General features: G+C 34.2%; 10 protein-coding genes across 11 annotated transcripts in view; 7 read left to right on the plus strand and 3 right to left on the minus strand.

The window, feature by feature from the left end:
* Positions 1–1,429: 1,429 nt before the first annotated feature.
* LOC145560251 (protein CASPARIAN STRIP INTEGRITY FACTOR 1-like) lies at positions 1,430–3,140 on the plus strand. Its single transcript, XM_081621506.1, has 3 exons — positions 1,430–1,624; positions 1,891–1,949; positions 2,696–3,140. Exons 1-3 carry the CDS (start codon positions 1,546–1,548, stop codon positions 2,837–2,839), a joined length of 282 nt encoding a protein of 93 aa, XP_081477632.1. The 5' UTR covers positions 1,430–1,545; the 3' UTR covers positions 2,840–3,140.
* A 3,304-nt stretch (positions 3,141–6,444) lies between these two features.
* On the plus strand, positions 6,445–8,856 carry LOC145560252 (uncharacterized). The gene is made up of 4 exons (XM_081621507.1): positions 6,445–6,478; positions 6,561–6,860; positions 6,954–7,070; positions 7,891–8,856. The coding sequence occupies exons 2-4, from the start codon at positions 6,642–6,644 to the stop codon at positions 8,386–8,388; spliced, it is 834 nt and encodes a 277-aa protein (XP_081477633.1). The 5' UTR covers positions 6,445–6,478; positions 6,561–6,641; the 3' UTR covers positions 8,389–8,856.
* Positions 8,857–15,944: 7,088 nt separating this feature from the next.
* LOC145558861 (uncharacterized) lies at positions 15,945–20,728 on the plus strand. Its single transcript, XM_081620211.1, has 5 exons — positions 15,945–16,092; positions 17,349–17,790; positions 18,893–18,924; positions 19,030–20,024; positions 20,426–20,728. Exons 2-4 carry the CDS (start codon positions 17,466–17,468, stop codon positions 19,993–19,995), a joined length of 1,323 nt encoding a protein of 440 aa, XP_081476337.1. The 5' UTR covers positions 15,945–16,092; positions 17,349–17,465; the 3' UTR covers positions 19,996–20,024; positions 20,426–20,728.
* A 2,245-nt stretch (positions 20,729–22,973) lies between these two features.
* LOC145560253 (uncharacterized) lies at positions 22,974–24,964 on the plus strand. Its single transcript, XM_081621509.1, has 2 exons — positions 22,974–23,900; positions 24,562–24,964. Exons 1-2 carry the CDS (start codon positions 23,061–23,063, stop codon positions 24,796–24,798), a joined length of 1,077 nt encoding a protein of 358 aa, XP_081477635.1. The 5' UTR covers positions 22,974–23,060; the 3' UTR covers positions 24,799–24,964.
* A 2,010-nt stretch (positions 24,965–26,974) lies between these two features.
* On the plus strand, positions 26,975–32,534 carry LOC145558863 (bifunctional phosphatase IMPL2, chloroplastic-like). The gene is made up of 9 exons (XM_081620213.1): positions 26,975–27,617; positions 30,668–30,746; positions 30,903–30,997; positions 31,084–31,133; positions 31,388–31,512; positions 31,642–31,708; positions 31,784–31,873; positions 31,977–32,088; positions 32,182–32,534. The coding sequence occupies exons 1-9, from the start codon at positions 27,203–27,205 to the stop codon at positions 32,250–32,252; spliced, it is 1,104 nt and encodes a 367-aa protein (XP_081476339.1). The 5' UTR covers positions 26,975–27,202; the 3' UTR covers positions 32,253–32,534.
* An 85-nt stretch (positions 32,535–32,619) lies between these two features.
* LOC145558862 (26S proteasome regulatory subunit 10B homolog A-like) lies at positions 32,620–39,421 on the minus strand. The gene is made up of 10 exons (XM_081620212.1): positions 39,219–39,421; positions 37,387–37,506; positions 36,743–36,879; positions 35,648–35,809; positions 35,445–35,531; positions 35,161–35,247; positions 34,929–35,066; positions 34,627–34,818; positions 34,437–34,535; positions 32,620–32,828 (listed from the first exon to the last, which is right to left on the minus strand). The coding sequence occupies exons 1-10, from the start codon at positions 39,313–39,315 to the stop codon at positions 32,754–32,756; spliced, it is 1,194 nt and encodes a 397-aa protein (XP_081476338.1). The 5' UTR covers positions 39,316–39,421; the 3' UTR covers positions 32,620–32,753.
* Positions 39,422–41,537: 2,116 nt separating this feature from the next.
* LOC145558006 (26S proteasome regulatory subunit 10B homolog A-like) lies at positions 41,538–44,635 on the minus strand. Its single transcript, XM_081619163.1, has 9 exons — positions 44,530–44,635; positions 44,222–44,341; positions 43,640–43,773; positions 43,023–43,184; positions 42,804–42,890; positions 42,604–42,690; positions 42,367–42,507; positions 41,882–41,980; positions 41,538–41,612 (listed from the first exon to the last, which is right to left on the minus strand). The coding sequence occupies exons 1-9, from the start codon at positions 44,633–44,635 to the stop codon at positions 41,538–41,540; spliced, it is 1,011 nt and encodes a 336-aa protein (XP_081475289.1).
* Positions 44,636–46,109: 1,474 nt separating this feature from the next.
* On the plus strand, positions 46,110–48,901 carry LOC145560254 (putative receptor-like protein kinase At4g39110). The gene is made up of 2 exons (XM_081621510.1): positions 46,110–47,735; positions 47,969–48,901. The coding sequence occupies exons 1-2, from the start codon at positions 46,110–46,112 to the stop codon at positions 48,899–48,901; spliced, it is 2,559 nt and encodes an 852-aa protein (XP_081477636.1).
* Positions 48,902–52,506: 3,605 nt separating this feature from the next.
* On the minus strand, positions 52,507–59,322 carry LOC145558866 (SUMO-activating enzyme subunit 2-like). Its single transcript, XM_081620217.1, has 11 exons — positions 58,972–59,322; positions 58,734–58,823; positions 57,475–57,558; positions 57,181–57,399; positions 56,248–56,349; positions 55,697–56,149; positions 55,374–55,603; positions 54,815–54,908; positions 54,540–54,722; positions 54,360–54,457; positions 52,507–53,159 (listed from the first exon to the last, which is right to left on the minus strand). Exons 1-11 carry the CDS (start codon positions 59,002–59,004, stop codon positions 52,808–52,810), a joined length of 1,938 nt encoding a protein of 645 aa, XP_081476343.1. The 5' UTR covers positions 59,005–59,322; the 3' UTR covers positions 52,507–52,807.
* A 2,714-nt stretch (positions 59,323–62,036) lies between these two features.
* LOC145558864 (protein CHROMATIN REMODELING 35-like) overlaps positions 62,037–69,121 on the plus strand; it is an 8,192-nt gene continuing 1,107 nt past the window's right edge. The window contains exons 1-6 of one of the 2 annotated variants that reach the window (XM_081620214.1): positions 62,037–62,271; positions 62,473–62,514; positions 63,341–63,786; positions 64,804–64,995; positions 66,234–66,392; positions 67,767–69,121. The exon at positions 67,767–69,121 is cut by the window's right edge and continues 429 nt beyond it. In XM_081620214.1, the coding sequence (XP_081476340.1) occupies positions 62,484–62,514; positions 63,341–63,786; positions 64,804–64,995; positions 66,234–66,392; positions 67,767–69,121 (2,183 nt within the window). In that variant the 5' untranslated portion in view covers positions 62,037–62,271; positions 62,473–62,483. The remainder of the gene's footprint in view (positions 62,272–62,472; positions 62,515–63,340; positions 63,787–64,803; positions 64,996–66,233; positions 66,393–67,766) is intronic. The other variant, XM_081620215.1, reaches the window with a different exon arrangement.

The raw sequence follows: 69,121 nt of genomic DNA on the forward strand, positions 1-69,121 counted from the left end.
ATGTATTCAATAAAAAAAATAAATTAAAAAATTAAGAGAGCTTTCTTCCTCACATTCCCACCAAAAATAACTAAAATTTAAAAAGATAAACAACTTAATTCAAACTTCTACTAATTGGTGTTGAATTTAGTATATAAGTATTGTAAGTGTCTATATCATGTAGGTTAGTTAAAGACTACACAAGTCATCGAAAATGGGAAAGCATTCTAACATGAGTCAGCTCAAAGTCAAACCTCCAACTAGGATCTCCATTGCCAGTGGACCAGGTACGTAGCCAAATAGGTAAAGTTGCAACTATGATTGGTTACAATTACAAAGTCACACTATATTAGTAACACACATTATTTAAGGAAAACTAACACAGCTAGCAAGCAATGTTACATTATCCTACATAGTCCAATAATTATTGCACTCATCACATAATAATATCTTTGAATTGGAAGCTTTTTATGGTGCAATTAATGTTTTTTTTTATTATTATTTTTTTTAATTTTTTTTTAGAGAGAAAACAAAGATAAATTTGAGACCAAGGAAATACATAATACTCTATGTAGTACACGCAAATTGTATACTCATATGTCTTATGCATGTAGGATATTTACAATAAGAATTATTAATGAAATATCCTTTGTCAAAAAAAAAAAAAAAATCGATATCTTTATTTGTGTAAACATATTTGAAGTATTGAACTTCAAGGGGTTTATGCATCTTTCTTTCATAGAAAAAATTAAACGATAAGGTTTTAACTAGTTATAATTTTGCCTTAAATTATGTAGAAGTATAAGTCACCCTATGTAATGAAAAAATTATCCCACATTCCCACAATATTTCTACATGCATGCAATGCATTTAATTTATACTCTTACTACTTGATGAAATTTGAGGATCACTTTAAGTGTCTTGAATGACTTTAATATTTATTAATTATTAAGCACTACCTCACTCGTCTCATTTTACTTGTCTTATGTATCCAATGTTTATGAATATTATTTTTAATCAAATAATATAATTTTTTCCAAAGTTGGTCACACAATATACATGCACATTTCCCTATTCATGATAAGAACTTGGAAGATGATAATCTTAGAATAATATTATATAAAAAGTCAAAATGCAAAAGTAATGACCAGTAAATCATTTGAAGGAATTATATTAGGTACATTAAAAGTGGTACACAAATATTCTTCTCCTTGGCATAACAATATTGACAATCTAAAAAACCCTATTTAATCCACTAACTACTTAGACTTCTTGCCCCAACAAAAGGAAAGTGGTCTGCTATTCCCTTTAGGCTTTATTATTTTCAAAAATTTTAAACTAAAAGGCTAACATACAAATTATATTAAAATAAATTCATTTGCTTAATTATTAATATAATTAATCATTCTGTTATCTTACTTTATCTAGCTTGAAATACCACTTCAAAGTAAAGTTTATGTCTTTTGCATCATACTAACAAGAAGCCACCATTTCTTGTACTTCCCTTGAATAAAAGAAAGACCAAATATTAGAGAATTATAGAGAGAGAGAAAGAGTTGCTTGAACATGGGTTTCTTGCCACTAAGAAAACTCAGCTTTCTTTTCCTCATTATTTCTGCTCTACTTATATCAACTTCATATGCAGGTAATTAATGTTGTACCATGGCATGATTTCTTCGGGTTTGGGCTGAGTTTTTCAGCCCGGAGCTGCAACCAGCCTAGCTGAAATGAGCAAGTTTTCTCTTTTTTTTTTTTGGTTTTTTATTTTTTTTTATTTTTTTGGTACACGGCCGTGCACCTTGGCACGGCCGGCCATGATGATAATTAGTTATACATTTATATTGAAAACAAGCTAAGTGAACCTTTCATGATTAATAGCTTAATATAAGTTCGTTGGTTTTTAATTTGTAGGTCGTCAATCCAAGTTCTTGACTGAAAGCTCAGCTGAGGAATTTGTTGGAGCCTATGAGGTAAACTATTCATTAGACATTAGACTATTATTAAAAATGAAACCTCTTTATTAATCTACATTAACGTTGTGTCATGTCTAAAATGAAAAAATATAAGAATTTATGACAAATTATATACTTGAAGAGAAGTGATCTTAGGTTGCATGCAAATAAGCTAAGTTGAGTGATTCACTCTCATATACGAAGTATAAAATTTAGTGAGTCGAGGCAAATTTAAGTTTTAGAGAAACAATATTATTGTTTTTGTTACAATATCCTAATACTATTCCTAATTAAAGACCACAATTCTTTTGAATGATCTTGAGTCAAATTAGTAAGAAATAATAAGCTCACTTCTCTCTTTTATTTTGATTATATTCATATTTATCACTCGCTATTTAAACTTTTACGGCTCCATCATCATACAGTCCATACGATAATGTACTCCGTAGACTTTCTTTGGTATTCTTAGCTAAATCTATGCATGTTATAAATCATCTCGAGAAAAGTTTCAAAGTTTAACTTGCAAAATTATTATGAGATGACCTAAAAATAGAAATATGACATACTAGAATACAATTAAATTAATTTAAATCTGTCTTTAGTTGATGATAGAGTATAAAACATATTCCTGGGCCTCAACCATCCGCTTAAACTTTTGGTTGAGTTGGTCCACTAACAGTTGAAGGCTAAAATTAATTAACTTTATAGTTCGTAATCCATTCATAATTATTGATGCTTAATTAATTATTTGCTTGAATATGCAGGAAATGCCATTGAAGGGAGATGATAATGAAGAGATCACCGTTATCCATGAGAGGATGTTAAGGCATATGAACACACATGATTATGGAAGATACGATCCATCACCATCTTTTCGAAGGCCTCGTCACAAACTCATTCCTAATTAATTAATTAATTAAAACATGTTTTAATTAATTAATTAAGTAGGCCATCTTAGATATTCAGCATGCATGCTAATTATCTAAGTGGCTTAGAAGGATGTTTAATTTTGCTTTAATTAAATAAAACTATAAGCTAAGTTAGCCAGCTAGCTAAGGGACACTATATATGTTCTCTACCTACAAATCTACAAATATATGTTTGTGTATATACTATATAAGTTTTTTTTTATTTCCCTATAGTATTATATCATATACTCCTATATGTTTTTGTGACATATATATAGTGAATTTTTCATGTTAAGCTATAGTTTTTTTTCCTTAAAACATCTTACATTTGTTGCTCATCACAGCGTTGTTAGAGTGCAGTCCAAACTGAAAACCGGATCATTTTATAGTAATTTAGTGTGTTTCAAATTTTATGATGCAAACCGGCTTGAGGTTTAGAAAAGTTATATCAAACAAAATTGAAGCACAAAAAAAAAAAAAAAAAAAAAAAAAAAACATTTTAATGTGGTTTATGGCTTAAATTGCCAACCATATTAATTACACCATTAACCATTTATGTATTATTATTTTGAAATTAAAACGTGTAAAAAATAAATTAATGGTTCTCACATTATAAATTTATGATTGTCAGTTTGTCACCAAAGAAAAAGAAATGCAAAGATTGATAACCAATAATTCACATGAATCCATATGACATGCAAATTAAATTGCATACTAATATTCCTCTACTAGCTAGGTATTATATAATACTGTAGTAGTTTAATTTCCCTATTAAAATTCTATCCATTAACTTCATTGATCCCTAAATGTTGATTAGAAGCATGGACACTCACTATAATTACGCTTTACGCTCAAGAAAAAATGGCACTTTTTGAATCTTATTAGTGTACAATAAATATAATTACATTCTATGAATATAATGTTACAATTAACAAATGAATAGATATCCTTCATTTCTCCTATTTATTCTCACCTTCTCATATATTAAAAACAACCTAAATTAATCTCTTATATTGAGAACAACCTAAATTAATCTCTTATATATACAATTTTTTTTTATTATTTTAAAAAAAAAATCATACCATTTAATTTCTTGTGCATCCCTTGAACAAAAAGGATAAAACTTATAAAAAAAGAGACTTCAACATGGTTTTCTTGCCAACCAGAAAACTCAGCCTTCTTTTCCTCATCATTTCTGCATTACTTATATCAACTACATATGCAGGTAAAGTACCATTCTGATGTAATTCATTCGTGTTTGGACAATTGGACCGACTTTTTTCATCACGAAAATGTGACCATCTAAGCCAAAATGGGCATGAATATTTTGGCCATGGCTGTACCATACAGGCCTGGCCATGATGAATTAGTTCTAAAATAATCTCATTTTGAGTAAACCTTGTAAGTTCTTGATGACTAACAACTTATAGTTGCCTTTTAATTTATATGTACGTAGGTCGTTATTCCAAGTCCTTGACTAAAAGCTATGTTGAAGATTTTGCTGGAGGGCTTGGAGCCTTTGAGGTATCTATACTAGCCAATTCAACATGAAACAATTGACACATACAATCGTAACATCAAATCTAAAATATCAAAACAAATTAAATATCGACTTCTATATCCAAATTAAATAAATAATATGCATGTCATGCATATAATTAATTAGAGATGTAAAGAGTATAAAAAATGTTAAAAACAAATTTAGGATCGTCTTTTATTATCTGATCTTTAAACAGTTATATAAAGATAAGTCATAGATATTTTTTTTTCCTAAGTCGTATATTATCCATCGTACGTTATTAATGTTTGGTTGGACGTGTAGGAAATACCATTGGCGGAAGACGAAAATGTAGAAGTAACCATAGTTCAAGAAAGGATGCTAAGTACCCATGACTATGGATCATTCGAGACATCAAGTCCACCTATTACAAAGCCTGGTCACAAACTCATTCCTGGAGCATCTAATGGACTCTAATCCATAAGTATGTAGGCCATGCAGCATACTAATAACCTTAGTGGCTTATAAGCAGGATGTTTTGCTTCCATAAAATAAACATTAATAAGTTAGCCAGCTAGTTAGGGCACAATTTCTCTACCTACAAATTTAATACATGTAAGTTACGTACTATATATGATTTTTTATTTTTTTTTCCCAATATATATTTTTAAAATACACTCGTACTTCTGTGTGTTGTGACACTACAAGAAATAGGTCATTTTGCGACGGAAACCTTGCAACGGACTACAATTCCGTCGCAAAAAGGGTTAATTTGCGAGGGAATAAATTCCGTCGCAACTTTGCGACGGAAACAAACTTTTGCGACGGAATTTCCGTCGCAAAGTTTGCGACGGAATTTATTCCCTCGCAAAAGTTTGTTTGCGACGGAAATAATCGTCGCAAAACAATATTAAAAAAAAAATAAAAAAAAAAACATTTTGCGACGGATTCTGCGACGGAAATTCCGTCGCAAAAAGTTTTTAAATTTTTTTAAAAAAAACTGAAGTTTCGCTGAAGGAGAGAGAAAAAGAAAACGAAGAACAGAAAGAGGAAAGCGTAGAGAGAGATAGAGGAAAGCGTAGAGAGAGAAAGAAAATCCGGCCACTTCACCGCCGCTGTCGCCACCGGAACGACCGGAATCCGGCCACTCACACCTACTAACGCCCACCCCTTCCGTTCACTCCCACTCACGCGCACTCACGCCCACCCACGCCACCCCCTCCGTTCAAGCCCACTCACGCCCCTCCGTTCGCCGGCGGTGTGCAGCCACCACACCACCCTCCTTCCGGCAGCCGGATTTCCGCCACAACACCCTCAAATCCCGGTGAGTATTCCACTATCCCCCTTTGTTTTTGTTTTCAATTTAATTTTAATGTAAACCCTAACTTTTTCTAATTATGTTTTTTAATTTAATTTGTAACTAAATTTTATTATTTAATTACTTGTGTTTAGTGTAGTGTAGTTTAATTTATATTGCAATGTTAGAATTAGTTTAATTTTTAAGATATATTGCAATGTTAGAATTAGTTTAATGTATGTTAGTTTAGTTTAAAATACATGTTAGATTAGTTTATAATGTATGTTATTTTAGTTTAAAATATATGTTAGTTAGTTTATAATGTATGTTAGTTTAGTTTAAAATATATGTTAGATTAGTTTAAAATATATGTTAGATTAGTTTAAAATATATGTTAATTTAAAAATACATGTTAGTGTATGTATGTTTATTTGAATGTGGGTAATTGTGTGTTAATTATATGTGTTTCATCACTAGGCATACATTCACTAGTGAGATAAGATGTCCAAGGATGGGTTAGGTTGGAGTGATAAGGACCCCTGGATATATGTCATCTAAAACCTCATGTAGGTTTGATTTTATGAAGAAAAGAACTTAGCTTGATACTTTGCTACTATTGTTTGTGACTGATATGATTATATGCGTGAGTTGTGTAGAAGTTGTGACAATGAAACGAACAGAGCGTAGCTGGATGTATGAGAGGTTGTGTGGGCGGAATTCTATTGATCCTAGATTCGTGAAAGGGGTTAAGGAATTCATTCAGTATTGCAAAGATCATCCTGAGAGTAGTGACCCCGAGGAGATTGAAGGTCCCACCAAGGAACATTGGTTCACCTTGTTCAAGGTATAAGTTTAACTTATAAATAATAGGTGTCATAAATTTAACCAAATGAATATGTAACTAATAGAGTTTTTTGTATATTCAGCAACATTACAGTTGGGCACCTGCTTTGGAGGGGCAAGTGCGTAGGGCGTTTGATACTTATGCTGCAACTCGGTTGCGACAAATGTTCTACAACGTCACTAAAAGGATGGGAGGGAGAAAGCCAGACTGGATCTCAAAAGACATCCACAAGATGATGATGGATATTCCCCAAGTGGATGACGTTTACAAGAAGAGGTCAGCACAGAACAGATTGAACCGACGATCTGGCTCTATGGATAATGAAATAGAACCGACCCATTTTCAAGGTTCCATCTCTGCGGTACAACATGCAAAAAAGCTGGTAAGTTGTTGTATAAAAAATTGAATGTACGTATTTATATGTGCTTAATTACATTTGTATCTAATAATACTGTTCACTTGTTCACATTGCAAGGCGGCAAAGAATCAAGGGAAGCTTCCATCAGCACCTGATCTCTTCTTGCATACACACTTCAAGGAGGTGCCCGGGAAAGGGAAGGTTCCTGCGAACAAAAGAGCGAAGGAAATTGCGGTAATAACTAGTTTTCGCCCATTTTCAAGCCACTTGTTTCCTATATTGCCACTTATGAACTATTTCAAGCCTCGAACTCAAGTAACTATGTTAGGTAGGTGTATTATGGTCAAAAATAAGCTCATTTGATAACAAATGTGAGAAATAGGCAAGTTAGAACCAAAAACGCCCCATTTTCGCCCATTTTTTCTAGTTTTAGGACCTAGTGAACCTATATTGCCACTTATAAACAATTTCAAGCCTCAAACTCAAGTAACTATGTTAGTTAGGTGTATTAAGGTCACAAAAATAGGTTCATTAGATAACAAATGTGAGAAATAGGCAAGTTAGAACCAAAAACGCCCCATTTTCACCCAATTTTCCTAGTTTTAGGACCTAGTGAACCTATATTGCCACTTATGAACTATTTCAAGCCTCGAACTCAAGTAACTATGTTATTTAGGTGTATTATGGTCAAAAATAAGCTCATTTGATAACAAATGTGAGAAATAGGCAAGTTAGAACCAAAAACGCCCCATTTTCACCCAATTTTCCTAGTTTTAGGACCTAGTGAACCTATATTGCCACTTATGAACTATTTCAAGCCTCGAACTCAAGTAACTATGTTATTTAGGTGTATTATGGTCAAAAATAAGCTCATTTGATAACAAATGTGAGAAATAGGCAAGTTAGAACCAAAAACGCCCCATTTTCACCCAATTTTCCTAGTTTTAGGACCTAGTGAACCTATATTGCCACTTATGAACTATATCAAGCCTCAAACTATTGGTTCTCATTCTTTATTTTTATTTCTGCATTGTATATCCTTTGTTTGTTACAGGAGGCGTACCAACACAGACAGGAGGAATCAAGAACCCAGGGTTCCCAACTGTCTGAAAATGAAATTTTCTTTGAGGCGGCTGGTGGTCGTAATAAGAAGGGTCGTGTTAGAGGTCTTGGTGTTGGTGCTGACTTGTACTACGGCACATCTAGGGGACGAGGATCGGGTTCTTCCAGCCAATACGTACCGTCGGTCATAACTCAAATGCAGGAAAACTTCCACAAGGAGTTGAATGAGAGGGTGGAAGCAATTGAGAGCCAGATCGATAGCCGTGTGGCGGAACAGCTCGATGCTCGAGTGGAGGCTCGAGTGGCAGAACGGATGGCTGAAATCGAGAGGAAGAACAAGGAGTTCTTAGAGGAGTTAGCCAGTAGATTTACAGGATTGACCACTCCTTTCACTTGTTCTACGATTCAGCCTCAGATTCGAGACCCCAGGAACGACCCGGGTGGTGGTGGTGGTGGTGGTGCAGGCCAAGGACAGCCAGCTTGTGTTTAGTTAGGTGTCATTTTTCGATTTTTGTATATGGATGACATTGTAGTTTAAAAAATTATATCATGTACCGTACTTGGTAGTTACGGCTACGTGTTGTATATATTTGAATTATGTTAGGGCGTGGACTTTTTGACTGAAATTATTTTAAATGCACGTATTTTATTAAACAAGATTGCATGAATACAGGTTCCAGGAAAACAAAACAAAATACAAAAAAATTAAACAGGATTGCAGGAATACAGGTTCCAGGAAAAAAAAACAAAATACAAAAAAAAAAAAAAATTAAAATTACAATAACTTTGCGACGGAATTTCCGTCGCAAAATTTGTGACGGAATTACATTCCGTCGCAAAATTTGTGACGGACTATTCCGTCGCAAAAGAATCCATTTTGCGACGGAAATACATTCCGTCGCAAAATTTGTGACGGAATATTCCGTCGCAAAATGACTCCTCTTGCTACGGAATTTTCGTCGCAAATGTTGTTTTCAGCTACAACTACCTTTCCGTCGCAAAATCCGTCGCAATTCGTTTTGCGACGGATATTCCGTCACAAAAGGACTGTTTGCTACGAAAGTTCGAGCGACGCCATGCCTGTGACGGAAATCCGTCGCAAAGTCACTTTGCGACGGAATTTTGCCAGTTTGCGACGAATTATTTCCGTCGCAAAACGGCCCTTTTCTTGTAGTGTGACATGCAATGAATTTGTGTCAACCGGCTTGCTTTTTCTTGATTATCTTATAATTCTTATTATTGGATGGTCTAATATATATTAAGGCTAGTGTTGTATACAATTCTTAAGGATGCAATTTGCCAATATTCATATACTTGACTTTAACCCACGTTGATTTATACTTAATAAAAAATAGTCATATTATGAAGTCTAATTAGAATTGTTTTGATTCATGATAATTAAAAATGTTATATGAGTAAAAGTTTTACATTAATATATGTGTGACGTGTCCAGTCAACATTTTTTAAAAAAAGTGTTTAATTGCCAAATGTTAAAAACGATGCCAAACGAATCCTTAGCAAGTAGACGCACTGATGGACAAAGGCCATTAGACCGAGGGGGTAGTTGCCTAGTTGGGCTAGTCTTTTCTATTGGGCCGATTACAGCTAGGTAGGGTTCGTAACCTAAGCCCAAAATAAAAAATACTTAAAACACTTTTGTTTTCCAGCTAATCCGTCGTTAAATTAACAGGAAAATTCGTCATTTCATCTTGTCTTTTACCTTCTATAATGCCAATAATGGAGTAGTTTAAGTATCAGTTTTTCCTTGTGAATAGAGCTAGTGTTCTGATTTTCGTTTTTTTAACCTTGATAAAAAATAAAAATATCTTTAACGGATCTTAATAATCATCGATTTACTACGTACAAAGTGGTGTTAAAGCCATTAAAATGTATGGTGTGTCAACTAACACCCCTTAAGAAAAAAAGCTTATAATATATTCACTAACTTGCCATTATTTCCACCCCATGACAAAATGAGCATATAATATAATATTGACACCTTGTTTTCAAAATTTTAGATTTGTCATTTTAATTGTACAGAGTAGAAAGAAATTTTTTTTAAAAATAAATATATTCACATAAATAGGAATAATTAGTGGAATTTGGGGTATACAAATATGCTATAAAAATAGAAAAGAAATGAGTATATGTAGCCCTAAGATTTATTAAATGGGTAAACTAGAAATATCAAACATTAATAACTAACCTTGAATGAATACTAGGCGTATTGTATTCAATGAATTTATTCTTTTGAAGTGGAATGTCTCAACTACATACTCATATTAAGCAAGTATTGCATTAACTAGTCATATCAAGTTAGAATTTGCAACAATAATCCACGTTGGAGAAGATTATGACCACATTATTCACATAAAAATATACGGCGTAATACTTATGCTGCTTATTACAAAAACCAATTAATAATACTTGTACGTGGAGTATACCACTGAATATATTTGTTAGTTGTACACTCTTTTTCAATGTTAAAAATTTATATTAGTCCAAATTCAAGTTTTACTCTCTTCATTGATGCATTAAATGTATCAATTTGACAAGGGGAAGATCTTGCTTCATTGAGGTTCATAGTGGTCTGATCTAACTCGAAGTGATTCTTTATTTTGCGCTATTACATTATTCACCAATTGATTGTTGATGTAGTGGTGATTGGGACTACACTTGGTAGGGAGGACTCGTGTTCGATCCCCCGCAACAACAATCGGGAGGGGACTGAAACCTAACCACCCATAACTGATCCCCAAATCCGGATTAGCCCAAAGGGTGAACCGGGTAGAACACCAAAAATAAAACATGCATCATGCATGCTTTGTATTATTATTATGAATAATGTATGTATTGATCATTAATATTTTTAAGTAGATGTTAAAACTTAAAAGTTTAAATCTTTGTCTCCTTTACTTTTGGTCCAACAACTACCAAGAACGCCATTTGGCCTGGTTTGCCTCCGTTGAGTCTTTGACGAGCCACTTTATGGTAATCAAAATTCAACAAGAAAAGAAAGTCCACTAATAATATTTTGGCAACTTTTGGAACAACTTTAATTCATGTCAAAATAAAGTACGGTTCTAGAAATTTATCGAACTCTTCCAGTCCTATATTATAAATTTAACATATAGTTTTTATACAAGGTCTGTTCTCTTCAGCTTATTATCAGTTCAGTTTCGTTTAATTTCATTAAGTTCACTTCAGTTTCTAATTTTCTTTTCTCATAAAATATTCATTTCTTTTCACTCCAGCTCATTTCTAGTAAATCAGAACATGTTTTGTGTTGTCTATATGTATTACGTAGTTATATATATAGTTGGATATGTGGTGATTAGTAGTTAATCCGAAATTGATAGGTGTGACAAAATCCAAAAAGAACAAATATATAAGTGGATAAAATTCGTGTGATCACTTGATACGCTACATTAAATTAATGACCTAAAGCAAACGCACCCCCATTATAAGAGGTCCACGTGTACAAATTTTCTATATTACCCTTTAATTTGCTATTAAACCAACAAATAAGATAAAGGGTAAAATCGTCATTAAATATAGTTTAAGGCAACTACTTGTCAACTTCCTTTGACTTCAAACTAGGTAACAAAGCTTACATAAATGATAAATGAAGTTGAACTAACAGTAGCATCAACCAAATTGTATTTTTATCATTTTATGTAGAAATTTTGATTACTTGGTCACTTCAATACTTGTCATTTGTCTTTTTAATCAAATTACGTGCACAATTTGTCCTTTTTATTGTTTGATGCCACTACATAAGAGTGAACCTCAATCCACGTAATAACAAACTTGGTTGTATACTACTACAACTTTATTATAGATCAATAGATCATGTATGTGAAGTTGAAATCTTATAAAAAATTATATTATGGTTCATGAAAGTTCAGGAATAAAGCTAAGATAAATATTATTGTGATTGTATTAGATCAATCAATGAAGTATAAACATTTAGATAATTGATTGAGTAGGTAGTTAAAATTAGTTTTTCTGTTAAATTTCGATCTTTGAGTTATAAGTTGTTTAAGTACTAAAGTTATTTAGTACTTCAATTCATATCATATTTTTGCTTTTAGCTAAAATTAGTTTGGCTTTTGATTAATATGCACCTAAATCTAATTCAAACACGCCATGAACGATATCGTTTCTAAGCCCATCTTTAAATCTTTAATACGAAGTAGCAAATTAGATAGTGCAAGCACTTGATCACATGATCCTATATAATAGTGTATAGTCAATCCAATATTCTAATGATTAAGACACCATTCATAACTTAACCAATGTTTGCCAAAAATAAAAAAATAAATAAAAAATGGTGTTCATTAGAAACTTACAATGTCAACCACAAAGGCACAAAGCTCAATTATTGAGAATGATATATACACGTATGTAATTAATAATTTCGAAACATAAATGAAACTTCTAATTCTCTTAATAAGATTTCATAAAAAATCATAGCTATATATATTCCTACTATTAATGGATCCTTTATTTGTCGTAAATTGGCATACGTGTCTCAACTCTCAACAATAATTAAGGTATTACCCTCTACAAACTAGTTTAATCGCATTGATTAGTATTTCCTTTTCATCAATCTAGTACGGAGTATTATATTCTAACTTTTTTAAAAAAAAAAATAAAAATAAAAAATTATTAAGGTGATCGACGAGCTGTACTAGAGCTAACATCATATTAATATAAGTTATATTTTAAATCAAGTTTGATTTCTCTATTATAACAAACAAATTAAATTTACTAAATTAATTATCAAACAACACATATTACTTTCTTGAAAGGTGAATTAAAGCATGGAATGCGTTCCATGCACTCCGCGTACCTTGCAAGAAAGAAGTTAAGTTGCTTTTTCACTAGCCTTTCAAAAATTCCACAACCCATCCTCAACAGTACAATTCATGCAAGATTTACAATTTTTATTTTTTATTTTTTATTTTTATTTTTTTTAATTTTTTAAGATAAGATACTCGTAGAACAAAAAACTCATTTCATTTGGGATCAATCGCAATCAGCTAGAACCAACAAGGATATTTTATAATATAAAGCAAGTATATATAATTAGTGATGATATAATACGCATTTAATTAGTAGTTTGAGGGATATAAAGTATAAACACTGAAAAAATAAAATAATGCAAGAGGGATTATTGACTTATCGAGAGATATAATTGACGCTGTAAAAAGAAGTAGTGCAATGTGTCAAACGCGGGTCTGGGCCGCACCTGCAAATCAAGAGAGAGAGTCCACTTCACAAGTCCAAGGAGATTCCATCCCAAAACCATATGTCAATAGGAGGAGTAGCCCCTTAGCCTTATAAAGTGTTTAACTCTCTCTTCTTCAACCAATGTGGGACGCTTACATGTGGTGAAACTTGAGATGTTTATTTTTCAACACAATGGGATTAGAAAGAGAGATGTATAGTACGAGTATCAATTTATTTACCAAATTAAATTATAAAGTGTTACAATTAAATAAAAACTTGATAAAAAACAATGCAAGTATTCCTATTAATAACAAAAAAAAAAAAGATGTACTTCAAGCTCGTTGTCGACAATTGCTTTGTTGGTCCTTTTAGTTTTTATTAGTGTGTTTTTTCTTTGGTAGGCTTCTTGTTAAAAAAAAAAAAAAAAAAATCTAAGACAGAGGAAGTATGGGTTAAACTCTGTCTATGGTGATTCGGCTGAATAAGTTTCTAATTCAAGTCACATTCTCACCTAAACATATGGTGAAGATTGAAGAATATATGATAGATGAATATTTGATTTTTCAAAAGTTAAGTCAACTCATGCATACACATTGAAATTAAGCCGTGGTATTGGACCAAGTATTTATTGAATATTGAATTCCCATTTGGGATTGAAATTATAGAAAAAAACAAAAGGCTACATTCCACCGGCAAAAAACTAAATACAAAATAATTCAAATCACCCAGCTACTATATCTATATTTTGATTATTTGTTTTTCTTTATGACAATTGATGGCTACAAAACTAAAAACTAAAAAATAAAAATCTAAAGTAAAGATGACAGACAAATTATATAGTACTCGTAGTATATGATTAATAATTATTTTTTTTCCCAAAAATATAAATTATGATATAATTTGACTTGCCTCATTGGATTTTCAATCTACACTATTTTCATGCTATAAACTCCATCAATGACAATTGATGAATTACTGCACAATTGTAGTTTGCACATTGCACTGCACCTACGTACCCCAACTTTTAATGTTATTACTTCGTATTATTATTGAAAAAAAAAATAATTATTAAAAAAAAAAAGTTGGGATTTTTTTTTTTTACACGAAATAGTTTTGTTAAGCTATATATAGATGCTTGAAGCATGACAATTATTTTGCTCTTCAATTGTTGAGTTACAATTATACTTACAATAAAAATTGCAATTACACCCAAGTTTTACAATAAAATTATTATGAAAGGTGTTAAAGTTAGGTCATAATGCGCAAATTCATCATATATTGGGATTATATTTCAACACATCATCGATCACATTTACGGAGTATTAGTTTATTTTAAGGTATTGCGCATTATGAGTTTAAACTATTGATGATCATTTTTTCTAAGTTTAAAACCTACAAAATTATTTTGCCTCAAAAAAAAAAAAAAAAAACCCACAAAATTATTCAAATTAAAAGGCGAGTTAGTAAATGATATTATTATGTGATTGTAGGTAGTCAATAGTATGATTCAAAATTTGTAAAAAATGTTTTAGCTACACATTTTTTAAGGCAAGAACTTTTAAACAAGTGTATAACAGTATAAATGTATTTTACGACAACATGTGTATAAAATTGTGTATTGTAAATGATACGTTACCAAGCAATACTTGGTTAATCAAATAATACTATTATGGGATCAATCTTCACTAGGACAACTTGAGGATTGAGATTCATTTACATACTCTTTTTGTCTACTCCCAAGGAGTCTTATTTGCTAAACCATGTCAAGTAAACATGTGTTATTACTTCTTTTGTTCTAAAATAATTCACACAATTAAAATTTGCACACATGATAATGTATTTGACCTTATTATAATATCATTAAATCTTAATCAAAATAAAAAGTTATATTATGATACTTTATATTAAATTATTAATACCTAAAACAACATAATTTTTTTTATACTACCTCCGTTTCTTATTAGTTGCAACTTTGGGGTATTATTTGTGAGATATAAAATATTCCAAAGTTGCAACTAATACGAAACGGAGGTAGTAGATAAAAATCGATCATTAATTAACAACTATCTAACAAATGCTTCATATCAATACCTATCTAACAACATTGACTTATTATTTTTCATTTTATATGAACAAGAAATGGAAAGATAAAAAGAATAGAGATAATATTTATTTATTTGTTATTGTTACATATCAAGTAGTTTTTAGATTATGCGGTTAAACGGGTAAATATTATGAAGTATAATTTTAAAATTTTACGTGACTAATACAAAAGTCAACCACAAATTTACATATGTGGATAGCCTCATGTCACATCGTGTGATCGGGTTACTTATTCAGGGGTTATCATATAAGGGTTATTTGGTTAGTCCGAGGTTACTTGGTCAAGACTATTCTACCATATTTTTCTACATAGAAAGAAAATGGTTATGTGTGCTCACATGTTACTCGGTCAGGGGTTACTCAATCGATCAGGGGTTACTCGTTAAGTGTTTGGTGTGTGTAAGTCGGCCACACATAATTCATGCTAAAAGTCAAGACATTACTCCGTATTTTTTTTTGTCGTATAAAAATATACTCATACTTGTTTTTTTTTTTTTTTTTTAAGGAAAAATATACTCATACTTTGTACTAAGAAATATACGTAATCCGTATATAAATACAAAATAAAAAGACATTTAAAAAAGCAAGTTCCACATCCGCCAAACTCACCAAAAAGAAAGGGGAAAGGGTGGTCGACATATTCTTAACGACGTTACACACACCCCTCACTGTACCAACTACAAATCAATGACTGAGAGTATAAAACAAGTTAACAATAAAAAGCATCATTTTAACTCCGTTTATTTTCAACCGTTAAAAACGACCTCTCTTTCTCTTATACCCAAAAACCATAAACTAGAATCAGAATCTCTCTCCTCTCTCTTCTGTGGCGCCTTCTCACTTGCAGTTTCTTAAGGTAATTTCTCCATTTTTATTTCTTATTAATTTTGATATATATTTTTTTGATTTTATTCTATTTTTTTTTTAAAAAACTTAAGTGTAAGAAATTAAGTTATTATTAATGATATTGTTTGATTTGATGAGCGTGATTTTTGGTAACTAAATCTTGCGATTATTTAGTTGTTTTATATTGCTGGATTTTTAATTTTAATTTTGGGGTATTTTATCATCTGAATCGTGGAATTTTGAATAGATTTTTTCTTCTTCTGACTGTTCAATTTTTTTGCTTTTATGGTTAATCGCCATTATTTTCGGATCTTCTGACCTCTGTATATATATATTTTTTTTTCTGAATTTTCATGATTTTCCCACTACTTTTTGGGGGTTTAATAAATATTTAATTTAATTAATAAAACTAATTAATTTTTGATACTATTTATTTCTGACTATACTCTTCATATTCATAACATCATTTGCTCTACTTCCTGCTTCACTCTTCAAGGTTTTTAATTATTATTATTTTTAGTTTAATAATTTTCATTTATCTTAGTATTAATTTTGAGATTGTTGTATTGAGTTTGATTAAATTTTGTAATTTTTTCGAGCTTCAATTGGGGATGTTTAATGTTTACTTAGGTGGTGTTTTGAATGAGAGGAAATGTTTGTCGAGTATATGATTTGATAAAACCTTTGGTAATGGGTAGCCAGAAAAGGCATTTGGACGGGATTTGATCCGAGGTCTTAGAAATTAACGCGCTAGACTTAAACCAACTAAACAAATTAGCATTGACTTACATTTTGGATTTTGATTGTAGGGTTCCTCCTTTTTTCGTATTCTTCTCTTAATCTAAGACTCGTGATTATGATGTTGAGATTTGGTGGTTGTTTCTGATGGCTATTGTGTGTGTGTGTGTGTGTGTGTTTTTTTTTTTTTTTTTAATTTCATAATCTATACTCGTATGAAATGTCACTTTGTTATTCAGAACTTGCATATGTTGTTGCTACTACGGAATATCATTCATTCTTATGAGCTTCGTTTATAATGTTTGTGATCTCGGGATTGTTGTGTTTGGGTACAAACCAATTTGGAACTCTCATAGTTGTTTGAACTTTGGGTATGAGCCAATTCTGGATCAATTGTATTGCAGCAATTGGGTATTTAGGTGTGAAATTTTTGGTAGATTGAGTAATATCTTAGTTGAGTATATGTACTTTTCAATACGCTACAGATGGTTGTGTTTGTTTATTGATTAGTGTGCCCCTCTTTTTCAGAAATTTTTTTGGTCTTTTGGAATATATGTGATTGGTTCTGTTGGTGCTATATGTGGTCAAGGGGCAAACTTCTTTGATTGCTAGCAGCTGAAAATTGGAACTGGTGTATGAGCAAATATGGGAGCTGCTTGTTGCGTTGCTTCTAGAGACAAAGCCATACAACCAGGATCTAGTGGTGAATTTCTGCATAGAAATTTTAGGCATTCTCCAACTTGGAGTTTTCGATGGGATAGTCGAGTTGGGGTAGCTGGTGAAGATACTTCCGTAGGCTGGTTGTCTGATGTTGCTAGTAGGAATGATGCCTTGGATGTGAAATCTGCAACTGATGTGTCAGCACAGGTGTCAGATGGAGGTAGTTCATTGGAGAGTTATCGAACAGGAGCATGGCGCAAGTCTCCAGTGAACCAGGATACGACTAAGAGCCTAAAAACATCTGCCTCAGGTAAAGACTTCTTGGTCTGCCTTGCATTATAATATTTCTTATTTGATTTGACTGTGCAAAATTTATCTAGACTTGGTTAGATATTGGAATATCATGGTTAGTCTTTTCAGTTTCTGCTTTTGATGTCTTTATTCTAATAACTGGTTTCTGTTGTCACTTATCAGAATGATGCTCTTCAATTTGGCCCCATCCCCTTTTTCCGTTATAAAGAGACGTGAAGGGTTTGAGGTTATTGCTAAAGCTATTGCAATAAAAAAAATAGGAGTGAAGGAAAAGGGGTATAGAAAATAAAAGAACAGCTTGACGGATAAACAAATTAGGTTATCCTTTTCAATCTTGATTGCACTTGGATTGTATGTACTTGTCCTTTTAAGCACACAGTTAAAGTACTGTAGCATGGTTGTGGTCGTGGTCAGTTTATTGTTATTGCTGAAAAGAGTTTTAGCTCATTGCATTTCCTGTTCAAGTCCAGAGAGATGCAAATACTTGTTTTAAAGGCAAATAGGGGTTGCCAAGTCATTTTTTTTGTTGAATGTGGGGTAAATTATTGCGTCTTCACTCACTACGCTCACTACTCTCTGTAGTTTTGCTTCTGGATCTCACTATAGTTATGCAGTTGACCTCCATAGTGAAGTAGCTGCTGCTGGCCTCTCTATATGTTGATCTTGATTGCCTGTCTTGAATCTCTGTAAAAGCAATTCGGTTTTTGTAGTCGAGTTTGAGTAACGTATCATTTGTTTTTTTTTTTTATTTTTTTATTTCCTTTGATTTAATTCTTGTCATGATACTGGTAGATTGCTTAGAGGATCAGAAGTAAAGCTACTATTAAAAATGTAAGATTCACCCTGGGAAATTATTGAGTTTATTCTTGTTGCTTAAATGACTGTTTGTGCTTTACCAATATAAATGTGGATTGGTAGCTAGTTTTCAGTGTATCCTGTTAAGATCTTAAATTATTATTGCACTACATTTTTCAAGTTATCTGTTATCTCCAACTCCATAGTTGTCAGTCAACTCCTTACTCCATAGTTGTCAGTTATATTGGTTACTAATATAATTGAAAATGTAAATCTAAGTGGAGTTTTGCTTTCATATATGGCAGGTGAATCTGCTGGGAGGAATGCCTGTACTGAGGTAAATAGGGAAAGTTTTGTGGTTTCTAGATACGTACTTTTGTTTCTCACTATGCAGTGCTCTAATAATTTGTCTTTCCAATATTTCGTAATTTGATTTATTTAGGTGAAACAATCTACAGAATCTCCACCGTTATCAGACCCTGCTTCTGTCAAACTATCACCCTCAGTTCATACAACATCTTCTGTATGCATGTCACCAGTCTCATCCCAAAGCCATCCACCTCCACCATCACCCACCCCATCCAGATGGGCCCGAGGTTCGCCAGCTCACGAGCTTTCCCATCAGGCATCCGAAAGCCACAGTTCTGGGAGAAATTCACCGAGTAATAACTCTGTTTCTGAAGAAGGGCAGGTGCCATTTGGAAACTCGGCTGTAAGCAATGTGTCAACTCGGGGATCCTATGGAAGGTCCTCTGATGGTTGGTCAGCTCATGCCTTCTCAGAACTTATGTCGGCCTCACAGAGAGAACGTTGGTCTTTTGATAGTGATTCCTGCAGCTTTCCTCATGATAAATTGTGTAAAACAAGTGTTCGTAATTCCCGGTCAATCTCTATTGATTTTCAAACATGTGGTATTTGCTCCAAGCTCTTGTCTGAGAAGTCACCTTGGAGCACCCAAAAATTTGTTGCGGGTAATGAATTATCTGTTGTAGCTGTTTTAATATGTGAGCATGTATACCATGCTGAGTGCTTGGAGACCATAACGCCCGAAGTTAATAAATATGATCCTGCCTGCCCGGTTTGTACATTTGGGGAGAAGCAAACTTTGAAATTAGCTGGGAAAATGCTGAAGGCAGAAAAGGATTTGAAAGCTAGGAGTAGCAAGAAGTCAAGGAATCGGGTTGTAGATACCAATGCCTCTTTTGATTTTGATTCTTGGAAGAGAAGTGCTGGTGCACATGAAGGGAAGAGTCCCAAGCTTGGCAACAGCTCTAGCTTGAAGATTTCTGCCGCAAAGCCTTTTTTAAAGCGGCATTTCTCCTTTGGATCAAGGGGCAACAAGTCTGCTTCGGAAAGCCCATCAATAAGGAAAAAGGGATTGTTTTGGGCTAAGTCTAGCAGGGAATAAGCCCTGCAGCTTGGTTTGAAAGATCGGAGGTTAGTGCTCCTATCCATAACAAGTTATGTTTGCTTAAAGATTTGCAACTATGTGGAAGTAATGATACCTTCATCTCAAAGATTGATTGAAATTACAATCTAAAGTCAGGAAATTTCAAAACACCTCTATGCATGCCAGAAATATGTAAAAATACCTGAGATTTGAGCCGTTTTTGCCCATTTTTTGAGGCCACCAATTTAAAGTTGGTACAACCGGGTGTGCAAAAAATTGTTATGATGGGGGTATCACTCATATAATGGTACTTGAGCTTCTTTTTTTTTTTAGAGAGTACTACTTGAGCTTCTTTTTAATGTGTCATGTTATGTGGTTTAGTCTGGAAGGTAGATTTAAAGCTTACGTTTAATCTTCACTTCCAACATTGATTAAACTTCTTTTGCAGGTTCTCTGTGAGTTTGTTACTTGCGTAACATGATGACAAACTTGGTGACACAAAATACAAAGCGGAAGCTGAATATGGCTCGCGTTTTAGGTATCAATTGATTTGATATATCTTCTCTGATATAAAGGGTTTAGTATGGTGATATGACATTGTAAAGAAGGAAATATAGGATATAAAGTATGATAGGAAGTTATAGGTAGGGAAATCAAGTTGGCAGGTGATTTATGAGGGTTTTGATCTTTATTCATGTTATGTACATTTAAATTTGTTTGAAACAAGAATTCAATTATGTTTCGAAAGAAATCGTTCTCTTTTTTACTCGAGTCATATGATAGACTTAGTTGTTATAAATCGTAAAATCCCTACTATGTGAACATGCAACCAAAGGGTGCATATTTTTCAATCAATTGTTCGTCCATCAAGGAACTAGTAGTTAGCCTTAGGGATTTATCCTTAATAGAAATGAACTTAGTAGGGATTTATAACAAATGGTATTAACTATTAAGGATAAAGTTTTACCCTTATATCACTCATTTTTCATTTCTGATTCCAAACTCATACCACGTTTTTACAAATGTATAAATGATACTTTGGGCGTAAAATATGCTGATCGTTTATGGTCGTTGAGATTATATTAACAATTTTTTTTTTTTTTGAAGATCAACAACGTAGTACAAATAACCAAAAGTTGAACCACAAAGTATAAAAAAGTGTATAAGTAATTAATTTGGGTGTTACTTGTCTTGTTATTGATGTAACCTTAACAGTTGTTATTTAGTTGGGAGATTCTACATCGTTATACAAATGTATAGAAATGCATAACCGTGATGTTTGTGTGGTCAAAGGATGTATACCAACCTCAGAATCCTAAAGTTGATTGTTCATCGCTTGCATTTAAATTAATTTCTACTTTTGTCGACTTTTCGTCCGCCCACTGATTACCTATCTTTCTTTAAAAAAAAATAGCATGTGTGTTTTTGGTGGTGTAGTTGCATGAATCAAGCAAAAGCAACAATTGCATGAATCTACAATGTTGCAATTTTACTTTTTAGAAAAATTTCTAACTAAAGTATACAATTTCTTACTTAATTAGCTATGTAAGGACTGAAGAGTAGTAAACGTTAAGAAAATATCTAAAATTTTAGTATAACTGATTTTTTTTTATTTTTTTTATTTTTTTTATTTTTATCAACAACAAAAGAACCTACATAGTAATAAACACGTAAGTGAAATTCTAATTTCAACATTAATAAATTTCATTGTATTTCTTGATGTTGCTTTGAACTTTATTAAATAAATGAAATACAATCTTTTAAGAGGCTTAGTTCAAAAGAGTGTTCTTGTCACTTGAATTTTAATTCTCTTATCTTATTTGTTTTAAAACATTCTTAAACTAAGGGGAACATATCCTAAAAAAGTGTAACTCCATATCATAATATGCATTATACACGGTTCCTTAACAACATCTCTTAACTTGGAAATTAACTCTTTCCCCTGCAAGTTATCTATTGAAAAGTGCAATTTTTTTCATTAAAATAAGCAAAATTAGGCTTATCTCAAAACTATTTTTCATACATTTGTTAATTTAATAACAAGCTTAGTTTTGCTTTACTTATCTAATTTATACAAAATTACAATTAAGTCATTCTACCAATAAAATAAAATAAAATAGTAATTAAGGGTCTGTTCTCTTACGTTGAAATTCAGTTCAGTTCAGTTCAGTCCAGCTCAGTTCAGTTCAGTTCAATCCAGTTCAGTTCAGCTCAGTTCAGTTCAATTCAGTTCAGCTCCTAATTTCCTTCTCTTATAAAATATTCAATTCAGTTAGTTCAGTTCAGTTTAGCTCAGCTCAGCTCAGTTGAGTTGAGTTGAGTTGAGTTTAGTCAATGAGAACAAGCCCTAAGTTTATGCATCAATAATAATTTATGGATACTGTGTACATAATTTAAGGTAATAAGTATAAGTAAGATAACTTTAAACAAAAATGAGCATAGAATTAACAAATTTAAACAAGATAAACAAGCAAAATATTCTTTTACAAGTGAATCATGCACATAATACATCCAAATGTAAAATACAAGTAGGCCACTGTTCTTTTGAACTTCTGGTACATCCAAATATAAAATACAAGTAGACCACTGTCCTTTTGAACTTCTGGGCAAAGTAGAACAGCTTTTAATACGACATAACAAATTTCAAAACATCAGAGCAGAATAGAATAGGGTCGTAGTAGTATTTGTAGCGGCGGTAGAGCTTACCCGTAAACATCCCAACTCAAGAGTCATCAGCCAACTGAAAACATCCGTAGCACGTGTTAACCTTGCACTAAGACACTAATCAATCATATAATTACAAACGTGGAGGCACCTCACAATATCTATCAAACACGTGTTTAATCTCTTCTCTAAACCATCCACAAAGCTCCACTACTCTATTTGTTCCATGCAATTTGTCTATATCTCTAATTCTCTATCACCTCATTCATAATATTGTTATCCTCTTTCTAAATTAAAATCTATCATTATCCAAAGTTTGAACCAAGTTATAAAAAAAAAATAAAAAAAAAAAAAAAAAAAGTTACTTGAAGTGTAAGAAAAATCATATAGGAAAAAAATTGTGTTTTTGTTAGGAGAAGATGGCATATCAACAACATTTGAGGGATGAGCATGGTAATCCGGTTGAGCTAACGGATGAGCAAGGTCATCCGGTTAAGCTTACTGATGAACATGGACATCCCATTCATCTAACCGGCGTTGCGTATACTGATGAAGATGGCAACCCTGTGGACGCCCGTGGGTTGCACTCTACTGCGACTCATGGTGGCGTGGAACATGACAATCTCATGGGTAGTCTCATGGGCGCCCGCTGGGCTGCCCCTCATGGTGGTGGCGTGGGACACGACAATCTCATGGGTACCCATGGGACGCACTCTACTACGACTATGACTCATGGTGGCGTGGGACATGACAATGTCAATAAGACTCATGGTGGTGGTGTTGGTGGCGTGGGACATGACAATCTCATGGCTACCCACGGCGTAGGGCTTATAGGCACCCATGGGATGCAGTCTTCTACGACTCATACTGGCGTGGGACATGATAGCTCCACAGGCACCCGCGGGTTGACTCATGGTGGCGTGGGACATGACAGCTCTACGGCTACCCATGGGACGCACTCTTCTGCCACTCGTGATGCCGTGTTACCAAAAAACCCCTTGACTACTGGGATGCAATCTTCGACTATTGGTGGCGCGGCTCATGGAACTCATGGAGGTCCCATGACAAGCGGGATGCCGTCCGCGACCATTGGTGGAGGCATGCATGGTCATAACGAGCCTGGACACCGCGGCCCTGGGACGCTAGGAGATGTTTTGGGAGGTGGGCAACACCAGCCGAGGAGAGATCAGGCAGGAGGGACTGCTGTTGGTATTGTTACTAAAGAGATTCGACGAAGTGGCACTAGCTCCGGTGAATCGGTTAGTATATATTTTTAGTAACTTCATGCAATCTATCGTTTTATTTCATGAATATTGCAAAAATGTCTCTCCATGTTTGATAAATAACTGCATACAATTTGTTAAAATAAAATGTGTAAACTAACTTTTTTGTTATTGTGTTCTCCCTTTATAATTACATGCGTATATATAAATTTGATACATGTACAAATGTAATGGCCTAATAGGATTCATACGATGATATTTCGATGTACATGTTTACGAGTGACAATATTTAGTCAAAGAAATTTAAACTTTGACCTAAATGTAATAGCCTAATAGGATTCATACGATGATATTTCGATGTACATGTTTACGAGTGACAATATTTAGTCAAAGAAATTTAAACTTTGACCTAAAAATAATTAACCATTTTTCTAAGGCAGATAATAGTCATAATACACCGTATCAAACAAGGCTTTGGAGCTTCCATACTAAAACTAGGCAATAGTAGGAGTAACTCCTCTACCTTAAAAAGTGGAATCATTTCTCCTCTTTCTCCAATGTGGGACACTCACAAGTGGGCTATGATGGGTTTCAACAAGTCCAAAAATCGGATATACAATAATATTTACTCAATTGTTGAATTTTATTTAATTAATCTCAATGCAATACATAATTTTCTTTGTTGAATATGCTATAGTCCGAGGAAGAAGGACATACACCCACGGGTGGGAGAAGGAAGAAGAAAGGATTCGGGGAGAAAATCAAGGATAAGTTAATGCCGGGTGGTAAGCACAAGGATCAGGACGTAGACCATACCGCGACAACCACCATGGCCACAACCACCACTACCACTATCCAGCACCACGAGGACGAGCCTGCTGAGAAGAAAGGTCTAATGGAAAAGATTAAGGACAAGTTGCCTGGCCACCACTAGATAGTTATAGAGTTCGGTTTTTCATTTTCGTTATAGCTTTTGCCAATTTGTACCTTTGGGTGTGAACTCATTACTCATGTAAAGGCCAGAGTTTAAGGCTTTTGTTGTATGTTGAATAATCTATGTGCATCTACTAGTATGCGCAGGGTTAGTTTGTGCTTTTAGATGTTGAGATGTAATTTTAATTTCTTTTGTTTGTTTTTAGGGTTTTTGAATGTGTGAAACTTTTCATTTAAAGAGTGTTTTGAACTTTCAATTGTCTAAGATGATGAATGTACCTTTAATTTCTTAAGCTATGTTTTACCTATTTTGTTGGTGTTTATTTTGAGAAAATACAAGTTGATATCTTATATTAACAAGGAAAAATTGCTCCCATTAATCTGAACTTTGCCCCATCCGCCGAAATTAATCCCAACTTTCGTTTATTATCTATTGCACCGAACTTTGGGGGGTATTAATTTTCGTTGCACCCAACAAGTCAGCCAACCTGATGTAGCAGGTTACCTAGACACGTGTCAACACGTGATAGGTCCAAAAAAAAAAAGAAAAAAAAAAGAAAAACAAAAATTCAAAAAAAAAAACCTACCAAACCCAGCCCCCTACCCTTTCCCGGAAAACACCACACCCCCACCCCCATCCCGCAGGAACTTCGGCCCCCTCCCCGAAAACCCCTCCCCCGCCATCGAAAACCGCCGCCCAGCCACCGCACCCCTTCCCCCACCCCCAAAAACCCCTCCCCCACCCCCAAAAACCCATCCCTTGCATCGAACACCACCCTTAAAACCCCAGATCCGCCGCCCAACACTCCCCCTTCCCTCGAAATTCACCCATTTCCTTCCCCCACCCCCGAAAACCCCTCTCCCGATGTCGGAAAACGGCGCCCATCCCTCCCTCACCCTCGAAATCCATCCCTTTCCCTTCCCCCACCCTCAATTTCACCCCCTTCCCACGAAAACGGCACCCCCTTTCCCCGTCAATTAGCCACGAAAACAACTATGCTAAGGTTGTTTCCGGGGTCTGGGATGGGTGGTGGAGGAAGGCCGGTGGTTTTTAGTGGAAGTCGGGGGTTGTTCGACCGTTTTCCGGTGAAACTAAGGGTCGGGGTTAAGGTGAACGGCGATTGAGGGTGGTGGTGGTGGTGGAGGTGGTTGTGCGTGGTTTTTTTTTTAATTTGTTTTTTTTTAAGCCTATCATGATGCGACACGTGTGCAATTAATCACAAGTCAACAATGTTTACCTGATTAACCGGTTGCAAGTCATTTGGGTGCAATAGAAATTAATACCCCCCAAAGTTCGGTGCAATAGATAATAAACGAAAGTTGGGATTAATTTCGGCGGATGGGGCAAAGTTCAGATTAATGGGAGCAATTTTTCCTATTAACAAAACTGCTTAATATCAAGACTAATTTTGTAAATTCACCAAAGTTAATTTTGTAAATTCAACAACCACACCTCCTTTTTCTTCCCACACCAACCGTCACCATTTGACCCCAATCGATCAAGCACCACCATTCGATCTTCGCAACACCACGAGTACGAACGAATCCCGCCACCATTAGATCTTCTTAACACCACGAGTACGAACGAATCCCTTTCCCTAAGGGCTTTGTATGGACCCGATTTTAATAATTTTCTACTAGGGTGTTTATTATACCGGACGACCGCTTTTAATTTGTGAAGGTGGTCAATCTTGGGCATAACCATGGGAATGGAGGAGAGAGAAGGAAAAATTAGCCATGCGAGGGGAGGAGAGAGAAAATTTGATGATATTAACATGTTTTTATTTGGGTCTATTCTCATTTACAAAGCTAAACTGAATTGAATATTTTACGAGAGAAGGAAATTAGGAACTGAAGTGAACTGAAAATAAGCTCGAGAGAACAGACCCTTAATATAAGTTAACCTGGTTTTCCTCGTTTATTTTCATGAACAGATGACCTTGCACAATTAGTCAATGCATGATTTTAGCAATCTTTTGTGGCAAAGCTAGTGATGTTGGTTGATATATACAGATGATTTAAATTTCAGAATACTTATAATACTCGATAGGCTAATAGCTTGACACAAACTTGGTACCCTGCCATACTTGCATCAACAAAAAACTAGTTCACTTTAGCTAGGTTCTAACCATCCAAACAAAAAGGTGTCCATGTTTTTCCTTTTTTTTTTTTTTAAGGGAACCTCATCCAATAATGCAGAACCTATTAGACTCCAACTAATTCAAATGTGAGCCGAATCAAGTTTCTCAACAAAATCTCCTTTGTTTCCTAGTCTCAATCCTACGCATCGTGTAATTATGTTAATCAGATTACAACAACTCTCTTAACAGCCGATCAACCTCCATGACCAATGAAGTGCATACACTACAATAGTTTAAAGTTATAAACTAGTTCTCGGTACAAAAATGGGGGACTATCTGCTTAACACTTCAGATTCCCGCCCCTTTTCTCTCTCCTCAGCGCAAATGTACTCCCAAGCTCATCTCCTCTCTCATTCTCCCCCTTTCCTTTCTCTCTCCTCAAATTCCTCCAAATTCATCCCCAATCTTCTTCCATTTCAATCGCTCCATTTCTCTTCCACTTCTTCTCTATTCACCTCAAGTTTTTCTCTCTCTTCTCGAGCTCACCTCGCTCCGATTTCAATGGCGGCGTCGAATTCGGACTTCTCGAATCATCCGATTGAAGAACTACAACTCGGCTTCGACAATAGTGACCTTGATCGATTCGCTGATGTTGCGAATGAGCTCGCTGATGCTTCCGGCGAAGTCATCCGCGGATTCTTCCGGAAGAAATTCGAGATTCTCGATAAAGACGACTCCAGTGAGTTCCAATTTTCTCGATTTTTTCTTCACATTTGAAGTGTTTTACTATGATTTTTTGTTAATTAGGTCAAATTTTAGTTGTTTGATTGTTTCAGTGTGTTTTGATTCATCTTTAGAAATTCAATTCATCATGATGATTATTTTTAACATCACAAATTAGTTCTGTAAGTATTCAAAATTGATTGAGAAAATGCGCTTAACTGATTTATTTTCCTATATTTCTGCATAATTTCTGGCTCAATTTGTTCAATTTTCAGTTGTTTAGCATTTACTACCGTTGATTAATTTGTAGCATTTGCCGAAAACATGCAGATTCAGTATATACTTATTTTGATGACTGATATAGTTTGAAATATGCATATTTCTCAATGAATAGTGTAACTACATGATAAATTCCTAATATATAAATATTTTATCAATTTTAGTACATTATTTTGGTTGTTTGGATCATCAGCGTCTCATTTTTGCATCTGTATGTTTTGTAATTTTATATAATGATGACATTAGTAAGCTATTCCATGATTAGTTCGTCAAAATTCAAGTTGTTTTACTCTTTCTCCTGGCTGCATAATATGCTACTTCTAGTCAGGCTCTCAGTTGTTAGGTTACATGACTGATTTTAACGATTGACAAGTGGAATTTCGAGTTCTAATTCTGCCTTTTGTGTATTCAAGCACTGCTCAATCACTGTTTCGATTATTATTTAGAGATTTTCTTGATTTTGATTTTAATTAAGTAGTTTTATAACTTATATTTACTGAGTTTCTCTGTGGCTCTGTGTATCATGGTTGTTTACCTGTTTTAGTAAGTTCTGTTATTGTGGAAACGAGTTTGAAAATGTAGCTGAGTCATCGAGCCCTAGGGCTGCTGGAAACTGCATTTACTGAGAATTTTGTTCATTTACATAACGAATAAGCTGATTGTTGATTTGAGGATGTTTATTTCTAATGATTTTGTATAAATTAGAATAATGAAAAGAAATCATTTCGTTTGTTTACCAATCTTGTTTGTTCTGATCAAGACTGACTAGTCATCCAAACTTATAACTTCAATAGGTGTTGACTGTTGATCACTGAGGCAGATCTACACTTAGCCGATTCACTAAGCTTAGGTTGCACCATACTTCTTTTTGTTTCTTTGTGGTTTTTGTGGATGTTTTGTCACTTTTTATATCTTTCCTAATCTAATTGCCAAAATGTGAAAATTACTTGTTTTATCAACAAATCAATCGTGTATTTAGTATTTTAGTACGTCATAAATCAATTTTGAAAGAAATTCAATTTTTTTTTTGACAAAATATGACGCGAGCTTTTTTTGTTTATATTTCTACACAATTTTTGGCAACACATGCTATATTTTCAGCTGTTTGGTTACTTTGGCCAGTCTACAGTCGAGGAAGCTGTCTACCATCAATAAATGTGTACCATTCTTGCTGAAAACATGCTGAAAAAACAACTGATCTAGTTTGAAATTGATTTATGAAGTTTGCATATATCTTAATGAAAAGTGTAGTATATAATACGAAGTATATACTTATTCTATCAGTCTAAGTATTTTTGTTTGGTTTTTAGTGTCTCATGTTTGCTGCTTCTGTATGTAATGCAATTTTGTATAGCGATGGCATTAGTAAGCTCTGTTTATGTGCTTTGACATTCAAGTAATTTTACTCTTTCTTTATGGTTGCAGAATTTGCTACTTTTAGTCAAGCTCTTAGTTATTAGGTTACATGACTGATTTGAACAATAGGCAAGTGGAATTTGAGTTCTAATTCACCTTTAGTTGCATAAATTATGAGTATAAGCACTCCTCAACTTCTGTTTTTGTTGTTAATTTCAAGATTTTATTGATTTGCTTGTAGGAAATTTTATTTTATCACATTTTGGATTTGCTCTGTGTCTCATGTTTGTTTTAGTAAGCTCTGTTATTGTGGAAACGAGTTTGAAATTGTTGCTGAGCCATGAATTTCTGGGGCTGCTGGACACTGCAATCTCTGAGACTATTGTTCACACTTATTATGTTTTTGCTGGCTGACTGATAATGAGTATTCTAACGATTTTGTATGCATTAGACTAACGTAAGGCGTTTTTAAATAAAAAGAAATTATTGCTTACAAATCTTGTTTGTTCTGATAGAGAATTACTAGTCATCCACACTTCTAACTTCAATTGGTGTTGACTCTTAAAAACTGAAGTAGATTTATGCTTAGTTAATTAACACAACATAAGATTTTGCCATGAATTGATGTTCTCAAATTAGCACTTTTTTGGTTCTTGAGGCCAAACTTTTTGTATCTTACGTAGTCTGATTGCGAACATTATGATAATTACTTGTTCAATTAGTATATGTGTTGGGGATTACCTCTTACGTCAACATAGTTTATTGATTTTTTGGCCAAGGTTTACAAATTTGGACTTTTCACTTGAGACAGTTATTCAGGACAGTAGTATGAGTACAAGACAACTCACATGTATCTGACTGTGGTTCACTTAGAAGCTAGAAAATGAAACATCAACTAATTTGATCAATTCATCATTAATCAGGAACTTCTTTTTTTCACTTTTCTTGCCTTTGCATGCTGATACAAATCAATCAGCAGCTAGAATAATTGTGCCTAAAAATGAATATGTAGTAACTATAGCAGTGATCACCGAATATGTCTTAAATTGCCAGAGACACTTGATGTTTTTGCAAGATTTCATCTTTCACCGCTTAGAGCATTTAACTAATGTTTATCTTGATTTGGCATCTATGTACTGATGTACATTAAACAATGAACGCACCGATTTTTTTTTGTGTGTGTGTGTGTGTGTGTGTGTGTGTGTGCGCGCGCGCGCGCGTATACACAACAATTTCCTTTTAAAATCTATCCTATGGTACTTCCAAGGACTGACATGGTTTATGCTTATAATAATTGATCTTTTGTTGAAAATTTAATGATCAATACATTTGAATCTCCTTTTTTCCTCTGAATGATACTGAACTGCTCCTAACTTTTGATGAAACTAGATCATTCCCAGATTTTTGATATTGTTATAATATGAACTATAGGTCCAGTTACTATTGCTGATCGAACTGCAGAGGAATCAATGGTTACAATTATCATAAAACATTTTCCGTCTCATGCAATGTAAGTTGAAGTTGTGAGCTCGTATCATCATGCTGTCATTTCATGATCATGAGTGTGACTTTCCCTTCAAGACATGGGTTAGCCTTATTGCTGAAAGGAATAAAGTAGTGCAATGATATTCAAGTACTAAATTCTGACATTGTTATTTATTCGCAGTTTTGGAGAAGAAAATGGTTGGAGGTGTAAAGAAAAACATTCAGATTACGTATGGGTTTTAGATCCTATTGATGGCACAAAGAGCTTTATAACTGGTAATTCCTGTCAATTTCCTTTCATAATTAAATGTAGTTTTGGTAATATGATGTTAAGACTCACTTTCCTTGATACATATCTCCAGGAAAACCTGTATTTGGCACTCTTATAGCTCTTCTGTACAAGGGTAAGCCGGTATGACTCAATTGTAATTTGTGTGAATCTCTGTAATGCTGTATAGACGGTTTTTGACCGACTTTATATCATGAAAAAAAAAAATTAATGAGAAATTTGCTGTGCTGTTTTGCTTACTACCGCCTAGCGAAAATCTTTACAGGAGTTTTTACATTGCTATAAAATGTCATGATTGGCAGCTATTTAGGTGCTGTAATTTCTATTGCTCCCCCCTTGTCAATGTTTTTTGTAATAGGTAATGTTAATGCTTGCAGATTCTGGGTGTAATTGATCAACCTATTCTCAGAGAAAGATGGGTTGGTATAAGTGGGAAGAGGACTACATTGAATGGGCAAGATGTGTCAACACGAAGCTGTACAGATCTATCTCACGCGTATTTGTAGGTCTTCTTATTTCTCTTACAAACAGTATTCAGAATCATTTTAGCCTTCATTTTTGTTGACCTCTTTTAATGACAATAAATTGGATGATCATAAGTTTCAGCTGTATTTCTGCTTGCCTTGTTAAGGTACACTACAAGTCCCCATCTTTTTGCCGGGGTTGCTGAAGATGCATTTATTCGCGTTAGGAATAAGGTATGTCATATCTAATTTGCATTTGCTTCCACTTAGCAGCTAGCTTGCAAATCTAATATCAAATACTTAAAACAGGTTAAAGTGCCACTCTATGGATGCGACTGTTATGCTTATGCTCTTCTAGCTTCTGGGTTTGTAGATCTCGTAGTTGAATCTGGCTTGAAGGTGAGCTGACTAATCTTACCAAAGATCTTATGTTCATCATCTTAAACATGTATATGTTTACTCCTTTTCTTTCTGATTGATTTAGTTTCCTGGTTATTTTCAGCCATATGACTTCCTTGCATTAATACCGGTTATAAAAGGGGCCGGTGGGACTATAACTGATTGGAAAGGCGAAGAATTCCACTGGGAAGCTTCACCAGAATCTAAGGCAACAGGTGCAAAAACATGACTCTCTTAACCATTCGAGTATTGATATGTTTTTATATGTTTGTGCATATTTGTTCTGACTTTTTGTAATCATTGTTTAGAGTATAATGTGGTAGCTGCCGGGGATGTTAAGCTTCACCAACAAACCGTCTTAACACTGGGTTGGGAGTGAGACTAGTCTGATATGAATTCAATAGAATTCTTAGTTTTGCAGCTTAAATTTTTAACTATAGGCAAATTATCTTAAATTTTGTAATTTATTCATTATTAACTCATGTCATTTGTTTATGAACGTTGCTGCAAGGTTTATGCAAGGTTTTTAATGTTCAGAAGCTGATGAGTGATGACGTCAAAATTTACCAAAAGGCTAGTAGTTCTTCTGCAAGATTACCTTAAACTCCAATTACATCTTGAAAATTTGAACACTTGCTAAATGAGACATTATGCAAAATGGAGTAGTTTTTTTAATAACAGAATTATGTTTCAAATTTTAGCTGAACCCTGTAAGATAAAAAGGGAAAGAATTGAAAGTATCAAGGTTAATGCAAATGAAGAATTTGTTAAGAAATTAAAGCTAGTTAGTATAAAACCATAGTTTCAATTTGAAATTCACAATAGAACAAAGAGATAGAACAAAGAATTATAAGAAAATTTGTGAATTTTTTTTTTAGTACTAATCCTTTCCAAAATCTGCAGAATAAGTAGCACTTGACTCTAGCTTTTTTGCTTCGTTTAGTTTTCTCACAGCCTGCAGAGCAAATAAACAACATAAGTAACTCGATCACATAAAAAATATACTATGCACCTTTATAAAATTAATTTCAAGTTGCATGCAATGTTTGAAAATTCCCTAGCCACTAACTTGACAATTATAGCTAAATTATGATGGAACAAAATTATGAAATTAGTTTGGACGAGCTAATTTGCTTGAGAAAAAAACATGCCAAAAAGGGTTGATAAATTAATCTTTTAAGCAAGCCCCTTTTAAGAGATTAAGGCCCATTTAAATAACAAGCTAACCATTGGGGCACAAATTAAATACAAAGAAATTTGCTTAAAATCTTATGTGGCATAAAAACAACTTTAATGGCGGAGAATCTCCAAATGGTAAGCTAATTGTTAAATTAGTTTGTCATGCCACATATGATTTCAAGCAAAACCACTTTGTAGCTATTTTATACCCCAATGCAATGACTAGCTACTAGTTTGCTTTTTTCTTTTCCTTTTTTTTTTTTTTGAATAAGCCGGACTTTCTCAATTAGCTTTATTAATTTTAATATATTAATCTCCAAAAATTTTGGAAACTTTTTTTTCTCAAACAAATAAGCTTGTCTAAGCTAATTTGCTTGGCCAAACTAATTGTATTTCTTAACTTCAATGGTCAAGCTAGTAGCTAGAGATTTTTTAAAGTTACAAACAAGTCTTTAGATACAACAATTGGAGTTATGAGCAACTCTAATGGTTGTAGCTAGGGACTTGCTTTCCAAAAGTCTCTAGCTACTAGCATGACCATTGGAGCTAAAAAATACAATTAGTTTGGCCAAGCAAAGCAAGCTAATTTGCTTGAGAAAGAAGTTTCTAAAATTTTAGAGATTAATGTACTAATATAATTAAACTTTTAGAGATAATTGAGAAAGTTAAGCTCATTTAAGTTCCAAGCCATTAGCTAACCATTGGAGCACAAAATAGCTACACAAAAAATTAGTTTAAAATCCTACGTGGTATGGCAAGCTTATTTGAGAATTAGCTTTACCATTGGAGATGCTTATATTGTCAAATTCGTTTGCTATGCCACATAAGTTTTTAAGCTAATTGTCATTTTAGCTTAGAGCTCCAATGGCCATCTATTAGCTTACTAATTTTTTATATCCTACCTCCCGAATTAACTTTTTTATATTTCATTTTATTTTTTATTTTATTTATGCAAGTTTTTTCCAAGCAAATTAGCTTTGAAAATTAAGTTTTTTTTTTTTTTTTTTTTTTGTTTTTTTTTTTTTTTTTTTTTTTCTAATTTCATTTTAATTAAGTTTTTTGCAAGCTAATTTGCTTCGCCGAACTAATTGCATTTTCGAACTCCAATGGTCAAGCTTGTAGCTAGGGTTCATTTAATATTGCAAGCAAGTCCCTAGTGAGTAGCTACAACCATTGGAGTTGCTCTAACAAACTAATTTGCAAATACGCTCCACTAGAGTTGCTCTTAGCACTCACCTTTGTTGCATTCTAAACCTATTAGCGAATGGCTTAGAAACTACTAGGCTAAATAATGAAAACAATGCATGTGCGTTGCACGGGGAAAAGTGCATGCTCCACAAATAAAACTCATGCTGTTTAATGGTCTAAATATGACAAATATTACCTTCATGAAGTCTTCATGAATCACATAATCTCTCTCAGCACGTATGGCTGACATACCAGCTTCAGTACAAATGTTTCGTAGATCGGCCCCATTAAATCCCTGGAAAAAAAAAAAAGGGCAACATATTCAACACCTTGATAGATGTGGTAGCAGAAAATAATAGGTAAGTCTACATAAAGTAGAAGATCACCTCTGCTAGCTTAACAACTGCTTCATAGTCGATCTCACCATGTTTGGCAATACCAGCAGCATGGATTTTGAGAATTTCCATTCTTGACTGTTCATTTGGCAATGGAATCTCAATTTTCCTATCTAGACGTCCTGGACGAAGAAGTGCTGGGTCCAGCACATCCGGTCTGTTTGTTGCCATGATCATTTTGACCTGCATTTACAAAGTACAATGTGGTCAAAGAGGAACATCAAATTATCAACTGCAACGCGCCTACAGATTACAGCAAGATTACTCTATAATGAGTTTCATAGTCATAATACCTTGCCTAGCTGATCAAAACCATCAAGCTGATTCAGCAGTTCCATAAGGGTTCTTTGAATTTCACGATCAGCACTTGTACCCTCACTGAATCGACGACCTCCAATAGCATCAATCTCATCCATGAAGATGATGCAAGGCTGAGAATAGAAACATAAGAGTCATAAACCACAAGAAACCATTTAAACCAGTACCCTCATACTGTGATAACTACGTTAAATGCCGCTATCTCACCTGGTGTTCTCGAGCGTAATTGAACATTTCACGGATCAGTCTTGCACTTTCACCAATGTACTTATCGATGATAGCACTTGATACAACCTATAACAAATATAAGAAATAACAGTTATTTACACTGTTAGTATGTTACTCCCCTTAAAAAAAATAGCACTTGATACAACCTATAACAAATATAAGAAATAACAGTTATTTACACGTTAGTATGTTACTCCCCTTAAAAAAAACAAAAAAAAAAATCATGAGGATGCAACCATTTTCAAATGCATATGCTTTAATACCTTTAGGAAATTGGCATCTATATTACTGGCTATGGCTCGAGCTAACAATGTCTTGCCAGTCCCTGGAGGCCCATAGAGAAGAACACCCTGTAAAGGAAAACATACACAAATATTGCGTTAGCCCAACAAATATCTACCCAAGGTAACAAAACCAAAAAAACAAAAATAAACAAAGAAAATACAGTCCCACACAAAGTATATACCTTTGGAGGTTTAATTCCCACACGAATGAAAAGCTCAGGATTCATCAGTGGAAGCTCAATGGATTCCCTCAGTTCTCGGATTTGATCAGACAGCCCTCCCACAGCAGAATAGCTTATATTCCCAGGATCTTCATGAAGCATATTGTATACAACTGGATCAACCTGCATATGCAACATATGAGAACATGATGCAATATCATAAAGCGATGTGGCAAACAGAAGTCACAGAACCATAGGCTTCAACCATGCGCTAAATCTGCAATAATTGTATAATACATTCTCACTTTACATGTACAAGAATTACACAACTGAATAAGAACTTCACAAACTTAAGCACCTATTTTTTGCATCTTGGGATCACCACTTTCAATTTAATGCATAAATTAAACATTTAAATGCGGTCGCTGTAGGAAGAGGGCATCAGAAATTATGATAAAGCTAGCCTGTGTCAAACAATCTGGATTAAGACTTAGTGTTCTGTGATAAAATCTGAGTAAAATTTATTCAACTAATACAAGCTATAGATTAATTCAAAGGAAGATATAGTATAAGCAGAATAATGCCCTACAAGCGACCCAAATATATTGAAAAGACGCACCCAACAGAATGAATCTTATCTATGAAGAGCAAGCTTCAACAAAACATCCTGTGCGAATGAATTCATTAGCATAATGATTAGTGATGTCAGTTTAACATCTTGATAAACTAGACAAAACCCTTCCTGAGGAAACCATTTACCTTCAGATATGTTAAAAATCTTACACTACTCTTATCATTTATACTTTGAGCTTCCATAAGGCATGTAATGAACCAAATCCAATATTGTTTGAGGCACATTCAAACTCCAAAGCAGCAATTGGCAACAGTCACGATTTTTCAATAATTTTGACATTTAAGTTCCAACATTAGCTCATGATAAGACTCAACCACCCACTGCCTAGCTCAGTGGCAGTGACATTTAAATAAGTTTAAAACTAAGAATCAACTAAGCTTCTGGTCAATCCCAATCAACCAAATGGAAATCATGGCAGAAGTAAACACAAAAACTCAGATGCAGGACAAGGTAAAATAGAGAACATAAGAGGAGAAACTCACTTCACGAGGAAGAGCACGCATAATGGTGAGGGTAGTCATGTCAAGTACCACTCGAGTTCCAGAAGTGAGCTTTTCTTTGTCCACTTTGCTACGACAACCAACCACATACCTTGGTCCACTGCTAGCTTTCACAATTACTGGCACACATAAACACATTACTCAGTCACCTATATGATTGGATCTATTTGGTACTGCAGTGCTAAATGACCAAGGAAAAAGTTAAGGGAAAAAAGGTTGTTCAAGTTATATGTACACGTCTAAGTACAAACTACAACACTTGGATAAACAGAGTAATATCACTGATATGAAGCAAAGAGGACAGTGAAATAGATAGAACAAAAGCATTTTGTCTTAAAGATCTCATCATAGATGGAATAATTAAAAATAAGCCTGCAACCAAGACTTGACACACCCTAGTGGAAGTCCAAGCAACAAAGTTCACATAACTCTAATCCTGCTACTAATGGAAGAGATTCTCAATTCTCTTTATTTTTATTTTTTTTAAAAAAAAAAGAAAAGGAAAAAAAAAAAGGATAGTGGCAAAAGATCAACAAATCCTAAGGTACCTTAACTCCTTAAGGTAACAAACCAGCAAAATGAATTTAGTGGTAAAACAGACAAGAAGAGATCAAGAAATCAATTACATCTCTCATTGTCAAGAGGCCTTAGGACTTCTCCAATGATCTGCCCAACACTCTGGAGTGACTTTAGATCATCCTCTGTTTTAGCGTAGTCCTTTTTGGCACTTCGCAACTCTTCCTTCACTGAAAATATAGAAATTAAATACATAAGCAGCAGCCTTAAAATAAAAGGGAACACACTACAACAAAAGGACAACACAAATGATCCACTACTAGAATCAACAAAATATCAAGTTGCATAAATACCAAGCAACCATTCTCAACTAAAAAAAAATACACACAACACTCTCCTCCAACCTCAATGGAAATTTATAGTGATAAACCAAAACTCATCACCACTATTCAGCATCTTCCATAACTGTCACAACTGATGAAACTAGTTGTTTTTCCATATACCTTGTTTAGATATTTAAATAGCATAGTTTAAATTTCAAGGTTTCAACACAAAACCTAAGTGGCAAATTTATTAGACTGAAACGACCATCACTACTCATTAAACTAGTGGGTTTTCAACATTGCTTTCACTCACTAATCTTATTAATCTTTGGTCTGAATTTCTGTTTTCAACAAAAAATTTAAAGAGCAATTTTTAACAGTGTCTAAGGCATGCAATTTATTGAGAACAAATTTGCAAGAAAACAGAACAAAAAAAAAAAAGGAGGAAAGCATTGAGCACGAATTGGTCGTTTACTTGAGGCTTACCAAAGCTCCATTAATAAATAAATGTTGATTGACCAAAAACCTAGTTGAATAAAAGTTACAAAGTTGGATTTTGAATTACCTCTTGTATGGATCAGGTTGATACCAAACAAACAACTATGTGTCCACTGTCCAGGTTACAAACGTCACTTATATGGATGGAGATAAATTACTCACATCACATCCTCCATTCATTCTTTTCTAATGCCGAAATATAAATTCCAAATAAAACACCTAAAGTGATAGTTTCTCAAACTTTAGAATTTCAAGTTACTAAAATAGCAGCTAACAGGAAAAGAAAAGCATATTGCTTCTTCAGCAGCATTAAGATCATTTACGTAAGGTTAGTTAAAGCGTTGCTTGTCCATCACTGCCTCAGTTAACTTGACCATAGCTTAGCTTAGAGTTAGCAACAAGTAGCCTCTTCTGTTAGCAACTCTAGACAAGTTATAATCACAAAATCGCAACACAACTTCATATTTATTCAATAATTTGAGATACAAACCCCAGCACAGGCAATAATTCCTCAATAAACTCAAATTTTGGTTACATTCTTCGGAAATTAACATTTCTCTTGAGGCTACGATCACTGCATCTATGCAAATTGACTACAGAATTCAAAACAAGGAGCCTTCTTAATTGACAGGTTCTGATTGCAAATATCGCAGCACAAGTTCATATAATTCTTCGTTTTACTTCACAAACCCTAACACGAGCAAACATTTCTCAATAAAATCAAAATTTGGCTTAAAATTCTCCAATAACTAACGTTTCCAATTACATGCACTAAAATCTTCAGATCAGATACGAAATTACAGTCAGAAATCACAAAAACGAATAGCGAAACAATTTTCCATAAATTTTCAAACATTTAAACGAAAATCGAAAATCAAACTTAAACACTTCAAATTCCACTACGATTACACTGGATGTTGATTTCTCACAACATCAATTAACTAATTCGACTAGAAATTCATCAAATTCGACTATCTCGGAGTTAAATTAGATATAAATTCATGCAAATTTGATATCGTAAACAGCTAAACAAACTAAAAGCAGATTCAAAACCCTAAAATTCAATAACCTAGAAATTAATGAAGACAAAAGGTCGAAATTAGGGATTCAGAATGAAAAACCTTTTCTGCTTCGAGATTCAAGCTCGCGATGTTGAAGGAGCTTCTTATTGTATTCGGCAACGGCGGCCTTACGCTTAACCTCTTCTTCGGTCGACATTAGAGAGAGGTCTGCAGAATAAAGCAGATGATCTCCGATGAGAGAGGAGAGAGAAAGAGAGAGAAGTTTTTGAGACTTGCACAGAGTAAGGAAGGACTTCCGATTTGTCACATACTCAAATACGGAGTATGTTATTCAACAAGATTATATAGTGTACTCCGTAATTCCTTCTCAGTAATTTAACAACCCCTAACCTTATCATATTACTCAGTCATTTTTATTTGGATCTTGCTAACTAACACCCCCGAGACGTTGGATAAGCATTTAAAATCTTACCTAAAATGGTGTTAATTTGGGAAAGCATGATAAAATCACGCGTCGATCGGTGTAATTAGTGTTAATTTTAATTTAATCTTTCTATTTTTAACTAGCTTATCCAACGCCTCCGGGGCGTTCATTACTAGATTGTATCCACGCATTATACATAACATGTGTATTTGAATAATAAATTTAAATAATAATCAATGCATGAGATTTGAGAATTTGGCTTTTGGAGGATTGTAGTTAACCGACTCTACAATTATATATAGATTTTATTTTATTAGATTTAATATAAAAAACACTTTAATTTTTGTTTAGAGTAAATTTTATTCACCTGATTTTAATTATTAGAAATTATTATAGTAAAATTTATTTTAATTGTAATTTGAATTTAGACAACGTTTATTATAACTCATTTTTAGATTATACTTTGAAAAAGAATAGGTTCTATTAAACTTTAAAAACATAAATATAATTAGGCAAAAACTAATGAGCATCTCGGGCCGTTTGATAAAAAAAAAAACTAAATGTAGATTATTAATTTGAAATAAACATTAATTATACCAATCAACGCATGATTTTGGCATGTATTCCCACATTAATACGGATTGGAGTACCATTTTATGAAGTATATTTGATTGTTATCTAATGCCCCGGGGCGCTCGTGAGCAAGATCATCATATAACTATTAAAGATTAATGTTGTAATTCACGCATAATATATACGAGTAGTAGAGTATTTGACAAAAATGAATAAAAGATAAAACTAGTAAACTATGATGAAATTCACAATTTCACCACTCAATTCTCAATTTCCTTATCATGCAATTAAAGATATGTATAATCAAAGGTGTATTTTAAAAACCTTCTAAAGCATTTGTGACAATTTATTTTGGACAAAAGGAGTAATAATGAGCAAAAACTCTTATTTCTTATATAATGAGAAACTTGGGTAAATAATTGGAGTTCACATTCCAAAATTAATTCTGCCATTATTGATGAGTGCAACTTGTAGATTGTTACTTTTTATGTTGTACTTCGAATTCGTTACTAGCCTAATTCATCATAATTGAATTCTGTAAGTATACTTTTTATGTTCGACGTGGGGGAACGAAGTAGCTCACAACCTTGCACGTTTTATTCCTTTTAATGTAGAACAAGTTTGGGAAAATAGAGTCTCCCGGATGAGGTCTCTCCTTATGTACTCATGGATACTCTCATTATGAATTAATGATTTTACTCCCCGTCAAAATAAAATAAAATAAAATAAAAAACTAAAATGGATGTTTTCTCTCACTTTAATCTTTATTAATTGCATAATTAGAAATTTTCAAATTTGTCAATGTATAGTTTTACTTTGGAATGAATACACTAATGTTACTTCTACACAATGTACAAAGTTTATATAGTACTACAAGGTCTACAACTCTAAAAGTATTGAACAGTGCATGATCATTGCAAAATTATTTCTCAAATTTGAATTTTTACTTTTACAGCTTCATGTATGATAAACTTTATTCCAACAACACCTTGATGATTGTAGTTATATTCTAATAACTCCCCTCTTTCCGTTTGTTAATACATGCAACAAGCTAACACTATTATACACGGATTAAAAGTCTCGTTGCATATATTGAGTAATGGAGAAATTGTATTCCTTGTTAAAGTTAGTATGTTTAGGAGTGAAGTCATGAAACACTTAAACCAATATACATAGTACAAATAAAAAAAGTTGTTTCTTGCACATTCATATTTTCATATTCCGAATGTAACATAGAGTAGGTTGCTACATGATACACAATTACAGAAATTGTTTGCTGAAAAAGCAACACAATAAAACTAATAGGAAAGTATTGTGAAGTTCTAGTAATATACTACTAGTACAAAGAATGAAAGAACAGAAACTAACTATTTACAAGGGGCAACTATGAAATTTACATACAATCTTCACTTAGTTCTTAATCAGTCCTTTCCAAAGTCAGCACTATAACTAGCTTGTGTCTCCAATTTCTTTCCCTCGTTTAATTTCCTGACAGCCTACAAAGCAAAGAAAAAGTATAAGATATTCAAGCACAAGCTGCATAACAAAGTATTCTAACCATTTTAAATTAAACTGTGACATTGAACAGGATCAAAATCTCTTATTTCATCAGTTTGAGCCTTAATTCTTGCAATGTGTGAGAATGGCATAGAAGCTACTGAGACAAAAAGCCGAAACAGTGAATGTTGTGGGGGTTGGGGGGAATTCTAAATACTCAAAAGGAACAAATCATGATCTGAAATGGTCTAATTATGACAAACATTACCATAATGAAGTCTTCATGGATCACATAATCTCTCTCTGCACGTATAGCAAACATGCCAGCTTCAGTACACACGTTCCGTAGATCAGCCCCATTAAACCCCTGAACAAAAAGGCAATAAGACAGTATGAGTGACATGTTAGATGTAGTACAGAAAATGATATGCAAGTCTTTAAGCAATAGTTGCTCACCTCTGCTAGTTTAACAACAGCTTCATAGTCGATCTCACCATACTTGGCCATGCCAGCAGCATGAATTTTAAGAATTTCCAATCTTGAATGTTCATTTGGTAATGGAATTTCAATCTTCTTGTCTATACGACCAGGCCGAAGAAGTGCAGGGTCCAACACATCTGGTTTGTTTGTTGCCATGATAAATTTGACCTGCAGTTACCAAGCACTTAGTGGTCAAATATTAGGTCTGAATCACATTGTTCAACAGCAATGCATACAACATAACTACCCTTGTACTAAATTCAGTCATGATACCTTGCCTAGTTGATCAAATCCATCAAGCTGATTCAGTAGCTCCAGCAGAGTTCTCTGAATTTCACGATCAGAAGTCATACCCTCCTCACCTAGTCGTCGACCTCCAATAGCATCAATCTCGTCCATAAAGATGATGCAGGGCTGAAAATAGGAGCAATGACTTTAATAAATCATTTGAAACAAGTACAACTTATGATGAGAAAAACTTTACATTGCTACATTAGATATCCCACTTACTTGGTGATCTCTAGCGTAATTAAACATTTCACGAATCAGTCTAGCACTCTCACCAATGTAACTAATTATAATAGAACTCGCAGCAGCCTAAAACAGCAAAAGAAAGCACATCATTACATGCCAGAAAGTTAAAAGAAACATCAATTAAAAAAAAAAAAAAATATGCAGCAGTTTTAATCTAACTGAATACTCTCATATACCTGTAAGAAATTGACTTTTATATTGCTTGCTATGGCTCGAGCTAACATTGTCTTGCCCGTCCCAGGAGGCCCATAGAGAAGAACACCCTGAATCTCGGAAAAAAAATACTTGATGCATTAAGACTAGCTTGGAACTAAAATGTGAAGCACACCTAAAAAGAACGAACACAAACCAGGAATTCTAATAGCAAGCCAGCCAGCCACACACACGCGTCTTACCTTTGGGGGCTTGATTCCCACCCTAATGAAAATCTCAGGATTCATTAGTGGAAGCTCGATGCATTCTTTCAGCTGTCGAATCTGATCAGATAGCCCTCCCAGAGCAGAATAGCTAATATCTCCAGAATCTTTATGAATCATATTGTATACAAGAGGACTCACCTGCATATACAATAAGTGAGATTTCCCAAAATAATAAGGGAACCATGATTATAGTCTCACAAGCTATCATAGCCAAATAAGTCCTTGTATCATACGGAGTAATATATATACACAATTGTCACGTACTAAACTGTTGTACAAGATGTAAACCGATGCTGAGAAAAGGCATACATAACACAATTACTAATACAGGGCACACATTCTGTTCGATCTCCTGCCTTACTCGACTGAAAAGTAGATGCATATCAAGCATGGATCGAGGAATTGAATCAAATGCAGCCTTCAAATCTTCTATATAATGACACTAACATTTGTTCTGAAGGAAAAAGTTTACATACACTCCGTAACAACTTAAATATTTCCACATTAAGTCACTTCGATCCACAATTACCAGCAAATATAAACAACTGATCGAACTAAGGCACATGTATATAGCAGAAGAGATTAGAACTTACTTCACGAGGAAGAATGCCTAGAACAGTGAGGGTAGTCTTATCAAGAATCACTCGTGTTCCAGAAATTAGCTTCTCCTTTTCCACTTTGTCATGACAACCAACGATCCATTCTTCGTTGCTAATATCCACACTTACTGTCACATTCACATATAAACACATCAATCAGTGACAAATTTGATTGATTTTTTCCACGCCAAATCAAACTATGATCAAAGAAAAGCGTCGAAAACAATAGTGTCTACGATACAGTACACTTGGATATCAATATCATATAAGATTAAACGAACTAACTAAACCAAAGTATATAAAGAATAAAGAGACTTAGTAAGCACAAAAAATGCCAGAAAACATTAGATTTGTATAATCAAATGTATAAACTCATGTAACATGTATGTTATTGAATACGAAATATTAGATTTGTATCATATGAAATATGTAATCAAGATATATATATTAACGATTTGAAGTTGTGCATGGACAAACGATAAATTCAAGAAAAACAAAAGAAAATCAACAAATTAAACAAATCCAGGGTGCAAGAAAACCAAATTAATCAAAGAAAAAGAAGAAGACATGACTTACCTTTCTCACTGTTAAGAAGCCTAATGACTTTTCCGACTAACTTCGCACTGCTTTGTAAATATCTAAGATCAAACTCTGTTTTATTGTACTCTTTTTTTACAATTTCCAGCTCCTCTTTACCTGAATATATTGAGTTCAAACAAATTACATTTTGCGTTATTAGCTTTTCAAGAATTCAACAAAAGATTATAGTATTAAATAGACATTTAGAAAACACAAATTGAAATGAATTAACCAAATCATATATAATAAAATATTTAATTCAATATTTAACTTCGACGACATGAATAGTAAGCGAGTAATCGAACATATTCTGCTATAAAATTCGTGCAATTGACGCTGAAGACGCCTCAAATGGAATTCTTCAATGACGAGTTTCCGATGTTCACGACGATTGTCTTCTTCCGTCGACATTAGTTAGAATCTTGTACAATGTGATATTTGCTAATGTATATATTTGAAGAAGAAAATATTGAATTTTGTATGTTTTTGTGAGAATGAAGAGAGATTTTATAACAGTGATAGTTAGCAAGAACTCTTAGTTGAGGGCACAAAGAATTCAAGCAATATAAACGAGCGAACTTTTATATCTCAAAATTGTAGTATGAGTTAGTTAGTTAGTTATATTTTGCCTTCGATTTCCTACTTGAGGTAGTCAAGGCTGCTACAAATAGCAGGTTTTTGTAGCTGAATTTTTTTTTCTTTTTTTTTTTTGCGTGAGGAATGCTACAAGTAACAGTTTATTGCAGCTACAACAATTACTGAGTATATTTAAGGACATGTTCTCTTCTTAATTTCAGTTCAGTTCAGCTCTTAATTTCCTTCTATCATAAACAGTTCAGTTCAGCTTAGTAAATCACTAAATCAGATTGGGCCCTACGTAACTTACTCTACCTTAAAATTCAAAAAATTAATTAATTAATACTCGTACTTAATAAGTATATTGGTAAGAGATTTGCATCAATCGAATAATAGGTAGATTAAGCGAAAATTATAGAAGTAATAAAAACTCGAATGCAGAGTGCATCTAAGGAATCTTGTTCATTTGATGATAAAATGAGCAAATATTATCAATATGAGCATTTGGATTATATTAGGTATTGTTGAACAAGAACAATTAGAATTACTCAATTAATCCCTTATTTATGTTTTTATTTCCAATCATTTTTAAAATGTTAACAAGTTTTTTTTTTCGGCCAAAATATGATCTTAATTGCACCTACTTACAAGCCTCAATCGATTTATGTAACGATTGTATCGTGATCTGAATTTCCACCTCATACAATATACTCAGTAACATTCTTCACGATGGATTGCAAAGGTAATACTACGTATTTTGTACTAAGGTAACAGTTTATTTGCTATAATAAAGCTAAAAGAAATCAAATTTAGTAAACAATCATATACAAGTACATAATAGCATGCAATATATTTTTGTATTTTTTTGTCTAATATGAGAATTGGATGGTGATTGAGTCATTGACTATGTCAAAGAAGTTAAACTATTGATTTAAAAAATAAAATGTTAGAAGACTGTATTCATTGACAACCCTTAACCATCATATATTTGCTAATTAAATCCCAAACACAGTTCACAAGATTTCTATCTAAAAACAGCCAACATCAACCCAAAAAAATTGGCTAAAATTTTGGACATTTGCCTTAGTTTACCATTACCATTCATCAAAAATACACAAAACAACAACGAACCAACATTTCTCAAAGCAAAAAACACCTCCGATTTTCAAGAGTGAGAAGAAAAGAAAAAAAACAGCAAAAATCTCCTTTTACTTTGATGTTTTTGAACAACTTTCCTTCAATTTCTCTTGCTTTTGTTCTGTTTTTTTTCTCCTAGACTACCCCTTTACACCCTCCTGGGTTAGGAGGAATGATGTTGGACAAGAAAAAAAAACCACTTACCCTTCATTCCTCCACCCAAACATCCTTACCAATCTCTTCTATGACAATATTCGCGCTCCTCCCCCTCGTTCTTCTCCTCTCCCTTCCCATCTCCACCCTCGCGACCCCTGCAGCTACCTTCAGCCCGAAAGACAACTTCTACATTGCTTGTGGAAGCAACGAAAAGATAAGCACCTCCGATGGAAAAACCTACGAATCTGACCAAGATGCTCATGGGTTCCTTTCGGCGGAGGACAAATACCTTGTTTCTGACCCTAATGCAAATGTACCTTCTAAGATATATTCTTCTGCTAGAGTTTTCTTAAAGGATGCAACCTACACGTTTACATTGCAGGACTCGGGTTGGCATTGGGTTCGCCTTCATTTCCTCCCTATTAAGACCGATGTTTTCAAGCTTGAGTCGGCTAGTTTTAATGTTTATACCAATGAAGTCACCCTACTTCATAGTTTTAGTGCCACCAATCTCACAATGAAGGAGTATCTCATCCATGTTAAGTCCCAAAGGTTTTCTATTAGGTTTGAGCCTCAGAAAAACTCGGCTGCTTTCATCAATGCCATTGAGGTGTCTACCGCGCCAGATAAGTTGATTGGTGATTCAGGCCAATCTTTGTCTCCGGTGGGTCAGTTTAATGGCCTGAGTCATAGCTCACTCGAAACCATGTATCGAGTTAATGTAGGTGGAAGCCTAATAACAGCTGATAATGACACCCTTGGTAGAACATGGGTTCAAGATGATGGGTATATCAAGAACAAAAATATGGCTAAAGATGTCAATGTTCAAACCAATATCATCAAGTACCCTGACGGAGTCACCCCTTACATAGCGCCGCAAACGGTGTATGCCTCTGCAGCTGAAATGGCTGATGCTAACACCATGGAGCAGAGCTTCAACGTTTCGTGGGAGTTTCCGGTTGAGAAGTCTTACGATTACTTAGTAAGGCTACATTTTTGTGACATTGTTAGTACAGCCCTTAATGACTTGTATTTCAATGTCTACATTAATGGGAAAACAGCTATTTCTGCGTTGGATTTATCTTCAATTACGGGTAAATTAGCCACCCCAAACTTCCAAGACATTGTTGTTGATTCTTCTTTGGTAGATCAAGATAAAGTCTCGGTTCAAATTGGACCGTCAACACTTGATTCCGGTGCTAAAAACGCTATCCTCAATGGGGTCGAGGTGTTCAAGATGAACAACACGGTAAGTAGTTTGGATGGGGAGTTTGGTCCGGATGGAAAAGCTGCTACGGATGGCAAACATAAGAAAACAGTTGCTGCAGTCGGGTTTGCTATGATGTTTGGAGCGTTTGTCGGGTTGGGAGCGATGGTGATCAAGTGGCATAAGAGGCCTCAGGATTGGCAAAGGAGAAACAGCTTCTCCTCCTGGCTACTTCCTCTTCATGCAGGGGACTCAACTGTCTTTGGTAAGAGTAATTATGGGTCTAATAAAAGTAGTATCTTCACCACTGGTGGCCTTGGCCGTAGGTTCACCTTCGACGAGATCAAGGAATCCACCAAAAACTTTGCAGCCAGTGGTGTCATTGGTGTTGGTGGATTTGGTAATGTCTACATTGGAACGTTGGATGGCACCCAGGTTAATCGCCTTAAAATGCTTGGTTACACCAGTATTAAGTTTTTGGTTACAATTTTGATTAAATTTTGAATGAACTATTTAATAGTGCATTGGACAAATTGAAAGAAACAGAACAGATTTTTACTAATCATAAACTTAATTTTACAACTCAAACTAACATTTATAAGGATGACGAGAACATATCTTTATAATCGATGTATGGACATTGACATTGATCTCTTAATCATGAACAGGTAGCAGTCAAGCGAGGCAACCCTCATTCAGAGCAGGGTATCAACGAATTCATGACCGAAATACAGATGCTGTCCAAGCTTCGCCACAAGCATTTGGTGTCTTTGATAGGGTATTGTGATGAGAATAGTGAGATGATCCTGGTGTACGAGTACATGTCCAATGGACCTTTACGCGACCACCTCTATGGGAAGAACTTGCCTCCATTATCTTGGAAGCAAAGACTCGAGATCAGCATTGGAGCAGCTCGTGGACTACACTACCTCCACACAGGATCTGCCCAAGGAATCATCCACAGAGATGTCAAGACAACAAACATTCTCCTTGATGAAAACTTTGTCGCAAAGATGGCAGACTTCGGACTATCCAAGGATGGTCCAGGCCAACAAGCAGACCATGTCAGCACAGCAGTAAAGGGTAGTTTCGGGTATCTTGATCCAGAGTATTTCAGGAAACAGCAGCTTACTGACAAGTCAGATGTGTACTCATTCGGAGTAGTCTTGCTCGAGGTTTTATGTGCTCGTCCTGCCATCAACCCGGCCCTATCTAGAGAACAAGTGAACCTTGCAGAATGGGCAATGAATTGCAAGAGGAAGGGAATGCTGGAAAAAATCCTCGATCCTGTCTTAGTTGGATCGATAAACCCAGAATCGATGAAGAAATTTGCTGAGGCAGCTGAGAAATGTTTGGCTGAGTATGGGTGTGACAGGCCTACAATGGGTGATGTGCTATGGAACCTGGAGTACGCGTTGCAAATTCAAGAGGCATCGGCGCAAGGAAAGATAGAAGATGCTTCTACAAACCTAAACTCTACTGCAGCTTCAGCACCTGTGGCAGTGGAACCAAACGCTATCATTCCTGAGCAGACACAAGCCATCGATGAACGATCTGGAACTGCTCTACTTGCCCAATTTAGCAACCTCAGTGGAAGATGAAAAACAAAATTAAGAAAAAAATCTATTAATTTTTGGAAAATTGCAAATCAATGCTCATAAACAGATGCTTTCAATGGTGATAATGGAGGTGGCTTTGTTTTTTCGCTGTGTTTTCTCGTATGTCAAAACAATTCAATGGTGTTATTTAGTGATGTTATAGCATGTTCTTGTCTAGAATGATTATTTCTCTCAAGCTCTGGCGCGCAGTGTAAACTTACTTGCAGATAATAACTTATTAATGTTTGTGTTGTCTTCATAAATTCATGTATATATATGTCAGAGATGAGAGGCAATAGAAATTTTTTTACTTAGAAGATTTCCATGTAAACTAGTAGTATCATTTTTTCAACTGAATTTACTTTTTGATTTCTTAATACTACTTAGGTAATTACTTCAGATAGATTAAATCAGTACAGCAACTCTAATAATAAAACTGTCCATATTATAAAACTTCAATTAGAATTCAAAAATCGCACATCCACCACTTAATTTGAAAAGATGCACAATAATAGACATGAAGTACAAAGTAGAACACTTGTAGCTTATCAGATTTAAGTGATTTATGATTGCTGTGAGTTTCTGTGAAAGATTATGTCATTTCAGACGGTATACATTATAATTATATCCTTATGTTCTTTTACGAAAACACAAAAAAAAATTGTAAGATTACAGCTTGAGTACCGTATACCATACCAGCGTTTGATCTATTGGTCCAATGTCAGTTTATAGTCATACTTCACGAACAAAATCTAAAACCTTGAGGCATTTTGATCTATTGGACCAATATCAGTTTAAAGTCAGAATAGCTAATTAATTAACTTAATACATTTCAAGTATATACTCGAATACATACTAATTGAAGATTTCTTACTTACCGGCCAATAGAGTTATTTGGATGTGGATGTGTGTGTATTGCTCGATCTAAGACATGAACTAAAGAATAAGCGACTATGCAACAAGTGCAAGGAGGTGTACGGATGAGGATCAGGAAATTGAATTTTTCACAAGGGAGTAAAGAAGGATTTGGATGCCAAGGCTAAATGGCTAATGACATTATGGCACCTTAAATTGCTAATTTAATAACGCAAATTATATGCTACTCTTGGAGTACCATGAGTACCGTGTGCATGACTGCATGGTACTCCAGATTTATAAAATTTATGTTATTTTAATATGAACTTCTTGTTATTTCAATTTATATATGTGTTATTTTATATTGTATGTTTTTTTTTCAACATTGATCCTTTCGCTGTACTCCAGGTTTATAAAATTCATGTTATTTTGATGTGAACCGCTTATTATTTCAATTTATATCTGTTATTTTTCAAATAAATACATGTTATTTTAATAAATACATGTTTTTTTATTCATGATTTTGAAGTAAATAAGTAAATAACATACGGAGTATTATTTTAGCAAAATAACACAAGGTTTATTTTAAGCAAAACAGCAAAAGACTTAGGTAAAATAACTCAAGTATATTGGGTATGGAGTACCGTGCATGATCCAAGAGTATAAATCTTTTATTATAAATCTCACCACATCCTTTCAATCAACATGGCTTGTAATTGTCGTCATTTTACTTTCAATGTGTCGAAAATCTCAATCATTAAGGGCAATTATCCGTCAAAGAAGGCTGCGGGATAGGAATTAAGGGTACATGCATACATCAAATACATGGTGCCTCTAAAAAAGAGGTAGGCTTAAAAATAGCTAAAGATAGACCAAAGAGCCATATACGTCTAAAGATATACCAACGGTCAAGTCATACACAACCTCCGCCATCTGAAAATAAGGTGAATGCACAAGCACATGATTCAGAGGCTTAAAAACACAATCCACTAAATTTTATTTTTCTTTTATGTTTTTCAATCTAATTATCCACTAATTTTATTTTATTTTCCTTTCATTTTTTCCAATCTAATTATATTCCCCACACTATAATTGAGCAACTTCAATTTATGACGTCTAAAATAAAAATATTCTTCTAAGTTCCAAACTCTTTTTCTCATCCACCAGCTTATATAGTATATTCATGCATCTCATCCATATATATAAATAGGTAGCAGAACTAGAGAAGGCTTTCCCCATCACCCCAACCCCAAAATCGATCCTTCGATCTCTTGCAAAAAAATGGAGAATAAAACAACAAATGAAGATGTTTTTGACATGGATGCTATGGAGATGAATCTTCCACAAAAGTAAGTAAAATCAAATATGGGTTGGGGTGATACAGGGATAGGTTAGGTTAGGAATGATTGGGGACGGGTAATATTTTATCATCGATATGATTATGTTTAATTCAATGGATTACAGTCGTATGAATTTTTGAGTTGGGTTCATGAAAAAAAAAAAAAGGAAATAGGTTGTTTAATTTCACGTATTGTTATGTCAGACTTCTCATGTCTTTAGTTAATGTATAGCTTCCCTTTGTTTCAAAATAAATCTAACATTTAAATTTTCGTCAAATTATTTAGTTATATGTAAATAAATTATGAAATGCTAATACTTTGAAAACACATTGAGAATTCATAACGATGCCAATTCATGGTCAAGGTTTACAAAGACTAAACTTAGAAGTAAAAAAAAAAAAAAAAAAAAAAAAAAAAAACAAACAAAAAAACAAAACAAAAAGATGTTGCTTTTATACTTAAAAGTAGAAGTATCAACTGAAGGATTCAAGCTCCTAATCTAAGAATTGTTTCTTGATTTGGTTAATAGGAGAGGGTTATCCCGATACTACTCCGAAAAATCAAGATCATTTGCATGTTTGGCTGATGTCCATACATTGGACGATTTGAAGAAACAAGATCATAGGAAGCCAAAGAAGCAGAAGAACTACAAATATCAAGCAACACACAGCCTCCTATGCCTTGCATAGACGTTTAAAAGCCCCTCCCAAACGAAAATACGGCTTAGAATGTCACAAAAGATGTGACTTTCTTTTCCTTCTTTTTTTGGTTAGATACAATATATGTTGGTTTGGTCAAAAATTTTTGTAAATACTAAAATAGGGATTAGAACAATCAGAGAAGGCAGTTTTTCCTACTATGATAAATAATGAGATAAGGTAAGCAATGAATTTGAGATATTCTACTCTTGATTATGAAACACCCCTGAATGGCTGTACCCCCTCACTCTAATCTATCTCCTCAACTAAAAATTAACTGGCATAACAATAGTCACATAGCTCCACGCAATAGAATCCACCACAGTGACACGATAAAAAAACGGGGGCAAAAGAGGAAGAAATAAAAGCACATCCAAGCATTGCAGCAAGAATTAACCTGACTCCATGGACAGGTCTGATCTTGGAAGTGATGATATCTGATTCTGTGCACTAGAGATTTGACGCAGCAACCGGTAGCTGAACTCCTACAAATGCACAGCATCTAAGTTCCAGAAAAAGGAAAGCAAAGAAAGCCATTCCATATGCCATTCTTAGAAGCAAAGTTCAGAAAGCTAGCTGTATCAAACCTGAGTTTCTTGCATCACGTTTTAAAACAAAAAAAATGTAATTGCATAAACAGGTCAGTCTTAACATCAACCATGTTGAATAAGGTTAGGAGACAGACAACCAGAAAGGAAATCCTGAGAAGAGTATATTGATATCCAAAATAGCTTGATAATCAACATAATAGCAAAAATTCAAGCGTCAGCTCATACAAGATTCCAATAGGTTCCAGACAATAGCAATGTGCATCAGTCAATAATTTACAGTGAGACAAACCGCTAAATCCATTCTACACTACTAACCTTCAAAGACAATGAGACAAAAGTAGACGGTTAAGAGTCAAAAGCTTGCAAGGCTAGACCTAACTCATGGTCAAATGCTAGGCGAATCTAATAGATCTCTAATGCAGTAAATTAGGATAAAATAGTTTTGGACAAAATGTCCAAAGCAATTTATACCAGTCTTTTCTTCTTGGCCATTTCAGAATTCAAATGGTCAAGTATGATAAGATCATCACCATCATCTTCCAAAATTACGTCTTTATTCTTGCACTTTGTATCATTGCCACATGAAGGATGAGAAACAGAGGAATTTGAAAGCTCAGAAAAGTTTCTTTTCTTGGATACTGCATTGACTTCAGTTTCCCCAATTTCTGCAATCTCTAAAGGCACCGCTTGATCAGTACCTGTACCTGATGTGCTCTCACCATTCTGAGCAGAAGTTTTATTTTCTGTATCAGTTGGGACTTGCAACCAGCCAATAAGAACCATACCATCAGGCTCTTTTTCCTCATCAAAATCCTCCCTGCACAAAATGTAAAAAAAATGAATGGCATTACAGGCAATTTAGGAGTACTTGGCTCCAGAAATATCACAAGGAAATATCCATCTTATTTCTTATTTTTATACAGTGAGACGTTTCTAATGAAAATAGCTCAAACTTAAAAATGACATTTAAAATCAGAAAGGAACTCATAGTGAAATCAAACATGATCATCAGTTAACAACGAGAAATAGATGTATCAGTGACATAATAAGGAAACCAGCTAGCTGAGGAGAAAGTAAGCATGATGATTGGTTTACTACAGCAAGAAACAGAGGAGATGAAGGAGGAAAAGACGACATCCCAAATCCCACATTCACAAGTTCCAATTGTCTCTTTTCCATCACAAACATAAGTATCAGAATTTTAGCTAAGCACCATCATAAACATTACCACTGTACATATCAAGCCCCATACTCTCACCTAACAGAGCCATACTCCCACAGTCCCACTGGCCCTGAATACTGATAACATTAGGATAACTCTTATAGAAGAGTGCAATTTATTAAAACGTGCTTCGTCACAAGGCTAGTATATCAATAACACTAACATCATCTATACATATTATATAGCACACTTATCTAGGAACATAAATTATTTATAGCAATCATGTTACTGAGACATATATATATATATATATATATATATATATATAATAAAATAAATTAAAAAAAAAAGAATCGCAAGTTCAGATGAGCAAAAATCATTGAATTCATACGGCAAACCTGTGACTTAAAGCCGTACACCTGATTGAATTATTTTCAGGCGTTGACAGGTCTACCCTTTTTTGAATCATAATCTATAGCAAATACCCCGCCCTCTGAATCCCTCCCATATGGTTGTTATCTGTGAAGGACTTGAACCAAAAGAGCACCAGAACAACCATTTTTAACACACACCCCCCCCCCCCCCCCCCAAAAAAAAAAAAAAAAAAAAAAAAAAAAAAAAAAAAAACCAAAATAAACACACTATGTCCCCCATGTTTCCAGAAATTGAGTTGTTTTCTCAGTTTGGGTTAGCCTTTGGGAGTAAAACAAGCCAATCAAAAGCCCGTGCATATCCTTCATTTCAGTTAATCATCATCATTAAATTTGACCACACTATCTCAAGTATAAAAGCTTTCCAAATGCAATAGCATGTAATTGTAAATGTTGGACATAACAAATATAAACAAGTGAAAACCTTTGCTTTATGTTGATTTCACAGGACAATTGCTGGTGAAAATCCTCAACTGTGACGAGTGTACCACCAATGACTGGAGATGGAAGCTTGGAAAGCACCTGGAGGAAGCCAAAGTATGAGAGTCTCAAACACCACAATATAAATGTTGATAAAGCTCAAACGGATAAGAGGAGCAACCACCTTCTCAAGATTTGCTTCATAATTCCGTATCTCGTCTTCATCAAGATCGTCACCAATCTCATATAACAAGGAAGTACCTTGCATTACTATAGGCAGGTTCATGCCCAACTTTGCTCGGACAATTTTCTCAATAAAATCCCGAAACTTTGTGCGTGAAGCATTAACCTCAAGTGTCAATGGGGTCTACAGAAATAGAATTATGACAAAGAGGGAAAAGTAATTAGAGGAACTCCAACAGCAGATCAAGTTAAGTAGACAAGGACCAAAACCATTACCGTAGAACAGACGAAGCATGATTTGTTAGGCTCAAATGGCTCAACAGGCATAAGAAGCATCTTTCTTTTTGGATGCTCATTACAGAAAGTCATCCTGGGTTTAAATTTCAGAAAAAACAAATAAATACATAATAAAAACCAAGATCACAACTAAATACAGAGTCCATCACTTATGTAAGCTATATGCAATTTAAATAAATCACAGCAAATTAAAATAAATGTGGCAACTACAATTAATAAGGCATCCAGCTCAAAGCTCAAGCACTTCATAGATCTTCACTTTAAAAAGATAAAAATTGAGGGATTTAGTTTAAAAAAACCACAATAATCTGATAAATTATAGCAGAGACAGGCACACAATGAAAGTGAAGAGGGGATAGAGAGAGAGACAAGGAGAAAATAATAAAGCTTAACTGAAATAAAACATGAAATTTGTTGTGGAATTTCACATATCACATCATAGAAAAGTGTTATCCAAATTCTGATTTTCAACCTTCTAAAATAAAATAGAAAGTTTTGATGTTAAAAGCCAATAGATACCAAAGGATTCAGGACCAACCTCACATTTTCCAAGTCCTTATTAAGCAGCTTAATGGCCTCAATAACAATCAACCCAGCAACTACAGCATTTGTTGTAGCCACTGCATGTACAATATTGCCAGCAATGCCTTTTGCTTCAAAGAGGCTATGCATAGGAATACCAAAAGAGGCAGCCCGTATATTTGCAGCAGCAGTCACAAACTCAACAGCTAACTGATCATCTTTATCAAAAGCCAGGCTTCCAATTTCCTGTTTAGAGCAATAACAGTAAAGTAAATTAATACCCCAAAGCCAATCAGAATCATAGGCTGATCAAAATGGCAGCTAGGGAGGGAGCAAAACCTTCTCTCTTTTCGAGAAAAATAGTTTTAAAGCTTCCAAAAAAACATTAGAGTTCTCTGCCAGGTTCCACACGTCTTGCGGATTCTTCAGCCCAAGTGTTGCCATTGCTGAGACTGAAGCTAGATCACCACTGGAACAACTTTGATCCAAGTTTCCATTTTGCTGGTTATCAGAAAGAACATCTCTAGAATATATTGGCTTAGGCCTGGTGCGATTTTTCCAAGTCTCATCATTAGACAAAGCTAATTCAATGTTGTAGCCAAAAACATGATCGTATATTCTCCTTCCATAAGAATCAGTATCTTCATCATTCCTACGCTCAAATATGTCATCGGTGTGTTCGGAGGAGCTTGCACCGTCACTTGAACGTACATTGAGATCATTATCCTGATTCTTATCACCAAACAACTTGGCGAAGAGCAAATCCTTGGCCCAAACAATACAGTGAACAAACTGCAAGCCAAAGCACAGAATTATATCACCAATACAAAGTCGAGTGAGGTGAAGGCAATACAAAAGCATCATTTGGTTGTTAAGAAGCATATAACTACCTTTGATGGTGTATTAGTAATAGTACAAACAGGATATGATTTCGGAGCGGGCTTAGGATAGCATTCATAGCATTCAGTTCTGTCCTTCACATGCACAGCTACCTGATTTTCCGGCCACAAAAAACAAAAAACAAAATGAGAGAAAATATTCAGATAATGCATTTACCTAAGCCGTTGCACTAACATAAAATTATTGATGAGTAGAAGAAAATTGTAGTTTGTGGAAAGGAATCAAGATAACCAATCTAGCTCTAGGATATACTTCTTTGCATTAAGGGTAGCTCCTGTCTGCAGTCTAGTTTAAAAACCATCATCATTATTCAAAACCTAAACCAGGCAGTGAGGGAAGCTACTATGCAGTATAAAATTCTGACGAAGGTCACGCTTTCCCTTACCAAAACTTGAAAACTCAAAAACCAAACTCAAGGGGAAAATTCATTTTCTACAACCACCTTTTTCCCCTGTGTAAGGATATTATATGTCAAACATGATCTCTCCTTTCTAAAATCTCTTTAAATAAATCTAACCACCATTCATACCCTTTTTTAGTTGATGGTAACAAAACAGTCTCAGATTTTTAAGTATATTAAGTGACCTATTGTTTAAAATTTATAGTTTCCATATTGTACTTTGTTAAAAGTTTCCAACTTTCTGCATGTCTTCGTTTATATTGTTTCTACAATTCCTTTTTCCATGCGCATAAGCTACTCATTTACCAAGGCAAGGCTGTTAGCGATCAAGTCTCATGCCACGTTAAGCCTGATAACCAAGATTGAGGTCAGTGATATAGCCATTCTACAAAAGCAGGCTTTAAGCAACGTTTGAGAGGGAGGGGGTAATATAAACAATAATTATAAATATAAAACATAAAAATGGATGCCAACCTCATTTTAATGTACTTGTTACAATTTTATTAAGCAGAGAAAAAATTACCTGTCCCAAGAACCCAGTAGTCCCACTCTCTACCAGTGGGACACCAGCTGCCAAGCGGATGCGGTTTACATGTCGCCTAGCATCCAGATTATCAAGACCATTCAAAATGACATCAAACTGCTTAAAAAAGTCCACATTAAATTCAGAGCTCTTAATATTAGCATGGTGGGCAGTAATACTTATATGAGGCCTGAACTTCAATACAGCATCTCGAGCAACCTGGCAGAGTTTTAGTAAGATAGATTAATTACCCAGCCAGTCATCCATAAACCACTATGCTAAGCGGATACATACCTTTGCCTTTGATTGTCCCACATGGGACTGTCGAAACAAAAACTGCCTGTTCAAATTGCTAACTTCTATTGTGTCCATGTCAATCTGCGAATGGAAATGAGCATGTGATGAAATCTCTAGCCACTGAATAAATTTTACCATTAAAAGACCACATAATAATATTTTTAGCTTACTTCTACCCTTTTTCTCCAACGGGAAATGGGGACAGAGATGACAAAACACAGCAGCAAAAAGAACATAAATTATAAGATATACAGCTATAAAATAAAATAAAAAGAGGAAGTTATAGCCAAAAGCAAGCATAGTAAAAGCAGTTCATATCTCTATGATGAATTATACCATCACAAAACGCGGTTCAAGTTCAAGATGTGTTGCCTATACTGAGTTTAAAAATAGTAAATGCAAACCAAAGACAGGTACATCCATACAAGATAGATATGTTCTAGAAATCTAGCAGAATCAATCGACTGCTACACATGGTATAACAACACTGTAATTTACTGAAATAAACCTCAAACAATGTGTTGTTAAGCCCATGACCCCTCACATATGTCATATAGGAAACCATCACCAAAGTACTATCTTCAGTCCTATAACTCTCAAGTACACATGAAATTTGGGAGCTCCAAATTAGATGAAACCACGAATGTATTCTGAGAAATTACCTAATCTTAACATCAGAACACTTGGGTGCACATTCAAACAACAGCACAGCCAGACAAGTACATAGACAGAAAGCACCTCATGATACTAAGCATCGCAGTTTAAAATCAAGATTGACTTGAATTGCTTGTGTCACCAGGATTGACACTATTGTCTATGGTACTTCTGAAAGCAACACATAAGCATTCTCTATCCCGAAAAGGCGAAAAGGTCTCAAATTCAACTTATCTACTCATAACGAAACTTTAACAGCCAATGTAGAAAGAAATCACTTGAATGATACTTCATTCGACAATAATTATGACATGCAATTTAGAGAAACAGCATAATATGGCTGTTAAGCCTTATAAAGCTTAGATTGGCTAATTCTTCACCCAAAATTGACTAATTAGCCAAGCAAAATGCGCCCATCCAAACATAATTAATTTTATACCATTTTTCGCGCATAATTAACTTAATTTTACCTATTACAACAAATGAACTTCACACAACCTAAAACCCTTAAAACTTCAACACTAAATTAAACCCTAGGTGCCAGAAAATAACAATACTTTAAAAAAATTATAAAATTGAGGAAAATGATGAAGAAATCTCACAATATGTATGTCTTGGAAGCCAGAAAGAGCGAGGGTTTTGAGCAGTTCACAGCCAATACCACCAGCACCAACCATAAGAACTTTCGCACCCTAATTTTCCACCAAAAAAAACAAAATCAAAATCAAATTCAATGATATACTTCACAGCAAAATCAATCGAAACAGTAAACCCTTAAATTCCAAAAAAAAAAAACAAAAAAATTAGGGCATGCCATGCAAAAACTGCAGAGAAATTTACCTTAATGGCGTCCAACTGTTGCTGAGAAGCCATTGAAAGAGAGAGAAAGATGGGAATTTGAAGTGAAAATGAAGTAAAATTAGGGATTTCAGAATTTCTGGGGATTAAATTGAGAGCGGAAATTGAGGGTTTAGTGAAAAATTTTGGGGGGGAATCTAAAAGAGGTTGATTTTGCGATATTTTGCCCAAAAAACACTCACTCTCTCTCTCTTAAGTTTTCTCTCTCTTGCTCTTGAGTAAACGAGGGAGTGGCGGGCGCCAAGAAGGCAAGAACTAAGAGAGTGTATTTTTTCACCAAGTGAGTAGAGAAGTCAAAGCGACCGAAAAAAGGCTATTTATTGATCTAGATCTCGCAACTATTCCAAGCAAAAAAAAAATTAAAGAAAAAAGATTCGTTGATGGGATGGTTTGAAAATAGAAATTAGGTTACCACTGAATCTTTGATAATTGCATGAAAAAACATATTGACGTGTGATCTTGTTAAATACGACGGATTGGTCATTAGTATGTAAAATATGTTGTTGAAGGAACTTATGGTGGTTTTTCGCAATTTGTAGTGTTGGGGCTTGCTTCATCTAGCTTGGTCTCATTCGTCGCTCAAAATATGTCAATCTTGTCTTTGATTTGTTGTCGTCACTCTTGTAGGTTAGTTGATCTTCATATTGGTGTTGAAGTAGTGATGAAAATATCAACATTTTAAAAGAGTACATCTAAAAGTAAGGACAAGTTAAATACAAAGTATATATAAGTGGTCACCAAGCACCTGAAAGAGATAACATAATTTCTTATATGTGGCATGACCACTTCACATATTAGGTAATAAATTTAATATTGTATTATGGGTTTCACGTATGTGAGATTACATATAAAAGTAAGGACGTGTTGAATACGAAGTATATATAATACTCTGTATATAAGTGTTCACCAAGCACCTCAGTGATAGATACACACACAAATTCTTACATATGGCGTGGCCACTTCACATATTAGGTAATTTAATTTAATATTAGGTGTTTCACGTATGTGAAGTTACATCAATATAAAAATGGGATTACGCTTTTGAATAATTGGGATTATTCTTTCATTAATTAAAACAAAAGAATAAGGGTACTCGAATAACATATGAAGTTATTTTTTAAAAAAATTACTTTATAAAACTCATTTACTCCATATAATGAATTTTGGTTATGTTTATGGACAAAATGGGTTACTATGATAAATAAGGTAGCTTGTACAGATTAATAATCATTCTTATAAACCACTGTGGTCAGCTGCTAGTCATTCAAAAAGCTAGAAAAATTGTCAAAAATAGCACGACCCTTGGTTAGTATTCTAACAACAAAACATATTGTAAGTTTCAATTATTCCAAAATAAAATGACATTTGACAATACTTTATTTTAAAAAACGGTTAATTTATTATACAAGTTCAACTGGATACGTGTCACATTATGATTGATTAAAATTTTGGAAAAGGAGAAAAAACACTCCCACCATAATTGCCCCTTTCCACTCCAACCATCTATCATCACCTAATCCTACTCTCCTCTATCCCCATCTCAACCTTGCTTTCCCTAACCCAGTCCTAGCCTCTTTTCTCAGTCCCTTTGCCTTGTCGGTTGGTGCGGAAGTTTTTTGACGGTGAAGATGTTTTTGCCTTGTCGGTTGGTGCGGAACTTTTTTGATGGTGTATATGTAAGGGGTTTCAAGGGGGGTATGGTAGGGATTTTGGGTCTGGTGGAGGCTAGGTGAGGGTGTGGTAAGGTTTTGAGCTAATGGAGGGTTGTGGGTTTTCAAGTTGGTGATAACCGGAGGTGGGGTCAGTGAAGAGGTACGGTGAGGCTAATGGGTAGGGTGGTTTTGATTAACATTGCACATGTGTCACATTTTTTAAACATGACGCGAATTAGTCACGTTTTATTCTGCATAGATGTTTATTAAAAGGCGTTTTTATTTTTGAATGATCAGCCAAAGGTCATATTTCTCTTGATATTTTTTTCCAAAATTCTTTCACTTTTTTTCATGCCACATAACATACAATTATTCCTCTTTCCCCATAAAAAAGTAAGCATCTAACAAATTCTTATATGGTATGACCCCACACCCAAAAAAAATTGTGAGTTGTCATTGTTTTTTTCACTGACCTTTTATGACGTGATAATCTAAACTGAATCACATGTTTAAATGAATTCGTTTCGTAAAGGTAATAAAGTAAACACAAAATAAGGCATGTTAACTATTATTAATATAAGTATATTTTTTTCTTCGGTCTATTATAGTTAACATTCAAAGTATTTAATGCTAAAATACATACCTCATAAATTTTTATTATCTATATGCAATAACGCAACTGAGTCATTTATAGTACTCAAAAACCTATAGTACATAATCTTCACTTGAACTTATTGAACTTGATTGGTGCTAATCAACCCTATGTTGAGTAATTTCACTATATTTTTACGTGATTAAACTTGACCGGTCATAAATAAACCACAAGTTTATATTTTTGTAAGGTGAAGATATCACACTCTATAATTCTTACTCACTCTTTTACTTTTTTACGGTTACATTTGGTTTATTGCGTAGGTATAAGAAAAAAATACGGGGAATATGTCAAATGAGAATATTTGTTTTGGGAATAACTAAATATTTTGGTAAATGCAAATAGTTACTTTGGGAATATATAAATATTTTAGTAAATGAAAATAGTTGCATTGAAAGTTGGTAATATGAGATTGTGAGGGTAAGTGTATTAGGAGTGAAAATGTAGGGGTAAATGTGTAAAATTAGTATTCTACATAGTATTCTTGTATAAAGGTCTAAAAATTTACCAATAGAAAGGATTAGCTCAAAATAGAATAGGAACGGAGAAGGTAACAACAAACAAAATATGCTAAAACAATATCCAAGGAATACATCTCCAATAGGATGGTTAAAAATTACCTCGGTTTCTCTTTATTAACATCAAAAAGATATTACTAAGTATTTGTGAAACATAAAATATTCTTTTATTGCAAATACGGAATAATAAGAAATGGAGGAATGAGTAGTAAAAAAAACTAATGGACCAATGGGATTCAGCCACGTGTCAAAAAGCCACATCAGCATTCGCCTTAACACATTTTCCACTACCCCTAGTCCCTCTATTTATCTCTCTCTTTTTTACTTCTCCTTTATTTCTCTCTCCTCACTGCACACAACGCCAGTCCCAAGGGCACTCCTCTGCTCTTCACCTTCCACCATCACTCCAAACACCGCGTTTCGATCACCCAACACCATCCGACGACGTCGTTTCTTCAATGTGAGTCCTCTATTCTCTCTTCTCCTCTTCTATGGCTTCTGATTTCCGATTCTAGGGTTTATAATTTCTCAAAATTTCCCCTCTTTTTAGTGATCATCTGGAAAATCAACTAGTTTTGCTAATGCTATCATTTTTTTTTTTTTGACAATATTTTTTTATTTTACAACATTAATTTGTGTATTGTTTCCTAATTTTTTTTAGAGGATTAAAACATGAAGCGTGGAGCTGCTGAAGTCTGTACAGGTTATTTCACTCCCATTTTTCGCTTTTTTTTTTTTTTTGGGTTGTTTTTTTTTTGTTAAATTTATAGTCCTCAATTTGTGTTGATTTTCCCATTTGATATTGGTTTTATTTTTTGTCTGGGTTTTCATGAAATAATTATCTGTTAAATTTATCTGGGTTTTCATGAAATTTTTATAATGGAGGAAGTGGCCAAGTGGGTAATTCATGAAATATTGAAAATTCTTTTTATTTTTATTTTTTACATAACATTTTTCGGGGTTTTAGGAATTGACAAGGTTCCATAGATCACCAGTCAAAGCGTTATAAATAGTTATTTTTGGTGAAATTTCATGAGTATGTTTCATGCTTTTGTGTTGTTTGATGAATATATACTGATATACACGAATTTGATGAATATTAAGGCTATTTACCTAAGTTATTGTGAATACAATTTTCTCAAATGATTTTGTGGACGAAAAGAGGTTTTAGCACATAGTACAAGTTTTTGTATTGATACAGATTTATTAACTAAGGAATTTTTTTGGAAGATCTGATTGATTTATTGTGATGAATGTAAAAGCATATTTTCTCAAAAAGGTATGAATCTCCATTCTAATTAGACTCAAAAGGTGTTATTTATTCGTAGAACCCCATATTATTATTATTTAAACGTATAGTTGATTTGATGTAATGGATCATTTGAGCGTTTTTGAGATTTGTCTGTGTATTTTCTAGTTCCGTGATTGATGAGCTGATATGTTTATGTTTGTCTTTCATAATTTGCGAAACTTCCAGCTTGTATTGTTAGTGCTTCTATAAGTTAATGGATATTCCTTGGATGAAACAGATAACTATGCTGCGAGTAGTAAGAAACTGAAGTTTTCTCATGGAGGAGGAGGAGAAAAACCCACACTGTTTGATTATTCTGATCCATTCACAATTCCAGAACTACTAGATAGCATCAGCTGGGGTAAATATGGAAGTGTTACGAAAGATGTTGAAGCATTGGTTGCGCGAAAGGTTCAGGTTTTTAATTCTCTGTTTACAACAAATCCCGAATTCGAATTTTCATCACCGTATGCAAAATACGATGTAAAAGGAGAAGTGGTTACAGATATTGTTGATTTGGATAGTCTTGAGACAAAGTGCATCACTCCAAGATCTGAACCCGTGTTGATAATTGAGTCAGATGATGAGGAAGATGTTGACCGAAAAAACTTCCTTCACTTTCAAGAGATTGCCTTACCCAGGCCTCCACCTACTAACATTGAACTCCATGCAGAGACCTTGCGGGTTAGATTTTTATATCTCTCTTTGTCCAAGGCTTATATTAAATCAATATAATGTCTTCTCTTTATAATTTGCAATATATTTATTGAATTACCCTTTGTATCACTAATTGCTGATTATTTGTTCTGCCAAGTCTTTTTGGGGATTTTTTCGGTTCTTCCCATGTCAAACCAATTCTTTTTCTTTTTCAATCTCAAGTTTGCCATATTGTTTTATCACTTGTGCACTGTTTTGTAAAATGCTCTTTAATTGTTTTCAGTCCTTCATATTGTCAATAGAGATTGTCCTGTCAAATGTTATAGTAGCAGTCTTTTGAATTGCAAGTTTGCTACTGCGACTTTAGTGAAAAAAAAAAATGTGTCATTAAACTGATAAGATTGCATCTTGTTTGGCGTGTGATTAATGAGGCCGTGTTTTGTGTGAATCAAACTGATAAAAGTGAAATTTAATGGAACAGACGATTGTTCAATCTATTAATGTTCTGCACTTTCAAAGGAAATGCAGGAGTTAAGCTTTGGTGAAAGTCCTTAGCTGAGAATTAACCGCTTATTATCGTCATTACATATTCTTGTCTGGCATGCTGAATTTTAATCAGCAGCGAAACAATCTAGACCCTAATTGTACCTTCTGAATATTGGCATGCTAAATGACTTGTGTCAAGACTCAAGAGGCTCAAGAGTTTGTTGCCTTTTGTTTTTCTAAGCCAATCAGGTTTATATTTTTGCCTGACTTGTGCTGCTCTACCTTTCTTCTAAATCAACCACCATTATTCAATGTTGTATTCTAATGATTTAAATTTAAGAATAATATAAGCTTCTATAGACGTTTGAATGTTTGATGTCAAAACCTGTCCTCTCCATTCTTAGTGTGTATTGATTCGCTGACTACTTGTGACGGCATAGTTTTGTTCACTACTGACTGATACTGCTTGTTATGATTCAATCCTAGCCATTGTGTTTCCTGGTTATAGTTAAATTATCAAATCTGCTTCCCTTGTTTTGATGGGAACTATTGTGATAGCAGGTTGAAAATTACGTGGATGTCAAACCTGTCAAAACAACTAAAGTAGAAGAGAAAAAAATCGATAAGGTAAAAGACAAAGGTGTATATGTGGGTATTGAAGACGAGTTAAATGACGACTTAAATGAAGCCGAAGATGAAGAGTTGTCAGACATGTGGAAGGAGATGAATTTTGCGTTAGAGTCTTCCAAGGTATACTGCTGGTTGTATTTTGTGATTTTTTCTCGTTGCTCTAACAGATCTACTGCTTGCAATTTTCTGTGATTTTCTTTCCTTATCTTTTCTTTCTATTATTTGTGTTTCTTTACTTCTTATTTTTTTTTTGTGATTTTCTTTCCTTATCTTTTCTTTCTATTATTTGTGTTTCTTTACTTCTTTTTTTGTAAAAATATTTTATGTTATGCTATGTTATTTCGTTTAGTTGTTGAGGCATGCTGGATAGAAATTGATTTTCTTCTTATTTGTATGTTAGTTGTTGTAGCTTAGGCATTGTGGTGATTTAAATTTGAGTCGGTCATTTTTGGATTACACTGCGTCAGATGTTTGGAATCTGCTTTGATGGCATTATATTTTTTTTTTTTTTATCAAAATTGATTTATTAATGTTCAAAGGAGCAATGCTCAAATCCCATATACATTTAAAGTGTGAACTTTGCATAAGATGGGAACGGAAAATGTTTGGATGATATAAAGTATCTCTTGTGTATATACTTAATATTCTAAACTACTGTAAGCAAAGGTTGCAAACTTGTGTGAGATGCATTTGCTAGTATCTTGAGAATATGCAATTGGGTGTATGCATATATATCTTTTTTTATTTGTTAAATCTCATGTATTTCAACTTCTTGTGGTCTTACCATCTTGTGCCACCCTGATCAGATCTGTTGGCTTGTAACTGTATGCCGCAAGCTTTTCACAAGTTAAAGAATATGAATGTTTAATTGTTATGAGAGAACTGATGCTCACTTTTCCTTATCTTTATCGAAGATAATTGTACACATAAGTACATAACTCTCTATGGAGAAATCTGGAATATACTGTTCGGAGCAGGCTGAATTAGAAAACAACACTGTTCATTACTTTGATTTATGTAATCCATGTTAAGCTTTTGCCTTAGTTTGCAAATAAAACTGTTTTTGATATTTCCGTTTTGTGTGAGTGGCTGGCTGATCTTTTCTCTTGTTTCTGCATGCTAGTATGCTCCTTGTTGCACTCATCATCATTTAGACCTTTCCTTCCATTTGTGCTTTTTATTCACTTTTGTACAGTATGATGAATTGATGACTACTGCTGTTTAGTATATCAAACCTTAATTTGTAATCCACTTTAATGAATTTCTTATCCCTATTTAGTCATATCATCGTAGAATATGGTGAAACTTTCTTTTCTGTATAAAGAACTATTTAACTTGTTATTTATGTCACTTTGTAGGATGTTCCAGCTGATCAATCAGGAGACGAGCAATCGGTGGAAGAAGATGAGGGCTGTGATCATTCATATGTCCTCAAAGATGATATTGGCTATGTGTGCCGAGTATGCGGAGTCATCCAGAGGGCTATCGAGACTATATTTGATTTCCAGTACATAAAGGTTTGAAATAGTTCTTTATTTATTTATTTTTTTCCCATTTCAGATCGCGTATATATATATGAAGATCTTTTCTCTTTATTGTTTGATGTATGGATATGAGTATATGACTATGACTCTGATTTTGTCCTTAATTTACTCAAGTTGTTACTTCTCACTGGAGACTTTTGTGGTTATTTGCTCAGATTTAGTTTGTTGGGCCTTCAACAAGAACTTTAATTTTGATGATCTAGTCCATTAAACACGTGTGTCTATAATTCAAATATTGCCTGCTTTTGAGACAGATCTCTAGTTAATACTTAAAACGACAATTGAGTTAAAGGAAGAGACTATTTGTTGTCTGTAATTTCTTTATCTATAGTTTTGGGATGTAGAGATTTAGTTATAGTAACATTAGTAAGCCTAAAAATGTTTTGGAGGTTCTCATTAGTCCCTTGGGGAAATATCTGAGAGATATTTTTGTAATTCCTTGGTCAGATAGGTCGGTGATTATGTATTGACTAGAAAAATTTTCAATACTTAGGCCCCGTTCACTTCACCTTATTTTTGTTGAACTGAAATTATTTTTGTTGAACTTAAATTATTTTTACTGAACTGAAATTATTTTTGCTTAACTGAAATTATTTTTTACTTGTTAGATTTCTTTTCTATAGTTACTGATTTTTACTGAACTGAAATTATTTTTACTGAACTGAACTTATTATTACTGAATTGAAATTATTTTTGCTGAAGTGGACTTATTATTACTGAATTGAAATTATTATTATTGAATATTATTTTTTTAAGGTGAAGTGAACAGGGCCTTAAGTTTGACTGTATTTAGCAGAATTCAATTACATTTATTAATTGGTTAAATTGTAGAACAGAACATTATGTCATCCTACAGTTCTACAAAATCTTGTTTTGGCTGAAGATATGTGATTGTTAGAATCCGACACTCAGATCGTGACACATATACTAATAATCATGGTATCTATCTACACCTCTACATTCTTAAAGTTTACTTGATTTTTTCTGTGCGGGTGTTACTTGGATTGATTAAGTATCTGTGGTTGTTAACTGTATTACTGTATATGACATTTTGACATAGGCTTGGAGGCACTTATTTTGTAACTTTCAGTTTATGCTGATGCAAAGCCTGACACCTGGAGTCCTGGACACATACCCGTGTCAGACGAAATTTATATGTGATAACTGATTAATAACTTTTTTGATTTTATATTAAAGTTTTTTACAGCCCTGTCGTGTCTGTCAGTATCAATGCCATCATATTGGCTTCTGTTGTCTGGATTGGTGTTCTGCTAGAAGTTCTTATGGCCTTTACTTATGAATTGATGCCATTTGCTTTTCATGACACTCATTTTTTCTTTACATCAGGCTGCTCGCGTGAGAAGTTACAGGTCTGATTCTCGTTCTAACAGAGAGAACGATGACACCGACTACCATCTGGATGGGATTAACCTGCCTGGGCATGATTTGGCTGTGACTGAAATCTCTGCTCATCCTAGGCATAAAAAGCAAATGAAGCCTCACCAGTCAGAGGGATTTAACTTCTTATTGAGCAACTTAATTACTGAAAATCCTGGTGGTTGCATCTTGGCTCACGCTCCTGGCTCTGGAAAGACATTTATGATCATCAGTTTCATGCAAAGTTTTCTAGCCCAATATCCAGATGCTAGGCCATTGGTGGTGCTTCCCAAAGGAATTCTCCCTACTTGGAAAAAGGAGTTTCAAAGATGGCAAGTAGAGGACATTCCTCTACTTGATTTCTACTCCATGAAAGCTGAAAATAGGTTTCAACAGAAGGAAGTTCTTAGACAGTGGGTAGAGCAGAGGAGCATACTTTTTCTGGGTTATAAGCAGTTCTCGACTATTGTTACTGGTGACAGCTCATGCAAGGCAACTGCTTATTGCCAAGAGGTACTGCTGAAGCGCCCTAGCATCCTTATCTTGGATGAAGGTCATACTCCTAGGAATGAGAACACTGACGTGCTGCATTCACTTGCCAAAGTCCAAACTCCTAGGAAGGTAGTGCTATCTGGCACACTCTACCAAAATCATGTCAAAGAGGTTTTCACCATTTTAAACCTCGTCCGCCCAAAATTTTTGAAGCTTGACGAATCCAGGAGCATAAAGAAACGTATCATGAGTAGAGTGCAATTTCATGGGTTTAAAAAGCAGTTGAAAGGAGGGAATGTTGAGAGCAATTTTTTCGATCTTGTTGAATACACCCTTCAGCAGGATGAAGACTGGAAAAGAAAGGAGGCTGTAATCAAAGATCTGAGGGAGATGACAAGCAAGGTATTGCACTACTACAGGGGTGACTTCTTGGATGACCTTCCTGGACTTGTAGACTTTACTGTCCTTCTCAGTCTGAGCCCTCAACAGAAAATTGAAGTTGATAAGCTGAATAAGAGGGAAAAAACAAAATTCAGGAAAACCTCATTGGGTTGTGCAGTCTACACTCACCCAAAGCTCAAGCTTTTTTCAGACAATAATCCTGGTTCTGAAAAGCGGTCATTGCAATATGATGCCAAGATTGATGAGCTGGTTGAAAAGATAGACATTAGAGAAGGAGTCAAGGCTAAATTTTTTTTGAATATGCTGCGTTTATGTGAAAGTAATGGAGAAAAGCTACTGGTGTTTAGCCAGTATTTGCTGCCTTTAAATTTTCTGGAACGGTTAGCTGTCAATAGGAAGGGGTGGTCTGTTGGTAAAGAGATATTCATGAT

The sequence above is a fragment of the Chenopodium album genome, chromosome 9 (genome assembly GCF_948465745.1).
Source record: "Chenopodium album chromosome 9, dcCheAlbu1.1, whole genome shotgun sequence".
NCBI classification, from domain to species: Eukaryota; Viridiplantae; Streptophyta; class Magnoliopsida; order Caryophyllales; family Amaranthaceae; genus Chenopodium; species Chenopodium album.

What these genes read in the sequence shown, in the direction of transcription:
- LOC145560252 (XM_081621507.1), top strand. Translation starts at nt 6,642, where the DNA reads ATGTTCTACAACGTCACTAAAAGGATGGGAGGGAGAAAGCCAGACTGG. An exon ending in TACAACATGCAAAAAAGCTG is followed by an intron (nt 6,861 to 6,953) that starts GTAAGTTGTTGT and finishes TCACATTGCAAG; the next exon opens with GCGGCAAAGAATCAAGGGAA. An exon ending in AAAGAGCGAAGGAAATTGCG is followed by an intron (nt 7,071 to 7,890) that starts GTAATAACTAGT and finishes TGTTTGTTACAG; the next exon opens with GAGGCGTACCAACACAGACA.
- LOC145558862 (XM_081620212.1), bottom strand. Translation starts at nt 39,315, where the DNA reads ATGTCGACCGAAGAAGAGGTTAAGCGTAAGGCCGCCGTTGCCGAATAC. An exon ending in TAGATGCCAATTTCCTAAAG is followed by an intron (nt 35,248 to 35,444) that starts GTATTAAAGCAT and finishes TATTTGTTATAG; the next exon opens with GTTGTATCAAGTGCTATCAT. An exon ending in ATTACGCTCGAGAACACCAG is followed by an intron (nt 35,067 to 35,160) that starts GTGAGATAGCGG and finishes TTCTATTCTCAG; the next exon opens with CCTTGCATCATCTTCATGGA.
- LOC145558863 (XM_081620213.1), top strand. Translation starts at nt 27,203, where the DNA reads ATGGGGGACTATCTGCTTAACACTTCAGATTCCCGCCCCTTTTCTCTC. An exon ending in CACAAAGAGCTTTATAACTG is followed by an intron (nt 30,998 to 31,083) that starts GTAATTCCTGTC and finishes ACATATCTCCAG; the next exon opens with GAAAACCTGTATTTGGCACT. An exon ending in GATCTATCTCACGCGTATTT is followed by an intron (nt 31,513 to 31,641) that starts GTAGGTCTTCTT and finishes TGCCTTGTTAAG; the next exon opens with GTACACTACAAGTCCCCATC.
- LOC145560251 (XM_081621506.1), top strand. Translation starts at nt 1,546, where the DNA reads ATGGGTTTCTTGCCACTAAGAAAACTCAGCTTTCTTTTCCTCATTATT. An exon ending in TATATCAACTTCATATGCAG is followed by an intron (nt 1,625 to 1,890) that starts GTAATTAATGTT and finishes TTTAATTTGTAG; the next exon opens with GTCGTCAATCCAAGTTCTTG. An exon ending in AATTTGTTGGAGCCTATGAG is followed by an intron (nt 1,950 to 2,695) that starts GTAAACTATTCA and finishes TTGAATATGCAG; the next exon opens with GAAATGCCATTGAAGGGAGA.
- LOC145558866 (XM_081620217.1), bottom strand. Translation starts at nt 59,004, where the DNA reads ATGGCTTCTCAGCAACAGTTGGACGCCATTAAG. An exon ending in AACAGTTGGACGCCATTAAG is followed by an intron (nt 58,824 to 58,971) that starts GTAAATTTCTCT and finishes GTGGAAAATTAG; the next exon opens with GGTGCGAAAGTTCTTATGGT. An exon ending in TTACTAATACACCATCAAAG is followed by an intron (nt 56,150 to 56,247) that starts GTAGTTATATGC and finishes TTTGGCTTGCAG; the next exon opens with TTTGTTCACTGTATTGTTTG.
- LOC145558861 (XM_081620211.1), top strand. Translation starts at nt 17,466, where the DNA reads ATGGGAGCTGCTTGTTGCGTTGCTTCTAGAGACAAAGCCATACAACCA. An exon ending in CCTAAAAACATCTGCCTCAG is followed by an intron (nt 17,791 to 18,892) that starts GTAAAGACTTCT and finishes CATATATGGCAG; the next exon opens with GTGAATCTGCTGGGAGGAAT. An exon ending in GGAGGAATGCCTGTACTGAG is followed by an intron (nt 18,925 to 19,029) that starts GTAAATAGGGAA and finishes TGATTTATTTAG; the next exon opens with GTGAAACAATCTACAGAATC.
- LOC145560253 (XM_081621509.1), top strand. Translation starts at nt 23,061, where the DNA reads ATGGCATATCAACAACATTTGAGGGATGAGCATGGTAATCCGGTTGAG. An exon ending in GCACTAGCTCCGGTGAATCG is followed by an intron (nt 23,901 to 24,561) that starts GTTAGTATATAT and finishes AATATGCTATAG; the next exon opens with TCCGAGGAAGAAGGACATAC.
- LOC145560254 (XM_081621510.1), top strand. Translation starts at nt 46,110, where the DNA reads ATGATGTTGGACAAGAAAAAAAAACCACTTACCCTTCATTCCTCCACC. An exon ending in GAACGTTGGATGGCACCCAG is followed by an intron (nt 47,736 to 47,968) that starts GTTAATCGCCTT and finishes AATCATGAACAG; the next exon opens with GTAGCAGTCAAGCGAGGCAA.
- LOC145558006 (XM_081619163.1), bottom strand. Translation starts at nt 44,635, where the DNA reads ATGTCGACGGAAGAAGACAATCGTCGTGAACATCGGAAACTCGTCATT. An exon ending in TAGGCATTCTTCCTCGTGAA is followed by an intron (nt 43,185 to 43,639) that starts GTAAGTTCTAAT and finishes TTGTATATGCAG; the next exon opens with GTGAGTCCTCTTGTATACAA. An exon ending in TCCATGAAGACTTCATTATG is followed by an intron (nt 41,613 to 41,881) that starts GTAATGTTTGTC and finishes TTTGCTTTGTAG; the next exon opens with GCTGTCAGGAAATTAAACGA.